Genomic DNA, 72089 nt, shown 5'->3' on the forward strand with positions numbered 1-72089 from the left:
TTATCCTGGATGTGTCGTCTGGGAGTCGCATCTAATTGTGTCATGTCTATCTTCTTCGGATTCGTCTAATTTAGATGCGTCTTATGCATTGTATTTGTTTTTTACGTTCAAACGATGACTTTATTGATTCATTTATAGGTCTAACTGACACTTTTTTTTAGGGTGATAAGAGTAACAAAGTGAAAATCCAACTTAGATTTAATAAATTTAATGGCATTTGACTTCTACATCAATAGCACATAATATCCATTAGTATTTGGTAAAGGAAAATTCAAACTTAACAAACTTGTCAGGGTTTGACAATATTAATCCATGAACATAAACTCAATAAGTAATGATATATCGTTGGCTTAACAATGTTTATTTCTTTAAAAACCAAAATAATTTGTCAATGATAAGTGAAAAAAAGTTACTAATAAAGAAAGGGATATCTCCATACAAATCTATAATCAAAATTCTTCTAAGTAGGCCGAAATGAGTTTAACAACGACAAGAACCCGCCATGTTCCTGTGATTTATTCGCTCTTCCAGCATAACCCCCACGATATCTGGATTCATTGCTTGATTAACTTCCTAAAAAGAATAAACATGCATAAATATAAAGGGAATAACAGTTACAACTTTATTCATCTAGTCATGTTAACAAGTGGTTCGAAACTAACAAAATGTTAAACACATACCGGCGGTGGATTCTTCTTCTTTCTACGCATAGATTTCTTGATTGAGGTGTCAAGTTCAGATCCAAGCCTCTTCAATCTCAGGCGACCCTTCGTTGAAACTTTTGAAAGACCTTGAATGTCAAATTCACCAAGAGTGGGATCACACTATGACCGTGCTATTTTGTGTTGTTGGAACACGCCTGGACCCCAAGTTTGCACGATAATCAAGCAACTTTGACCTTAACTAATCAAGATCCGAATGTAACATGGCTGCTTCTTCTTCGTATGTCACAAAATCCTGGGCAACATTATAGAACTGTGAACACAGTCGTCTAAATAAGTTGTGGCATTTTTCTGATCATTTCTCGTTGTGGCTACTCTTGATGAAAGTGTGTTTTTGCTCTACATTCTTGCTCCAGCGAGGGATAACATAGCAAGATGGTTCTCTGTCTAGTCCATAATAAAAGATCACAGCAGATAGTGGCAACAAAGAATACCTCTTGATCCAAACATGTTGCATTCGCACCGAACCTTGTGTGTCTCTAGGTCAAACTCGACAATGTACGTCCAGGACCTAGGCTCCCCATATAGTAGGTATTGCTCGTTCACGGTCACCCGAAACAAATCACCCTCTTGAGTGACACCACGGACTAAACAATCCCCTCTTTTCCTGAATTCATGTTGAACTTCCCTAAACTTAGAGGTTGTGTACTCACGCTAATATTGTCTTTAAATTGTAGAGCTCGATGAACATGGGACAACTCCTTTAGAGTCTACAGCATCGTCCTCCAATTCCTTTTGCTCTTTGTTCCCAAGCACATTGTCATACTCATGAACAAACTGAACCAGTCCACTTTTGCAATGCAGGTAACCACCGAAAAAGGCGTAGATACTCTCACTCCGTTGGGTACTTCTCATACCAGCTCAAATTCACCTTGAAAATATATTGGAACCCACATTCGACAATCGTCATAAAGGTCTACAAAACCAAAACATATCAAAGCAAGAATCACCATCATGAATAAGTAGCTACATCACAACACACAACTAAAGACTTAGTGAACCAACTATACATCGACGTTTCAAACAGAGATATTCCATAAAATTACCCAAATAGGTTACCAATCATCCGATGACGTTGGGAACTAAAATCGAGTAAAGTAAAAATAGAACCTGCATAACAAACCTACCATCCAAAAAGAACATAAGAGCACAATACAGAACAAACATAATAGCCATTTATTTTTCTCTAGGTTAAACTAGTAATGAATGCACACCAATCCTTCTCGAAAGATTCTTTAGAGTGGGCATTCCAAACAGTGGCATGCATTTTAGCATCTATTTCTCTGTACCGAGCATATCTTTTGAGCTTATGTGGTATCTTCTTCATTATGTGCCATATGCACCATCGGTGTCTAGTATCTGGGAAGACATTCCTAATAGCACCAAACATAGATTTGCACCGGTCTGTGATGAAGGCCTGTGGGAGAGTTCCCATGCACTTCAACCATTGTTTAAAGACCCACTCAATGCTACGAATTTCCTCATTTCCCAACAAAGTACATCCGAGTATAGTGGACTTGTCGTGATGATTGACACCAACGAAAGATGCAAATGGAAGTCAATGCCTGCAATAAATACAACCAAAACCTACTAAATCACAATAGTGTGAAAAAAATGTAAAAACCCTTACAATGAAGGCAGACACACAAACATACTTGTTTCTACTGTATGTTGTATCAAACGATACCACATCTCCAAAATATTCATAGGATGCCCTGCATTTTGCATCTACCCATAGCGCACTCTTAAACTTGTTAGTTTCATCCACATTAACTGCATAAAAAAAATTAGAGTTTATATCTCTCATTCGCATGAAATAGCTAATCATTTCCTTCACATCCGCGTTTACGTCAACACAGCGCAGATTCCTCGCTATGTAGTTCCTCACATCCTTTTCTGAGTAACCCAATTTTGATGACCCACCAACCTCGTTCGCCAATGCGAGATAAGTCTTGTTAGGGCGTATTTCAGCCTCATCGTTGTTCTAAATCACACTTGGCGTGCATGGTCAGTTCCTTGTACTCACTGTAATGCACAGCTTGCTTGGCAGAACACGTATGGGTGTGCTTCGATTCTAATTTGGACACCATCCAATTATCCTTCTGCCTATCAAGCATCACGTACATCCTTGCTTTGCATCCGGATGTTGTTATTCTCTTTACCCGCGATGCTGCCTTCACTTAAGACTCTCGATAACCTTCACAACTGTAGTGTATCGATTGGTTAATAAATACCTTTAATTCCTTTTTGGTCTTGTCAAAGTTGGTATTCCTAATCCTAGTCACAAACCCAACTTTCTTTCCATAATTAGAATAGAACTCTTGTGCCCGCTGCAACGAATCAAATCTCAATCCTACGTACGGGATTTCCTCTATTGAAATTCCAGTGTGATCCGGCAACTGCAAATCCCTTCAGAAAAAGGTATCATTCAACACAAAACACAGCAAACTAATCAATTTCCAATATCTCGCTAATTTTGTGACGAGAATAAAATATGTTTCACACTTCATCATTAATTGCCATAGCATCATCCTTTTTTTGAATAACGTCTTCAGATTCTTTCCCCTAGAATCGATAACCGAGAACATATCACCAAACAAGATAAACATCGACCATCGACACTCAAAAAAACACTTCCAACAACCACGTATCTTTTGATAATACCTACTAATAAACAACCCAAACTAAACTGATAGAAAACATTACTATCTATGATCATAACCATAAAAAAATGAAAAAAAAAATTAATCAAAGCTACAAACATCATCTCAACATGGTGAACTACAAAATAGTAAAAAACAATCCTTGCAACAAAGTGTATCTTTGTTAATAACTCAACAATTAAAACATTAAAAATAATTTGCAGGTAGGCATAACCAAATACGCTACTAAAACACAAATTACCTGTTCCACAAGTGGTGTGTCATCTTCACTCAAAGACAGAACATTAACGTCGGTGGAATTAGAATGCTCACTCACGTCATATGCAGTGTCATACAATGCTTCTTCAAAATTGATGTATCCATGGACGTAATGTGATACACTCGCCTTCAACAGATACACATACACTGGAAATCGCTTTTCGATGAAGGGTCTGCGTTGCAAATGGAACGGCTATTGCAGATTCTTATTGACATGAATAAAATTAGGACGGAGAGATTACCGGGTATGGTTGACGAGACGATGGTTGCGCAACACCTTCATGCGCTCATGTTGCATCTATCTTCCACGAGGCTGTTGGTGCAACCAATTGGGATCCGGGGGAAGAGGCAGTCACCGTTGACTAGTCACGGCGGTGTCCTGGTGACTAAAAATGTTCCACAATGGAAGGAGACATGGTCGGCGATGAGAACTAGGATTAGGGTTGCGTGATCAGGTTGGTATCGCAGGATTCTCTTCCAAGGTTCTACTCACCTCATGCACGGTTACAAGTTTCACACTCTTTCTCAATGTTATTCATGGACCCTGCATTAAACCTAATTAAGCCATATAAAATTATTTTAAATTCTTTTTTATTTGTGTTGGTAATAGTTGGCAGACTCTCCTCTTGGCAACGTATACTTTTCCAAAAAAAATATAGCAGATATATCAAATAGTTTTTCAAAGTACTAACTCCAAAAGTAACTAAATTGGCTAAAAAGACATTTTCCAATATGTATTATAACCAAATAGGTTATTAAAAAACTAATATTTGTTTTCAAAATAAGTTAGGAACAACTATGTCACTTTTTTCTGATTCTTAAAGCTTGAATTTGGTATAAACTTGAACATCCTTGTTGTGGCACTACTTACTGCTGCCGGAATCTCCTTTGATGCTCCTCCAGTTGATATTGTCACATTTGTTAAAGTTGGTGGAGCAACTTGAGTGTGACTTGGTGTTGGTGCAGCTGGTCTGATGATTGATTGCTTTGGCCTAAATTGAGTTGGTGCTTTAAAATGAATTTGGACTCTTGTCTTGGTTGGTGCCGCTAGTCTTGGAGTAGTTTGTGTTGGCAGAACTGGTCTTGGAATTGTTTGGGTTGGTGCAGCTGGTGATGGAGTTGGAAGGGTTAGTACAGTTGTTCTTTCTAGAGTTGCTGATGGACCTAGTAAGCCTTGAGGTGGGACTGTTGGATTGTCCTGGCCAACTTGCACCAAATGAAGATGTACAAAGAAGTTATATTGTAATAGTGTTTTAAGACATATAAATCCTTCAAGATCTTTAACGAAGACATATAAATCCTTGAAGATTTTTTATATAGACATATAAATCCTTTAAGTTTATTAATGAAGACACATAAATCCCTTAAGTTTTGTAATGAAGTCACATTAATCTCACTAAGTGAATTACCTTTGGCTCTGGAGCTAATTGGGATAATGGAAGTTCCACAAATGATTGACTAGTTGAGTTAGGTTGTTTTGATTTTCTGGTCTTAGGCTTCTAGTTGGGATCAGATGGTGCTCTCTTGCACGTCTTGTAATTATGACCCTTCTCTCCGCACTTCCTGCATGTTACGCGAAATGTATTCTTTACCTTGTCCCCTTGAATCAAATCCTCCACTGGATCTTTCTTTCTTTTACGTACCTTTGGCTACCTATCGGCTTCTTGATGAGTGGAGGATCTTATTTGATGTAATTAGTTTTATGCCAATACTCTTCACTGAAAACTGGTTAGATAAAGTGTGCATAAGTGAGATGGATGGACTCCATGCAAAATAATTTGCGCACATAATCTTGGGACTTGTCATGTCTCTTCGTAATAGTAGCAATGACATAAACACAAGGTATTTCTGGGGTGCAACAATCAGATAAAACAGACAAATTTAGAATATATTTGGCAATTAAACAACATTCTAAGCAAAGTGAAGCTAAGTTAACCTATTAGTTGCCACATATTGCATGAACAAATATGCTTAATCAAATCGACATCAACTTTTGATGTCTTACGGCTCACTTCAAACTGCTTTCTCTCGCTGTCACCTGTCCACTTTGCATTCTATCTGTTACTGGGCTTAATCATTCGGCCAAGTCTTTTTTGCTGTACAGGGGCAAGTTTTTCAGGATATGTTGATAGTAGTGTGATATGCTTCGTCATTTTTCTCATGATATACTAACGCAAGTCTTCACACATTGTAAGAATGGGCTTCACTCTATACTTACCTGTTTTGGCATTCCAGAATTCACACATATTATTTGTGAGAGAATCAACTTTCGGCCCATGGTTAAGGTAAGCCTTTACACATACCTTTGGATCAAATCTTGTAAGATACTCCCATGCTTCCTCATTAATTTTCTTAAGTTTCTCTATGGTCTCCACAAACTCAAGGGATTGAACAATTTGCACACTCCCAACCCATATTTCTAAGTTGCATATCCTTAAAACGGTTGATGAAGTTTTTCCACATATGCATCATACAATTTTGATTTGGTGCATCTCCCATTACATCTTTTATTGCCTCAAGTAGGCCTTGAACATAGCACAATACCATACCATAAACATAAGCAAATTAATTAAATTGTTCAACAATAACAAAAAAAACTGAACAAAATTTTAGAACCACAAGTTTAAACAAATTAACTAAATTGCATGAACAATAACATTATCCAAACATATAATTAAACATCTTCACTTTTATAATCAATCAAACATAAAACATAATCCGAAATATAATTTAGAACATCTTCAATTATCATCTCCATTCTCTTGCAGATCAATAATATCATAGAAATTTGTAAAAATAAGCCCTGACCAAAAAAGCGTCTGGCCTACCAGGGAAGCCCGCCCCCCGCCAAATCCCACGGATTTGGCAGTGCGGGTTATGCGGACTTTTAAAGTTTGACGGTTTTGAATTTTCGGCCTATCCCGCCTTTTTTGACTAGTTATGCGGGCCGGTCCGACAAATTTTGGCCTGTTTACCAACCCTACTTGGTGTGGACTACACCAGGAGATACTGGAGGTCTACGAGTGCCTGAGGAGGCCGAGCTACGATGGAGGAAGAAGAAGGAAGGAAAGGAGTGTGGAGGAAGAAGGAAAAAAGGAAAGAAAGAGGAAATGAAAGGAAAGGGTATTTATGGAATTATGAACAAAAAATTAACAATTGGTCATTTTTATCAAACGAAACTTATCTTGTATGGGTATAACTTTAGTTTCAAATTTTTATAGTCATTTTTGTCAGCGTTCGAATCTTTAATAGTTATAAATGGCTATTTACTCTTTTCTTTTCGACAGTTTACACCGCTCAACTACCATGTGCCAATTTCACATTTTCACGACTAAACTACTAAAATAATATTCGAAAATTTATATTGTTGACATAAAAAAATTTCAAAACATGCTCACGGCAAATAATTTTAAAAGATTTAAAAATTCTATAAAAATAAATACATATTAAATATATATTCTAAAAAATTTACAGATCAAAGTTTGATACAAATTTTTACAATTATTATTAAAAATATAAGATAGTTTTCATCTTTAAAATTTGGTCATTTTATGTCAAGTAAAATTTAAAAAAATTAGTGTGGATGACCATATTTGTTTGAAAAATAAAAAAATTCTAGAGATTAAATTTCACTTGAAATTTTTTGTATATCTGCTAAATATTTATTTAAATATTGTCACAAAATTTTGAATTAAATAGATAAATTATTTTTTAAATATGAAATTTTTATCACTTACAAAAAATATAATATTCACTGATTATTTTTATCGAATTTTTAAATTATTCAAGAGTTATTTTATGGATAATATATTTCAAGAATCTTTTAATCGATAGCTGAATCTTTTAAGTATCGAATTAAAAGTTAATTTATTCTTTATTTAACTACTTTCTTGTTAGCTCTTAAGAATTTGCCAATATCCAAATCAAGTTAACAAGTTTTAAATTTCTAAAAATATTACTCTCAAAGTAAAACATTTTATTTAATTTCACATTTGTATTTTATTATCATTAGACACATCTAATAAATAAAATAGTAAATTAATAAATAAAAATATTATATATTATTTGTGTGTAAATACATTTTTTTTAATTTATTTTTAGTACATATTTTGTATTTAAAAATACATTCTATATAAATACAAATAACTTGTTTTTTTTTCGTGTGTGGATAATATTATCCTTAATAAATACATCTTTTTTAATTACAAGTTTACAACAATAATAATACAATCCAGTTATACATTCAAGTGTTTTTGACAACTAAATCCAACCAAATTGGCTCAAACTCAACAAAAAATTACTTTTATCACATTAGCGTATATCACACGTGCGTTTCAATAACGCAACTTCTTCGTCTTTGTCTTCTTCTTCTATTTTTTCTTTTCCTCCTCCTCCTTCTTCTTTTAAATTCGCGCACGTAGGTTTTTAGTCTTCTTCTTCTTCTCCTTCCGTTATCGTAATCACCAACAACACCAACATTTTGCTAACAAAAACTAATATTTTTTTAATTTCAATTTATATAATGAACAATATTCAGTTCAATTGGTATTATACAATAATTTTGTTTTAATAATATTTTCAGTTGTTCAGGTGTGTTGTTAATGAATAATTTGTCCCAATGGTTGGAATGACTTCAAGACAAATTGAATGAAATGGAATGAAATCTAATACAATTGAATAAAATAATTTTATTCTTTTTCACTAAAAAAAGACTCAATCATTAACAAAAACACATTGAATTCATTTCTGGATTCAAATGAATCTCAATTAAAGTAAGAAATAAAACGAAATTACTTAAAAAATAAAAAATTTGGTCAATAAATTAAAAAATAAACTGAAATTATTTAATTGTGGCAGTAGAGAAAATCAGAAGTAATAAAAAACATTCGTAAAATATTGGTATTATTGGTGATGACGATAACAAAAAAGAAAAAGAAGAAGACGCAATATTAAACAAGAATTTGCATGTGTGAATTTAGAAGAAAAACCTGCGCGAATGTAGAAGAAGAAGAAAGACGAGGAGGAGGAGAAGGAACGGGTGATTTAAAAAGTTGTTATAACAATTTGGTTAGACTTAGTTAAGTATTTTGTTTGGATGTAGAGCTTTATTCATAATAATAATTGTTCTTGCTTAATTAATCTCCTTTGATCTATAGCTTGTCCAGCCTGGGTTGAACTCAATTTCTTCTATATTGATAGAATAATAAGTCAATTGATAAAAAATATGGAATATGAATATTTATAAAAACACTTCAACACTCAAGTTAATATTTAATTAGAATTTCGAACATACTTTTCTTGCCTAAAATATTTCTCTTATAAGTGATATGAAGTTATTATAGTCATGTATAGGTTACAATTAATCTATCATGTATGGATATTAACACGGACACAACACAGGACGAATGGATACACAAATTTTAAAATTTTATAAAACACGAAGATACAGTATATATATATAATATAAAATATTTTTCAGATAAATTACAATAATATTTTAATTTTTTATTGATATTAAAATATAAAATAATTTTTTAATTACTTTTAATATTTTCTTTTAATTATATAAAATATTTAAAATATTTTTTAATTTACTAAATAATAATATATATTATTTCTAAACTCATTTCAAGAATATATGCTAAGAATAAAATTGGACACACTGACACATAATGATATTGAGGTGTATCTAAATGTGTCTGAAGAATATTTTTTATTTTTTATTGGACACAGCAGATACACGTGTCGGACGAATGGCGATGAGTGTCGTGTTCGACTCAAAAATGAATAAAACTCAATGAACACTCTATAAATATATAGTGTTCAGATCTACACAGTCACCCCCACATGACGACATGGGTCTGACCCTACTTATCTAAATAAGTAGGTGAGTTCTATAATGTCTTTTACTATGGTGTCTAAATTGCTTAACTTGCTTTTAAAGGTAAAAAATAAAATATTTAAATAAAAAATAGAATATTTAAAATTTATTAAATATTATCTATTTATTTTTTTTTTGGTAGATTAGGCACAATCTCAAAGGCACTATAGCATTTACCAAATAAGTAACTAACTCATACAATATCTCCAATTAATCTATAAAGGAGATTTCAACAACCTCTCTAACAAAAAAAAGTAACTAACTCACCATCAAAAGTAAATCTACTTTAAAGGTGACTATTAACTCTACCTCTATATATATATATATATATATATATATATATATATATATATATATATATATATATATTGATTTCCTCAAATATTCTTCGAACTTCAATCTACATAAAAATCTGTCTAAAATCCTTACCAATTTAAGTTGTAAATACTATCTCCCACCTTGATCAATACATCGGATGGTGATACTTCTACGACAGAAAAAACATCAGACACAACCACCAAAATAACTTAAACCTTACTTTCATACCTAAATCACAATTCTACGACAGAAAAAACATCAGACACAACCACCAAAATAACTTAAACCTTACTTTCATACCTAAATCACAATTTTAAATAGGTGACTTCTCCGGTGGTTAAGTCTCCCGTGACTAGTGATGGCTAGGTGTTGACCATCTAATTCAAACTTGACACTTGGCATAGGTATTTGAAAGAGAATTTTTTAACCAGCTCTGTAATTAATGATTATATTACAGTAATGTGAGATAAGTTTTATAAAGTTACTGTGATCGTGAAATTGAAGAGTGCATCAGTTAGAATTTTTTAGTTTCTCACCGGCGATTTTCAATCCAAGCAGTGGATCGCAAAAACACAAGGCTTATTGTCACAATTCGTGAAGCTTCTAAACAAAGGAATTGAGGGACTTCACGGGACATTTTGGCTCGATTTTGGTGACTCAATGCGAAACCCGAACATGCCCATTCAAAAATTGCCAAAGCAGTTTCAAAGACGCTATAGATCACCGCCTCCAGCAGTTCCATGATAGAGAAGTGCCTAAGATTTCTGGCATTGGTGGTGACATGTGCGGATGGTATAGGGTAGCAATGGGTGGAGATATTTCATGCGCTGCGAAAGTGGTGGAGAGACTGACGAAAGCAAGAAAGGCGATGCCAAAAGATGCTGTGGTGATACTGTGGAGTATGTGCTGCCTTTACAAGTGAAACGACGTCGTGATGGTGCTTTTGTTTTTGCAGAGAAGATAAGAGCCACGTGAAGAGCATGTGCCTGGATTTGATTAGGCCTTATTAAATGCTCATTCTTAAGTAACATAAAAAAAAATATGCCACTTTAATACTCGATTATAAATTAAATTCAATTTATTTTTTGGTATGGTATTTATTGAAAATCCATTTGTTCATTCCAAAAATTTTGAATAATCAATTTTTTTTCTTTTTGGTAAATCCAATGTCTCAATTACAGCCCACATGATATCATCGTAGTAAGTTAGTAACTCACTAAAACTTACCGCACATTATCATCATAACCTAACTATTATTAGAGCGTTGGTTAAAAAATTATTTTACAAACACCCATGTCAAATATCAAGCTTAAGTTGGATGGTCAACACCTAGCCATCACTAGTCACGAAGGCTTAGCTACCAAAGAAGTCACCTTTTAAATAACCCTGGAAACCATATCTATCTTAATTTTGAGTTTTTGACATCAGAAGAGTAGATTTGTTAAAATATGAGTAATCTAATCGTGGCTCCAATTGCATCCAACGAAGTTCCTTAAGGCTTATCTATGACACGAGATGCAAGTCACAATGCAATGCGTCAAAGACAACAACACCCACGTCACATATGTTCCAAGAAATTATATTTATACCATTATTTGGTATATTTTTTAAATATATATCTTTTTATAATATAAAATATTTTCAATCTGCATTAATTATTTTATAAAAAAATAAAAAAATATACACATAAAATATAGAACGAAATATTGCATCTAATAATTCTTTTTGTTCTGTTAAGGATACTACGAAATGATAAAGGAATGAGTATTGATATATAGGACGTAAAATTTCAGGTCGAATTTCTCCATAAAAAAGTTCAATTTACCAATTATATATATATAATCAGTTAAAATCCAAAAGAAACTTTATTTCTTCATCGCTAAATTTCAAGAATGTGAAGGGGAGTTGGAGGAGAGAAGGGGTTCTTCAAAATCAGTTGATTCAATATTATTATTATTATTATTAATATTTTTTATTATGTGGATCTTCACTTCCTCTTCCGCTGGTGTTATTGGATCGGTCGTCACATTATCATCATTTTCAGCTACTTCTTCAGCCTTACCCCACAGCACAATATACAAGCCAATAATAACTCCAATTGCGCCTATCAAGCTATGAATTAATTCAACATATAAATGATGAACTTCAGTCTCATGTCATCAAATCAAATGTGTAACAAATAAATGAAGGGAACGAATATTTTTATTTTTATTTTTATTTTAATAATGTCATTTTTTTAAGTATGCCGAATGATATTATCAAACAATAATACTAAGATTCTAACAAGACAATAAAAAATCAGTTTAATCAATTTAAATTTATCTTATTTAATATTTATTAATTCTAATGATAATTAATGAATGATAAATAAAATAATTTTAAATTATTTTTTGTTAATATTTTTTTATTATTAAACATTTTCGATTATTAAACAGTAATATCAGAGAGACAATAAAAAGTCAATCCAAACTTACTTTATTAGTATTCATTAATTTTAATGATAATTAATGAATAATAAATAAAATAAATTTAAACTATTTTTTTTAATATTTTTTTATTATTGAACATTTTTTATTATCAACAATAAAAAATCAGCTCAAACTTATTTTATCAGCATTCATTAATTTTAGCGACAATTAATGATAAATAAAATAAATTTGGGTTGCTTTTTGCTAATATTTTTTTGTTACTAAATATTTTTTATTATCAAACAGTAATGTTAGAGAAACAATAAAAAAACAAGCTCAAACTTACTTCATTAGCATTCATTAATTTCAAGAACAATGAATGAATTCTAAATAAAATGAATTTTAACTGTTTTTTATTAATATCTTTTTGTTATCAAAATATTTTGGTTATAAAAAATAAAAAAAGCAATATGGTACATATATATAATGTATAACGTACCTTCCAGTGTATAGGGTCTCGTGAAGCATTATGGCTGCGAATATGGTGGTAATGACAGTATACAAGGGAGTGAACATTGCAGAGAAGAGAGGACCTCTTCTTGAGATGCACCATGCTTGCACAAAGAATGATACTGCAGATCCCATAACTCCCTATATATATGATCATGATCATGAGTTAATTAGCTATATATCAGAATTAGTTAACATTATCTATGATGAATTTGAAGATGATGCATTTATCATATGCATGTCTTACTGCATATACAGTGGAAGCAAATTCAAGAAGAGTGTGAAACTTCCAAGCAGCAGGGTGTGGCTCCAGGAATAGTGTGACTGTTCCTGATTGTAATGCTGCCATCAAACACATCCATGCTGATAGAGACAAGTGATTAGGGTGGCTTGCAGATGCTGGAACCTGTAATGAATTAAAGACTAGTTGAATTTAAGCATGAATTACACTCATGTTTATTATATATAGACAGACAAAAGGTATTGGGAATCAACCATTTTTTGCCAATAATGAATATTAAAAAGAAATATTCAAAGATAAAAATAATAGAATATCTAAAAAAACACAAGTAAAAAGAATATTTGGGGGTGAAATAAAGTAAAACTAATTTAGGATATAAAATTAAAGGTTTAGAATTTATAATTTAAAATTTAAGGTGAACAATAATAACCGATGGCGACAGCATACAGGTAAGGCTGGCAATCTATACCCTATCCGTTGCGGTTAGGGTAGGGTAGGGAGTAGAGTACGGGTTCAGGGTATACCCTATCTTACCCTACCTGCATCCCTAATATATTATATAATATATATGTAAAAGTTATATATGTAATGAAAAAAGTGAGTGTTGAATCCACAATCTTTTTTTTTTTTATAAGAACTTAAAATAACTACTGTACTAGTTTAGTTGATTATCATATTATTTGTAATTTTATGTTAGATTTTTTTAAGATTTTATTATTTTTAATTTTAATTTAAATTTAGTTTTTTTATTTTCTATTTTATTAATATGTATGAAATTTGGAATGGTTGAATTTTATATTTGCTTAAAATTTTTTTATTTTTCTACGGGTAGGGTAAGATAAGGTAAAGTTTAGAATTTTAGAGTGCAGATAGGATTAGGATTGAAAAATTCTCAACCCACGGATAGAGTAAGGTAAAATTTTAAAAAAGTTTTCAATCTACGGGTAGAGTTAAGGTAGAGTTCAAATCCTATCCTACCCTACTCATTGTCAGCCTTACATACTTGAGATGGTGGGTGGTAGTTAGTGATGAATGGATGAAATTATTGTATCAAAAAATTAAGGAAAAAATGTGAGCAATTGAGTTTGTTTGTTTATTGGTTGATATAGTGATATTGGTTGTTTTTTTTTGGTTAATTCCATAATTGGATTGATAGATAGATTGATTATAAGTTTATAACTCAAAGTGAAAATCTAATCCTAAAATTAAATAAATCAACTCAAATATTATACCTGCAAAATCAGCCAAAGTGACCAGCAAAAACTGCTTCCAAAGAGAAAGAGACAACCCAGAAACCAATTGTTGTCAGGACCACCTAAACCTATGAGAAGTGAATTTGATGGTGGAAGCTTTTGTGAATTATTGAGTAGCTTTGGACCCTTCAACAATGCCATGGACACTGCTCCACTTACACATGCCACTGTCCCTACTATTTTTGCTATGCCTCTCCAGCTTCCAATATTCACACTCTCCATTCTATTCAAAGATAAAAGGTGAAAACTCACGTACAGTTGTATTCATGTGAAGTTGATAGTTAAAAATCGTTAAATGATTTAACAAGTCTGTCATTTAATAATTTTCAATTATTAACTTCGTATGAAGACAATTGCATGTGAATTTTCACCAAGATAAAACATGCACACTTCTTCATGATACTATTTTCATTTTAACTCTGTTTATATATATAGATCAATATGAAGAGCATAATGGAAGGAATTAATGGGCATTGATTAGTTACCGAAGAAGAGCTGCTATAAGAAAAGTGAGAGCTGGGAGAAGATTGGCCATTGCACTTGCAATTGAAGAGGAAACCAGATATAGACCCTCATACAATAGATTCTGATTCAACGTCACACTGTATGTATTTATATACAGGAAAAGTATGAGGAGCCAATGAAATATTTATACAATGTATACAATGAAAGTTTATGAAATATTAGAGATATAATCATTAGTGTTACATTTTAAAATATTATCCCTTGTACTCGAATGGTTATTCTAAATAGTATAGGGGATGTTCATTTCATAACTCAATAGCCATTGTACACATTGTACAAATAGTCCATTGTCTCCCTAGCGGGATCCTTATATATATTCCAAATATTATAACATAAATTAAATTTGTACAAATAGTCTATTGTCTCTCTAACGGGATCCTTATATATATTCCAAATATTATAACATAAATTAAACTTACACTAAGTAATCTCACATCACTAATAAACCATCATTATTAACATACGGATATAGAGGGAGAATGGAAACTACAAACCCGACTAGTGAGGCAAGGAATATGAGACAAAAACTCCTAAAACTTAAGGACCACGAGCCAGAGTTTCTCCTGCATGAAATAAAATTAGAGAACAACTGTTACAAATATAATTACGGGTGATAATGGTTAGGGTAGGATAGGTTTAGATTCCATTTTAACACATCTCGCAAATTTAAAATTTCTATAAAGCTCAATTTCACCTTATTAGTACTCTAAAATTCTTCATTTGATCTTACTCGCAACAAAATTAAATTTTTTTATCAAACACAATATTTAATTATTCTATATATTTCATAAACAAACTAATAAAACAAAAAATACAAAATTAAGATCATATTAACATTAAAAACAACAAAATTATAATAAAATTCATGTTAAAATTACAAATAACATCATTATCAATTCATTAATTTTACCATACATGTATAAAACTATAAAATGAAAAGAAAATATCTTTATCAAGGTTAATTTTTTTTTATATGAAAAAAATATTGGTGTTTTTGTTAAAAATGAAATTATTTGATATAATTACAGATGAGTGAATTTTGCAGATAAAAAGTCAACACACAAGATGTATATTGTAACACGCAAGATGCGTGTTAGACGCGTTTCTTATACATCCACAATACTATAATACACTTTAAATATACATCTTCAACTAAAATACCATCTTCATTTCTATATTAAAAATAAGGCAAATTTTATGGTGCCTATAACTTTGGTACCAAAATTGTCGAACATATCTTTTATGATAAAATTTAAATATTAAAAAATTTATTTACTTTTATATTTTTAATTTAAATATTAATTTTTATCTCTTTTTAATAAATTAAGCAAATATATATAAGCATCGTAGCATCCACCTAAAAATAATTTCTGCGCTATCAACTTCATTATACATAAATTTTTTAACTACATATAATAATATATCAGGAATACAGTACGAGTAGGTCGGATAGGTATAAGCCTAAATCCGTACATAACTTTATTCGCTTCATTCTCAACTCAATCTCATAGCGAATTAGTTGCCAACTCTACCCAAATGGATTGGGTTAGAATATGTACTTGTGGATATGACTAATATTTCCAACTTTACTCCCTCCTATACATTTAACCTTTAGAAAAAAAGTCATTTCATAATATGGTATCAAAACGGAACTTAAAAGTCTAGAAAAAATTCACTTAAATCCAAAAAACTAAGAAACTAAGTGATTTCATGTCATTAAAATCATCAAGTAATTAAGAAACTAAGAAAGTAATTAGAAGAATAAGGAAGAGGTAGTATACCCAGAGAAATAAGCAACGGGAACAATGACAAGAGTTGCCATAAGTTGGCGGTAGACAACAAAGACCCTTGGGCTCATTCCCTCTACTAAGACAGTCCTTGTTCCAATGGCAATACCTGCATATATCACCTGTAGCAGCACCATTGCCACCACCGGCAGGTACTTATTATCTACCCTACTCCCCATCTTTTGATCTTTTTCCATTCACTATGTATATATTCTTCAAGACTCCAGAAAGCTATAGTTCGGTTGCACTTGTATATACATTGAAACAAGAGGCCCACATTCTATGTAGTATTATCTAATTAATTTATCTCATATATTTATTTCCTTTTATTATGCATGTCAGATTCGGATCTGTCTGTGTAGCTGTAACGTGATAACTACATACTATTTTGTAGTGAAATTACATATGAATAATCAATTATTAATTATTAATTGTATTTATACATGGGAAAGATGTTAATTATTTTCCTATATTAGTCACCTTGATAAAAAAAAGTCTAGCACTCAATTTAGTTATATAATATTCAATCGAAACTACGAGATAACTCGCATTTTAATACAAGGTATAAACTGACCGCCGAATATGACAAAAAATAAAAAACTGACCGCCGAAGAAAAGAACAGAAAGGTGTGAAAACCTAAAATGATCAGACATTTAATAGGCTAAGGGTTTGCCGCATGTATAATGAGTAATATACACATGGGAATGATGGGATAGCAAATATATATGATATATATGGAGAGAGTCAGCAATGCAAGCAAGCTGCACATAACATGCGGCACCGCGTAGTCAGTCATTGGATGAACAGAAACTCAACATTAATTTCATAGAGAATGAATAAGTTTACTATGATTTAAGATTTCGGATATTATTACCCTGCATAATATTATTACCACAGCTTGGAAATCCAAGGTCACTGGGAAAGGGGTGTGATCAAATATGAGCAAAATTTCTATCCACACTAAAATCGTTTTTAAGTTTAAATTGATCCACATATTTGCATATCGGATCGAATATATTCGCAAATCATAAAAAATTTAAAAAAAATTATTTTTATTAAAAAATATCAATAAAATCTTTTCTTCTTTTACTTTTCTTAACATGTTTATTCTTAAAGTATTATTAAATATAGTTTTTTTAAATAATAAAAATAAAATAATACAACATATATAACATATATAATAATTATTAATTAAAATAAATCATAAAAAAGAATATTTATTTATTTATTTATTTTTGCAGAGATATGTAGATATACGGATCGGATTTGCTGATACCCTACCTCAAATCCGCGATCCTAGATCCTATTAGTATGCAGTCGGATTAATATTCGTAATTTTCGGATCGAATTTGAATAAATACCGCAAATATGTGAATCGAATCCGAACCATAAATACCCCTATTTAATTGCTAGGCAATAGTAGCAACAGTACCAATAAAATCTCGCTAAGACGTACATTAAGAATTGCTTATATGAATATCAATTTCGTCATTTCCTTTTTCGAAGACTAAAGATGTTCATCCAAAGAGCCACTTTCAGAGACATCAATCCTCCAATTTTCTCTCTTATCCAAAAGGATTGTTTATTGGAGAGCAAGATTGACCAATACCAATGGTTGTACCTTTTGAAGCATTTCAAGATAAAGAGAAACTACAAAAATGCTTCTCGAACTTTTGTGGGGAGCCCTAGACCAGGTTCAAATTCACTTAGAGGTGAGAAGTACTGATCCACCATGTCTTGAGACACCTTTTCCAATGTTGGAGGATCCCACTGCATATATTTGGATATCAATTATTATATTATAGTGTTTAAAGATAAATAGGAAGAAAACCATTGACGAGATTCTTCGAAATGAATTATTTGTGTCAAAACCAATGATATGCATAACACTGTTGTCTTTAACAGATGATATTATCAGAAACTTTGATAAGATCTTCAACTTGGTACCTTTGGTGCAAAGTCCTTGTCCACCACACGAGCCCTTATCCCCTAAAAACAATTAAAAGCAATTCACGTTAAATTAGATACAAGTAGTTTGTTTCGTCTAGAATGTGAATATTTGCAAGTAGATTACCTAACAATATTGGATCAGATAGACTCTAATATCATATTAGAATTGAGATTGAGTGAACCTAACTCAACCCCAAAACTAGTTCATAGGGCGAGGAATGTCACACATTTATAAACCATCTAGAAACCTCATCTTTGAGTGATGTTGGATTTGTACTACTGGCAATGTTCATTACCTCACAAAAGTCACCAGAAATCTGCTTAGATGTTGCTTGTAAAGTCATATGGTACTCACGCGACAAGCACTGGTCAAGAGTCTGAAATCTACCCTCTCGTATCTGCATCAGTTAGACGGTTTACATTATAGTAAGCGGCTTCTCGTATGGAAGGAAGAAAGCATAGTAATCAAGAACTCAAATGAGTTTTGACAAGAAAAAGAAACTCACTGATCTCAAGGAAACCTTCAAGCTCAATGGCGAAGCTTCTTTAAGTCTATTTAGGGTAGAAATGCACCATGCATCATTTGTTTCACTTGCCACTCTTTCCTAATGGAAATTTAAGTAATTAGATGGAAAAAAGAAACTGTGCACTGTTACCAGAAAGTTAAGCCACTCACAATAGATAGATGTTAATCAAAGATTAGCTGGTACAAATAGAGTTAACCAGATAAGAGACTACACTAAGAGCAACACTAAAGACATTTTAGCAGCAGAAGAAATGAAATTCTAACATAAAGCTGTGCTGGAGGTACTTAAATTTAACGGAAGATGTAAAGCTCACCAAAGAATCAACAATCTCTTCCACTGTGTCATGGCAAAAGCATTTATCTACAATTTCAATCCTGAAGAAAATGAAAAGTAGAAAAAAGGGCTATCTTAATCTGTGAATCAGAATATAAGAAATAAAGTTAGTAAAGAGAGCATCTAAACAGCTATGGGACTTTTTCCTTATTTTCTTGTAGGCTTCTGCTACTAACAACCATTTAGGCTCAATTTAAAAGCAAGGGAGGGGTATTTCGTGATAGGTACTAATTTGTTTAGTTTGTCAAAACGTTGTCTGTTTCCATTTTGAATGTTTATTGACGTGAAAACAAGATATTTAAAAAAAAATATATATTCTTTTCACTTTTTTCCTTGGCATAATCCTAAAAAGAGTATATTTTCCTCCCCTCTTGTAATTTCTGCCTATTTTTTGTATTATCTCTTTTGCATCCCAAAATTAAAAAGAAAGAAGACAACACTTAAAAGATAGGACAAACCTTTGAAGTACACTACTGCTATCTGGTTGTACAAGGTCACCATACTGTTCTAAAGTGGTTTCAATTACAGAAGGATCATCAGTAACTAATTTCCCCAGCTGTTCTTCAATTAACGGGAGCCTCTATAGAACAAAATGATAGCTTGAGCTTGAAAAGTCCATTAAATTTTGAAATAAAGCAAGCAAGCAAGCAGGGTCTAACAGAACTAAACTGCACTTAGTGAGTAGTGTGTAGCAAGTCCACAAGTAACCATCTCTACTCCATTGAGCTTTTCCCCTGTTAGGGCCAAGTATTCACCTACATAGTACATACAATAACAACCTATCAAACAAAGAAAGGCTAGAGAGGAATTTTATCAATCATGTTTTCAATAGATGAATAGTTCTGATCTTCGGAACCCATGAAATTCCCTTCATTAGTTTTCACATAAAATAGGAGGATTATCCCATTAACCATTTTGTCCTATGAACATGATGTCAGAAACAAGAATGAGTAAGCATTGGGAATCGGAAAAATAAATTTCATATCTTAGTCATCATTCAGAACCTCAGCGATTCTTTAACTTGCAAAAGTAGAAGGGGAAAAAAATTGAAAGTAGTGTTTCCAAATAACAAATTTTAACAACTAGGAAGTATCTAAATGTCCAAACTTGCAAATTAGATATACACATAATCATACCTAAATGACCAGGTAAATGTGAAAGGTAGAAAGATGCTCCAGCATCAGGGTGAAATCCAATAAGAACTTCAGGGGTAGCAAAAATCTGAAAAATAGGGATATGTATCATATGTTATAATCATTATATTTTGGTTAATTCAACGTGATGAATTCTGTTGAAGATTTGTAGAGAATCAATATTCATAGACTCAATGTGTGCCTATAACTTATGAACCCTTGTGCTGCTTAATTAGTTTTATCAGGCTTTTAAGGTATCTTGAATTAATTAGATGACCAAACCCCCAATGATAAAGTTAAAGTGAGGGATTAAATTACCATTGAATTTGTAATTTCCATCTTATGTGAAGCTCATTATCTTAATTTAAAAGTAAGAGTAAGGTTACAAATAAATCCCTGAGGATTTACACTTCGAACAGACTAATCCCTAAAGAAAAAAAAATACCAATAAAATTTTTCAGGATAGCAGATGTAGACACACTACCTTCAAATTAACCCCTATGATTATGGTAGAAGGTCTTAATTTAAACTAACTTGTCTACGTTTGTTATTTTGGAGGACCTCATTGATATTTTTTTTTCTTTAAGGATTAATTTGTCCGAAATGTAAATTCTCATATGTTTATTTGTCACTTTAGTCTAAGAGTAATTAGACACTTATTTTCTCACTCTACCAACCTCCTGATGCTTGATCCATACATATACATGAAAAAATCCATAAATACTATCTCACATTTCATGAAATGCTAGAGAACGAGCAAGAAAGTTTGTTATGTTACATTTACATACAGTTTTGTCGGTTGCAACTCGAAAAGTGCCGGGGATTGAAATTCCAGCTCCACCACCCATGGTAATGCCATTCAGAAGAGCGATCTGCACGAAGATCACAGCTTACAGTTGAATATAAAGGAACTGAATCATGAGAAGCGGCAATGCATGTGATGAAAGAAAGAATCGAAAAGTAGTACTCACATGTGGCTTCATATATGTACCTATGACGTAAATAAAACGATATATTGTTCGGAAGAATTCCTTGCAGGCTTCCATGTTGGCTGCGTGAATTGGAAGGGAATAAGAATGATATGAAAAAGAAAAAGGAAAGTAAAGTGATTAAGATGAGTTGGACCTCTGTTGATGAAATGGTAAATGGCGACAATATCACCGCCAGCTGCAAATGCCCGACCACTGCCCTTCATAACAAAATTGAGAACAAGAGTGTCTAAGAAGCTAAACAATACAAGCTTTAGTTAGTTAGTTAGTTAGTTACCTTGATGGTGACAAAGCCAACGTCGGGGTTATCTTCCCAAGATCGGTAAAGTTTGCTGAGGGTAGCCACCTGAGTTGAGTCAGTCAGCGAGACAAACCTCAAATAATGATTAATTAAACAGAAATTATCAAATAATAATAATACCATGGAGGTGTTGAGGGCGTTGAGAGCAGTGGGTCTGTTGAGAATTGCCATTCTCGAGTAACCGTTTCCTTCAACAACCACAACTTCCTCGTTCGAAGAACACAGGGTTCGGCTTTGGAATCTGTATCTGTATCTGTATGCGATTGGATTAAACCTTGTTAGGAGCGATCTTGCGCGTTGCATTATTGCTGCTTCTTCACTCTTCACTCTTCACTCTTCACCCTTCACCTCACCTGCTTCCCTCACGCGCTCTCGCGTCTTCTACCTCTAGTTAACTTATTATTATTATTGGATTCGATCGGAGTCGTATCCGGCTATCCGCCTATCCGGTAATAAACCCGCTCATGTATTAACCATGGGCTCCGCTCTTGGCATAACAGGCCCACTTAACTACCACCCAAATATATTCTTTTTCACATTTTTGCAAATTCTTTTAATTTTTTCCTCAATTCATCTTATAAAATGTAATTTTATATCATACAAAATTTGGACTTTTTACAGAAATTATTACAGAAATACGTTCCCAACCATATTCCATTTACAGTGTAAATGAGATAATCTTGCATGTATCTCCTTTACACTGTAAACGAGTCAAGGCTAGTACACGTGACACGTATATATCTAGTTTATAGTGTAAACGAGATACGTGCAAGCTTATCTTGTTTACACTATAAACGAGATATGTGTTAAATTAATGCGTTTACAGTGTAAATGAGATACAGTAAGACGAATTTCCAACTGCTATAAAAAGATGTGCAACCCTTGGCATTCTGCACATACATTTTATATCTTCTTTTTCCCTGTTTATCTTCCAAAAAGCAAGCAAAAATGTCCAGTAGTAATGGATATGTAGTTGTCTGTGTGTACCCCAATTGTCGTATGAGAAATAGCGACAATGAGGTGATATTTGAGTGTGAGAATCCATTACTATTGCGCAATCGGCGCGTAAGTTCGTTGTCTGAGTTGAAGAGTTTGATATTGAGCAACCTTGGTGGCACAGGGAGAAGAGAGATCGGAATGGTGGGGTATAGGTTGCTAGCACCGTTGGGTAAAGGAGTTTTTCATTTTCGAATGTTTCGACTCCAGGGCGACAAGCATGTGCAACTCATGTTTGACATCTATGGGAGAATCATAGCGGAACAAGTGATGGAGCTTTTTGCCGAGGTTGGTGATGTTGGTGGTGGTGATTCTGTACACTCGACATTTGTGCAGGATTGACCCACCTCGCACACCACCACCGATTCATGTTGCCAGTCCAGTGAAAGACATTGAGGTAGGTGAGAAAGACTCCAATACGTTGTGGATAGCAACGATAGTGATTCGTCTGAAGATGATGATAAGGACGAGTTTGTACTGGAGACGCTAGTCGAGACAACGGTGCGCTATATTTTGGATCTGGACGCCATGCATGAGAAATCTCCATTTTCTAACACTGGAGAAGACAATTACAATCTAAACGGTGGGGTAGAGTTTTAGATCAGCCACAGATTCAAATGCCGAGATGCAGTAATGCAGAGTGGGAAGAACTATAGTATTCGCAAAAGTTTTGAGTACCAAGTGGTCGAATCGAACCGATTAAAGTACCATGTACATTGCTGTCCTGTCAAGTTGCAAATAGATGTCTATAAAGTCTCCATGTTGCCCTCCCACTAATAGCTGCTGGATGGCCCGGCATCATGCCATCCAGGTGGTGAGGTGTAGCAGACGGCCCGATGCTGCTAACCTCCAGAATCAGATGGATCACGTGGTGCGGGAGGTGGAGAAGGTGGAAGTGGTGGCGGTGGGGTGAATCATCACTGCCTGCTCGGATGTCTCCATGATCCTTATGTTTGTCGAACTCCGCCTCCTCGTCCGACTCCATATCCAATCGCTCCTGGTGAGGCCAGACCCTCTCCCTCCTAACCCATGCGCTTGATGTGCACTCTCTGGCACCCCCTCTCCCGCCTAGCAGGCCACTAGGTGTCCTCCCTGACCTCCTTTGCGCACCTACGCCGATCAAGGACGTCTCAGGGAAGGTGGAGAACGTTCCTTGGCAAGCTGGCAGTAGGCTGGATGTCAGCAGGTAAATCGGCTAGTCTCGAATCATCGAGTACGTTCTGGCTTAATAGGTGCCTAAGTCGACAAGTGCCTCGCCACCAATTCCAATACTCTTGGGTCGGCCTGTAGTCAAAGCATGGCTGAATGGAGATCCTGTGGCCCTCTGTAAAACGTGTCGTCCAGCTGGCATACCATACATCAAGTCTGTCATGCCTCCACACATCCTCGCCCCGTCTTGTGGATGTCAGAAACCTGTCGACGTTGACCAGGGCGCCAGGCACCGGCTACTCTCTATTGAACTGGCGCTTCATCCGATCAACCTGGTGAAACTCGACGATGTTGAAGAAGACGAGGGAGATGACTAACATCTATGTCCTCCACTCTACCTCCTTGACAAACCACGGCAGGCACAGAGCCTACAGAGCAGGATCATCGTACGGCGTCCAGAAAAACTGAAACAACAATTATGGAATAAATAAATATTTGATATCCCAAAAGGTAAATAATGTTTCAAACCAAAAAATTCAATAAGTACATACTTTATTTAATTTATTTAAACAACAAATCCTATATAAATTATTAAATTAAAAATTAGGTTTTCAATCGTAGTGCTAACCTCATCCCAACGTAACTGATCTATCGCTAGACGCCATCGGAGAACCCTCGCCTCATCCTGGTCTCTGCTTTGCTGCATCAACCCTATTAACCTGACACCATTTACAATAATAACACAAGTTCGTGTTACGGAATGTCATAACGAGTGACAAATTCAAACCATAAGCAAGACCCTAAACAAGTGTTACCTCGCAACCATAGGATACATGAAAGATGTCGGTCAGGTGGACACCACTACGAAAATCTCTGGTATATCCAGGACATCAACAACAGAGTGCAGTCGACAATGTCTGTCATGACTCGGTGTGATGCAAAGCACAGTGAGTGGTATGTCCATGCAAGCACCGCCGAGCCCCAAGACAATCCACGGCACCGCTGAAAGTCCTGAAGTAGTTGTAGCCACCGTAGATGGACAAAGTTGTTCGACTTGTTCGTCATCAGATACTCTCAGACAGTAACAAGATATAACACCACGCATACTGTCGGAGTGTCTCCGGGTTGTCCATCTGTGGCATCTAGCAGACATGGTCACACAACTATGTAAGCTTTAGCAAGAACGACTCCTTCCTCTACGTCCCCTACTATGAAACCACTGGAGGTCTAGCACCGAGCAATCGCTCCACCAACTCCCACGTCTCCATGCCATGCCACCTGTAGAAGTCATGGAAGCACCCCCCAATTGGCTCTCCATGTGCGCGTAATCCCAAGTGATACGCCACGTCCTGCAAGGTGATAGTGGCCTCACTCCACGGTAGATGGAACGTGTGGGTCTCTGGATGTCATCGCTCTACAAATGCCGTGATCAAAGAGTTGTCGAAAATAAAATCCCTGAGAGGCACCTTGTCACCGAATCCAGCCTCCCTCAGATACGGGAGGATGGCGTTGGGTGGTGGAAGCGTGTGGCTCACTCGCCGGGGCAAGAGTAGGCGAGGCCTCTGACAAAAATAAATATTTCAAATGATTAAAAATTAAAATTTTTTATAGGTCCATCAACATATCAAACTTTTTTACTATTCTATACATTTGCTTAATAGAATTTTACATGTATATACTAACTGATTTTATGTCGACACGATATTTTCTGTTAATATACACTTACTTAACTAATACAAATTTTTTCAACACGTACGTGAAATTAAAATATTCAATAAAATAATTAATAATCTAACTATCAAACTTTGACTTTTTTTAATAATCTAATTATCAAACTTGGATATTTAGTAACTAAATTAATAAATGTGTGACCAATGAACTAACAACGGTTGAAAAACATCTACTCCAGCATTTAAACTCTAAATTAATAATTATGTACTTAACAACTAAATTACCAAAAAATGATAACTACATTTCTAGAATTATCAATTACTATCAGTCACCTATTCCTAATGATACAAATTGTATTCTAGTTCTTGGCAAGTACCCTAATCATGGCTATATATATATATAGGATTACATAAAATTCAAGATAATAAAACTAACCGCAAAGTCAGCTGCCCCAACATAGTGTTATGTCGCGTTTAGCTTGTTGATGTCCCGATCATGTGCATCTGTGCACGCCATCTTCGTCTTACTCAATAATATAGTTAGAAATGAGTAAAAGAGAGGAAAAAGTGGTCTAACTGGGGCCATAACCTTGCTGTAAACGATATCTATATATAGGCATCCTCTAGCCTTATCTTGTTTATAGTGTAAACGAGATAAGCTTGCACATATCTCGCTTGCACTGTAAACGAGATATACATGTGTCACGTGCACTAATCTTATCTCGTTTACAATGTAAACGAAATACGTGCAAGCTTATCTCGTTTACACTGTAAATGAGATAAGTCTGGAGGACGTATTTATGTAATATTTTTTATAATTATTTATTTCGGTAAATAAAACATTTATTTAATTTATTTAAATTAAAAAAATCCTACAAAATTTAAGTATGACAAAAAATACATACAAATAAATTTCATATAATATAAAGAGTAAAAGATAAATAGGTCCCTGACCTTTTTTCTCGCAGACATTTTTGTCTCTAACCATTGAACAATATTTTAAAGTTCCTGACGTCCTTAAAAGTTGGACGGATCAGTCCCTCCGTCCAAATGCCTCCGTCAGACCCAACAGAAAATTCTGACGTAGCTCCCGTAATGCTTGTCACGCGTACGCGTGGGTCACGCATACGTGTCGCCTGGCAGACTTCCCTCTCACGCGTACGCGTCGCCATGAATTCAACAAATCCTCATTTCTCCATGAATTATCCACTTTGCATGTTTTTTTTTCCATTTTTTTCAAGTCATTCTTGCCTTCAAAACTTTAAATCACTCAAACAAAGATATCAAGGTATCGAATGAGAGAAAAGTAAATTAAATTTAGCAATTTAATAGCCTAGAAAGCATATTTTCAATCATTAAGCACACTTAGGAGAAATTCACAAAATCATCCTATTTTAGTGAATAAACGTGAAAAAATTTGATAAAATCCACCAAATTCAATCTCCAAGAACATATATGAACAAGTAGAGCTAAAATAGTATGATGATTTATGAATTCTACTAATTCGAATCTCAAAATGAAGTATAAATATACTTGCAAGAAGAAAACTCGTGAAAGCAAGGAACAAGGGATTGAACATCGTATCCTCACCGGAAGTGTTTGCACTCTAATCTCTCTAGTGTTTGAGGGACGATTCTCTCAATTCTCTACTAATATTGCTTTTTAAGGCTTTCTCTTCTTCTACTAATCAACATATATTCAATGCATGGATACACATATTAAGATGTTTTTTCAAGGGTTGTAATGAAGTTAAGACTAAATTTAATTTACTTTTCTTCCATTTAATGCTTTGATATGTTTGTTTGAGTGATTTAAAATTTTGAAGGTAAGAATGACTTGAAAAAAATGGGAAAAAAAGTATGCAAATTGGAGAATTCATAAAAAAATGAGGATTTGCTGAATTCATGGCGACGCGTACATGTGTGTCACGCGTACGCGTAAGAGGGAAGTCTGTCAGGTGACGCATACGCGTAACAAGCATTACGGGAGTCACGTTAGACTTTTCTGTTGGGTCTAGCGGAGGCATTTGGACGGAGGGACTGATCCGTCCAACTTTTAAGGACGTCGGGGACTTAAAAATATTTTTCAATGGTCAGAGACGAAAATGTCTACAGAAACAAAGATCAGATACCTATTTGTCCACTACTCTAATATAAAAGTAGATGCAGTTAATTTCATGTAAACTTGATAATTGAGAGTCGTTAAATAATTTAACAAATTTGACTAAATTATCATATAATGTTTTGAACTATCAACTTCACATGAAATTAACTGGATGTGAGTTTTACCCATATAAAATAATATTTTATAAAATCAATTATGAAAAGATACAGAAAATATATTTCTTTGCAAGTATGCTTGTTTCATAAATTTTAATTTCTAATGCATTATTGTTTTTTTTCCTTTTGTCCTTATTGCATTATTTTATTTATTTATTTTTTGTCATTATTGCATTATTATATTGTTGAACTTATTACTATCTCTTGTAGCTTTGGAACTTGGTCGACCTATTGTATCAGATCCATCTGGTTTAGCTTTTTTATTTTTTATTAGATCGGATATGAATGTTAAAAATAGAGTGGGTAAAATATTAAGATGGGCTCAAAACTTACCAAACTTTACCCGATTTATATAAACACTGATTTTTTTAGGAAATTTGTTATGAGTTGAATAACTAATTTTAGTATATAAATATATTTTTATTAAGAATTTAACTAATATGTGATTTTAGAATAAATATTAAAATTATTAATTAAAAATTTATTATAAAAAATAGTACAACTTTGATTTTCAAAGCAATTATTATATATCTATTAAAATAAGATATTTAAATTTTTTTATTAATAGTGATTTTAACATGTAGCTAGGATACATAACTAAATCCTTTTGTTGAATATAGTTAGTTTAGTTAAGTGATAGTTTGTGTATTAAACTCTGTATATATTATATATGGATTATGTTACGTGTACACTAAAGTCAGCTACCAATATAAAATATATGTTAGAGTATAAATATATATTAAAAATAAATTAAACTACACATGTATTTATACACAAATACATTGATGACTGATTTGATGTACAAATAGTATTTTTCATTATATATAACTCACCTGTATAAACTCAAGTCTTACAGAATAATACACATCAATTCAGTTTTAATTATGCTCGATCTCTTTACTTCAAATTGTCTTCTCTGAGATAGATCTCTTAATTATTAGCACATTATGATTAAATTGAAAGACATCAATTATTCAATTAGAAAAACTCGTAGCAACGGTTAAGCGACTAACAACTTAAATAATAATAATAATAATAATAATTTGTATTTTGGAAAGCATGCAAGTGCAGAAAAAGAAAATGAAACGAACCATTTTTTTCTAAATTAATAAACATAAAACATCAACTCATCAGAGAGCGAAACAAGTGAAGGTACCAAAAGATAGAATAATAAAATAGGTAGAATTCACTTGCAATTGTTTTCATCTGTTAATTTCACATGAACACACGCACACACGAGTTTTCACTGATAAGATAACCACTCAAACACCAATATCAAAGTGTACTAATAAAACTGATGAGTTATTATATTCTTCTACGATGAAACGTCATCAGTGGAGACATGACTTAGCCAATTCTTTCTCTTCAATGAGCTCTTGGGCAGTTTTATCCATCTTTTCCCTTGAGAATGCATCGATCTCTAGCCCTGAATTATTGCCAATGTGTCAAAGAAAAGGAGCATGATGAATATGAATATGAATATGAATATGATAATAATAATAATAATAATAATGTGCCTACCCTGTACGATGCTCCATTCTCCTTTCTCACATGTAACCGGAAAAGAGTAAATTAGACCAGGTTGAATATCGTATGAGCCATCGGAATATACTCCCATTGAAACCCAGGATCCCTTGGGAGTACCAAGAACCCAGTCACGTATATGATCACAAGCAGAGCTTGCTGCGGAGAGTGCACTAGAGAGCTTCCTAGCTTTGATGATGGCAGCCCCTCGCTGCTGAACGGTGGCAATGAAGTCGTTGTTGAGCCATTCATCGTCGCCGACAACTTCCCTCACAGGCTTCTCCTGAACGGTGGCATGGTTCACATCCGGATACTGGGTGGAGGAATGGTTGCCCCAAATGATAACATTCTTGACATCCGTGATATGAACCTGAAAAGTTATTTTATCAAAATTTTCATATGATTAATATAACTAATCCTAATAAAATAAGGGTGAAAATTCAGGTGAAATCCACTTCAGGTGGAATTGATACTTGAGAGTCGTTAACTGCACCTGAGTTTTTACCTAAAATAAATATTTACATCTAAGCAAAATTCATAATTAAAAGTAATTAAATAATAATTTAATTAAATATTTTAAATTATCTAACTATTCTTAAGTAACAGGTCACACGAAGGCAAACCTTCGTCCTCTCAGAGATCTGAGCGAGGGCTCTATTATGGTCGAGCCTAGTAAGGCAAGTGATGTTCTTGTCAGGAATGGACGGAGCAAACTCCTTGAGTATGAGAGCGTTGGTGTTGGCCGGATTGGCCACCACCAGCACCTTGCAATCGGCGGCGGCGTGCTTCTCAAGCGCGGACGCCTGCGCCTTGTATATGGACACATTCTTGGACATGACGTCTTTTCTTTCCATCCCTTCTTTTCTCGGGAAACCACCAAGCATGACCGCAATGTTGACCCCCTTGCATGCCTCTGCCACGTCGGTGGAAGCCACAATCCCTCTTAGAAGCGGCAGCGCCGCGTCCATCAGCTCCATCTTCACTCCTTTCAATGCCTCCGCTGCTGGCTCAATGTCAAGCATGTGAAGAATCACCGGCTGATTTGGCCCTAGCATTGCCCCTCTTGCTATCATTGCTACCAGTGCATACCCTATTTGCCCTATTTTTTCATTCAATTCATACATACATATATGGTTAATCATTTTATAACTCAAATGTAATACATAACAAAAATTCAATAAGTCAACAACTTTTAGCTAACATGTTTAATTTATTTATTAACAAATATACAATGACTAATTTAATAAGTGAATTTTTTCCATTACATAGCCTTTTTAAGTAATGAATTAAATCATGTCATGCCTGCAGCACCCGTGACCAATACTGTAACGGGTTCCTTCTCTTGATGGAGAAGACCACACATGTATCGAATCATCTTCCAAAACAAAGAAACACAAATCAAAACAAGAAGAATTTTTTGAGCGATTGTGTTGTTGATAATCTCCCATATCTTGTTTTGGACGAGTGTTTGGTCCACATTCACAATCTCCCAAAGAGGAATTTCCATGGTCAAGTTATTCACACGACCAACACAAATTAAACAATCTACTTCATCGATATATATAAGATCAATTTCAAAAGAATCAATGAAGTGCATACTTGTTCACCAAGGAAATCATCATATACCAAAACTATTTCCTCACGGAATGCATGCGGGGAAAGAGAATCAGTCGCCTTAGACGAAAAGGAACGAATAATTAAACATTATATACAATAAACTATACTACAATTAAATTAGTATGTATTTTGGTACGAAGTGAAGAAGCAAATTAAAATGAATTACCAGCGGCGCCAGTGACGAGAACTCTAAGTGGATCCACCATTGCAACGAAGATACTTGTTATGAGGAAGCTCACTCACTAGTGTTAGTGCCTAGTGCGTGATGTAATATGAATATGAGAAAAATAATTTGGGTACGTAAACAAGTAAAAATGACGGAGAGATAGGAGGGATTAAGAATAAGAATGAATGACGGTAATTGCGGGTATTGATTATACAGCACTACTAAGACGGTTGCTGGAAAGTGTCACCAACCAACAATACCAAAGAAAAAGTCTCATGATTTCCTTCCACGTGATCTTATATTCGATTCGCAATGCTTTTAGTTCGGAGTTAACTCCTACATTCGCTAACACTACACACTATTTTTAAGAAAATGTTAGGTAATAAAATAAAATTAGCTAAAAATAGTATAAATTTTTTTATTAACTTTTTTAATTATAATACACTATTATTGTTCGGTGAAAATTTATATGCAATTAAATAGATCATAATTTAATATTTTAATATTTTTAGTTCATAACTATATTTATTTATTAATTTTAATCTGATCAGTTAATAATATTATTTAATAATTTATTTCATAATTTTCTTTCATATTTTATTTCTATTTTTTATTTTATAATATATAATCTATATATAAAAATATAATTTGTATGATAGAAATTATTAAAATATTTATAATTTAATATTTATATTATGATATTTTGATATGTATAATAATATCTATCATTTATGAAGCAACGACACTTCATTGAGTTGTCGTTTTCGTGTATCGGACATATTTCGGACACGACACTTATCGACACTCGTCTGATTGTCTCAATAAAAAATAAAAAATTCTTCTCCGGACACACTTAGACATACCTAAATACCGTCACGTGTCTGCGTGTTCAGCCTTATGCTTAACATATATCGTTGAAATGGGTTTAGAAATAATATATATTATTATTTATTAAAACAAAAAAATATTTTAGATAATTTTATATAGTTAAAAAAGACATTAAAAATAGTTAAAAAATTATTTTATATTTTAACAGCAATAAAATATCAAAAATTTATTATAATTTATCTAAAAAATACTTTATATTCTATATATATGTCGTATCCCCGTGTCTTATAAGATTTTAAAATTCGTATGTCCGCATGTCCCGTGTAGTGTCGTGTTCTGTGTCCGTGACAGTGTCCTTACATCATAGTCTATAATTCATAAATTGAAATTGATTTGTTATTATTTATTATTTATTATTTATTTTGTAGGTCATAAAATAATATTTTTATGTTTCTAATTTTCAATAAATTAAAATTAACGAATTTGAGATTTTGGATTTTTTATAAAATATGTTGTGTTAATTTGAAAATATTTTGTAGGATTAATGATATAACAATTTAAGACTTTCATTTGACATAAAGATTATATAATTGTAAATGTAATAAACTAATAACGAGGGTGAGATTTTTGGGATTTAATTCTCATAGAATTTGAAATTATTTTTGGTGTAATTAAATAAAAAAATATCTATAAAAAATTAATTGCATCAATTAATTAAGCATTACTCAACCTTGTGGCTAGTGCAACAAAATATAGTTTACCTTAGAACATATATGATACAAAGCAATTATTGTTCTCTCGAGTGAATATCTATTCCCATTTTTGATAATTTTTTTTGAAGGATCACACTACAAAAAATAGAGTTATTTTAACATTTTATTTTTTAACATTATAATTAAATGTCAAAATTAATATATATTTTTGACAAATATCACAAATATCAAATTTTTTATATTTTCTTGATGAATAATTTGACCGTAGAAAATTACTCCTCAATTTTGACACTCATATATTTTCAATTTACTCCATTATTTTTCTTCTTCTTTAGACTCTGTTAATTTTGACATCACACTGCTCTCAATTTAGGATTATACTAGTCATTCTTTATCTTCAAAATTTTAATTTATTCTTTAGTTTTAAGATCTCATCTCATTCTTTGTTAAGATTTTTTGTTGAGAATATTTTATAGTCAATAAGTGTCAAAATAAATAGCATTTTTGACAATTAATAAGTATCACAGAAAATATGTTCTCTTTCTAACAAATTATTTTTGACAGCCAATATTTATCAAAATAAGATTTAAATTTTTTTCACAATCATTTATATGTTAAAAATATAATTTTTGACAAAACTTTTATTAACATATTTTTATAATTAAAATAGTATTAAAAATTTTTTTTGACAAATTTTAATTTTTTTTACACATTATAACCCTAAAAAATAATCTATATTATTGTAGTGCCATGAAGTCTCAATAAAAGAAAATATTTATTTTGGCAGCTCATAAGATTGGATGGCTTCTCTATCAATGATCTTTTTTTAGAACATGTTTATGTTACACACTAATTATTAATATGTCCTTTATTTAATTTTTATAAATAAAAATAATTTTAAAATTATTAACATTTCTTAGTTTTAAAAAATAAGTTTAGTCAATATATTTAAAAAAGATGACAAAAAAAACTAACAGTCCTAACAATTATTCCTAAAAAAAAGAATTTGTTGATCTAGATCAATAATTTAATATGTTATGTAGATTTATTCTGTTAATACAAAAAAAAATATTGACAAAAGAATTAATCAGTCTCACAAAAATAAATATCAATAGCCAAATTTTTTTTTATTGAGAGTCTCATCTTTTAAAATAATTATCAAAAACCGTTTATATTTTTTTTATCTAATCTTTTGTAAGTCTTAATTCTTTTATTAACGTTCGAAACATCATATTTTTAATTTATTATAAATATCTTATTTCGTCTTACTTTAATTTTTTGGTCAAAATCATTTGTTTTAATATCCTTTCATCTATTGATTTTCTTTTAGACAATGATAAAAATCGTAATAATTGTAATAGTTATATTAGTAGTTGCTGTGTTTTTTTTTTTCTTATGGTTATAGTGATTTGAGAATAAATACGATAAAATAATAAAATAATAATAATAATAATAAAAGAAAAAGTATATTTTTTTAAAAAGTATTTTTTAATAAATAAAATAAAATAAAATATTTATGATAGAAATAAGACTTTCAAAAACATTAAGGAGAAAACTAATACTTAACTAAAGTGTTATAGTTTTTCTTTGCCAAGGTTATGGATTAAGATATTAAGACAATAATGTCAACTGGGATAACTCTCGATCCTAAGTACACAATACACTTACATACTCCTTACATATTTATTATATTTTTTTTGAGAAAAATACCAAAACGGCCCCTGACAATAACATAAAAAGACAACGAGGCCCCTAGGAAAAAAAAAACTCCTATCCAGCCCCTATTTTTTTATTCCGTTAGACAAGTTAGCCCTTCCGTTAATAATTTGTCTCTAGAGCTAATTCATCATGCCTACATGGCACGTTAAGTTAATGACGTGTCAGTTAAATGCCAACCTGGATGGGCAGATTAATGGGCCATCCAACCCGGCCCCTAACAATTCCAATAAAAATAAGCAAACTTCACATGATGACACAGAACTCCTCTTCTACTCTCCTGAATTACAAAAAACCCTAATGCTCTCCCTTTCAAAATTCGTTGAAGACGCTTGACTTGGAGGAAGACGTTGGTCTTGACGGAGCTATTGACAGCGCCGTGACGGAGAATTGCATAGTTGTGAGGTAAGCTTTGTTACTCATTCTCTCTGCCATTGCATGTGTATGATCAAGTTGAAGGTGATTTTATTCACACTCTCTGCCACTGAACATGCTTTGAAATCTATGATTTGGAGTATTGTTTATATTAAATTTTGTATGAAGGGTTGAATTAGAATATGGCTTAGGATTCAATAACAACAAATATGCTCTGTATATTTTGGCACAAGGGTTAATCAATATTTTGAGAGAGAGAGAGAGAAGGGAGGGGGGATTTCAGAAGCATTTATAAATTCAAGTTATTAATATTATTTTCTCATGTATCAATTCAGCTTTCTTTGGTCTACCAAAACGTAACGATAATGGATACACCAAGGAATACCAATAGAAAAAGGAACATTGTTATGCAATAGAAGAAAGAATCAAGCTAAGTAGTATGTACAGATGACATATAAAAAAAATTGCTACAAAGATAAATCAGAATTCGAAAAGCACATTTACTAAAATCCAAATTCAAGTTTCTCTTTTGTAATATAATATTGTGACCATGTTCTGATTATAATATTGTGACCATGTTCTGATTCAAAGCCTCAAAGTTTAATAATTATTTATTAAGATATGGCCTTTACTGCACACTACAGATTTACTAATTTAGTAAAGCAAATTTACTAATGTAGTCTATTACTTATTATTATTGTTGCTAAATTTTAGATAAAATTGATATATAATTCACATTGTCCTGTTTAGTGAATAATCTACATTAAAATTTGTCTATCTATGTATTAAAATTTGATAAATTGATATATAATTTACATTAAAATTTGATATATCAATCATTAAAATTACTAAATAATATACATTATTTTCAAATATATATCTATCTATTACCTATTGTTATTGTTGCTGAATTTGTCTTTCATTGGTGCTGCAGATGTCTAACTTTTCAATACCCGTATTTCACCATGGTGGAAGACTTGGGAAGGATAGTAATGGGGTGTTGAAGTATTTGGATGGAAAGGTACATAAATTTCCTCCAATGGACTTAGATTTAGTGAACTTTTTTGATCTAGAAGAACTACTAAAGAGTTTAGGATATGCTGATTATGCTGTAATGTACTGGTTAGAACCCACAGCTCAAAATTTAGAATTTGGTCTGAATGTGATTAAGGGAGATGCTGAGATAAATGATTTGAGAAACATTTTATTGGCGAATGACTGTTTAGAATTTAATTTATACTTTGAACACCCAGTTGGTGATCCTTGCTATGTTAATGAGGATTTAGGGCAGGCTGCGACTCAAGTTAATGATTCTTCATCCTCATCCTCATCTAATGAAGATGATGAAAGTTCAGAGGATGAGGCATACAATCCTCCTTCAGATGCATATGATGAGAGTAGTGACACTGATAGTGATGAAGACAGAATGAAATTGAGGAGACATACTAATAAGAAGGCTGCTGATGAGAAAGATGATTGTGATAATGGGAAGGGTGGTGCTGACGGGAAGGCTGCTAGAAATGTGAATACGGACAAGAAGATGGCTAATTCAAGGAAGTATGCAGGAAAAAGAAAGAAACATGCTTGGCCCAACTTCAGTCCTAGTGGAAGGGGTAATGTTAGATTTGGTTCAGGGGGCAATATAGGTGGACAAAATACTGGGCTTAGTGGTTCTAAGGCCCAACCTGGTTCTAGACAAGATAAAAGTGGGTCAACTCACACTAAGGGTGTTGAGCCCATTATAGAAGAAGTTGATTCTGAAGAAGAGAATGAGTATGCTTATGAGAGTGAAGCATTTGTGTCCCTTATTTCATCAGATGATGAAGGAGGTAATAAACACGAATGGCCGGAGCACAAAACCGGTTATGGCTATGGAGAAGTGTACTTTGAGTTGGGCATGGAGTTTGACACAATGGCTGAGTTCAAGGAGTGTTTGAAGGATTACTTCGTTTATGAGGGAAAGGAATGCCGATATATTAGGAATGAACCAAAAAGAATTAGGGCGACATGTGCTGACGAAGGATGTCCGTGGTTAATCTATACCTCATACAATTCTAGAGATTGTTGCTATCAGATCAAAACCTTTATAGATAACCATACATGTGGGAGGGATTTTGTTTCTAATCTGGCCGACTACAAGTGGGTTGCAAGCAAGTTGGTTAAGGTCTTAGAAACTCGGCCGGACTTGACACCAAAAGAGGCTAAGGTGCACATGGTTGATGAGTATAATGTGCAACTGCATGACAAGATGGTCGCAAGAGGCTTGAAGGCTGCAAGGGAACAAGTAATTGGAAAGGAAGGAGAACAATACGGTAAACTACAAGACTACTTGAGTGAGTTGTTAAGGAGCAACCCAGGTTCCACTGCAATGATGTGGACAATACCTCAACCAGAGGGTCTGCCACTATTTGATAGGCTTTACATCTCGCTTGAGGCTTGTATGCGTGGGTTCAAGGTTGGCTGCAGGCAGTTGATTGGCCTTGACGGATGCTTTCTGAAAGGATATTATGGTGGACAGCTCCTATCCGCAATAGCACAAGACGAAAACAATCATTTCTTTGTTATATCTTATGCGGTGGTGAACAGTGAAAACACTGAAACATGGAAGTGGTTTCTAACAAGGTTGAAAGAAGACTTGGGTGATGTTTGCAATGAAGAACTAAATTTCATCTCGAACCAACAAAAAGTAAGCATTCTATAACATAAATTCTGTTATTAAAGTTATGATTTCATTTTGTTATGATGTTATGATTTTCCTGAAGTCTGGTGTAGGAATTTATTTCTGAAGTTTATCTACTTTAATTATGGTCTTGCTGAATTCTAGTATAAGAGTTTATCAGTGAGGGATATTTGGGATATTTGTATTAGTTAATTTAATTTGTAGTGCTGTTTGTTAGTTTATTTTATTAGTGAACTTTGTTTGTGAATTTTGTTGATGAACTAAATCAGGGGTTGGCAGCTGCCCTTAATAATGTTATGCCCAATGCAAATCATCGAAACTGTGTACTTCACCTTTGGAAGAATTTTACAAAAAAATTTAAAGACAAAGAGTCCAAAAGCATGGTTTGGAGGTGTGCAAAGTCAACTACTAAGATGCAGTTCAATAACAACATGGAAAAGTTGAAGCAGATAAATTGTCATGCATGGGAGCATATGATGAGATTTCCTCCATCATGTTGGTCAAAATCACACTTCAGTCACGGACCAAAAGTAGACAACATAACCAACAATATGTGTGAAGTATGGAATGCTAAGATTGTTGGTTATAGGGGAAAATCAATATTAACATTGTGTGAGGAGTTGAGATGCTATATTATGCGAAAAATGGCCAATCACAAGAGAAAACTAGCTAAATACAATGGTAAATTGGCTCCTGTGCAACAGATTAAGTTGGAACAAATTGTTATGCCTGAAAGCAACAAGTGGAATGCAGTATGGAATGGAGATAATGACAAAGCTATCTATGAAGTTCAAAAAAATTCCCACAAGGTTGGTGTAAATCTCAAAGAGCACACCTGCACATGCAATGTGTGGCAGCTCACAGGTAATTCATGTATACTATGCTATTTGATTTATTAAAATTGTAAATCTCAAGTTTATCTGCTATGTCATTATAGTATTTGATTTACTAAAATTGTACGTAGGGCTTCCCTGCAAGCATGCAGTTGCTGCAATTTTTAGATTGAAAAATATGGGATACAAATTAGAAGACTTTGTTGATAAGTCACTGACAATGGATGCTGTCCGAGCAGCATACTCCTATGTGATCCAACCAGTAAACAGTGATGAATATTGGATCCCCACAGATTGTCAAGGACTCCTCCCTCCTCCAATCGTACGTCCAGCTGGCCGGCCAAAACTTAGGAGGATGAAAGCTCCTATCGAAATGGTAATTGGCAATAAAGTTAGGGGATCACACCAAGTAACTTGTAGTAAGTGTGAAGAGAAAGGTCATTATCACAAGACTTGCAAAGGTGCACCTAAGGATCCAAATTGGCAGTCAAAGACTAAAAAGAGAAAGAAGGAAAGCAAGACTCAATCAGAAACTTCCGTTGGAGCAGCAACAAACAAGCTAGGACAACAACATGATCCATTGGTTGCATTTTGTTATTTTTGGGTATTTTATTTTTTTAATTTATTTAATTCTGCTAGGTTTGTTCTATGTTGTTGATTGCAAATTGTTGAATCTATATGTTATATTTGCATCATCATTTTCAGGCAAAGACAAAAAAGAATAAGAAAAAGATGCCAATACTGAAAGCCTCGCCTAATGTAGACTTTGGTGAAGAGATTGATTTATCTCAATCTGCCCCTCCTAATGATGGACCTGTGAGTATAGGATTGTATTTAGTGACTTATGTCTTGCTCATTTTTTGTGCTGAAATGGTTCTTCTACATTGTGCAGGCTACACAGCAAATTCCTGAACCTCCTGTTGGGTTTCGAATGAAGCAAACCATTGTGAGGCCGCCAATACCACCCACTCAAAACTATTTAGAGCCACTTGGACCAGCTACCTCAGAGGCCTCTGGCAGCTTGTTTACCTTCATGCCAACACCTGGGTTTAGGCCTCCAACTAACACTTGAGGAGATTCATTAATGGATTAAAAGCACCAAGTGAAGACTCATGTATTTTGTTGGTCTATAAGTGAAGAGTCATATGTATCTTATGAACTCAATTAATTATCTTTTGGTTCCTTAATAGTTGTAAATGAATTCGCTGGTATATAAGTTAGACAACCGGCAATTTAGAGACGTATAATTTTACTATTGCACAGCACAAACAATCATACTTTGGTGCTAAGTTTATTATAATAGATTATGGAACTATTTTGGATTGTGTTTATAGCTCCATCTTTATTATCATATAGCACATATGAAAATCATATTGTATAGACTTTTTTTAATTTGATGAAACATATATTTAACTTACAATCATTGCATACCCAGATTTTTAAATCTTCATCCATCAAAATATGTGATTACACATTTGTAATATAATCTAATTTCTTTCAATACAATATCATATCAGATTAAAGTGATTGCAAACTCATTAACATAAAACATAATATTACACAGATTCAGTTACATCTTGAAAGCATTACAACGCAACATAATTATCACAAAATGTCACAGCTAAGATTATGACAAGTACTTAGGACATGTACTAAAGACTACATCAATTAGGATACTAATTATACCCAAAATTATAAGCCTAAAACAACTGAAGTAATATCTACCACCTTGAGATCTAATTTTGTTTTGATTTTTCAAATTCAATTCCATCTCTAACTCCTTCAATCTATGTTCTACCTCCTTCAATCTCCTTTCCATTAAAATAGCATTGCTAGAAGTAATGTCATCGTCCATATTTTCATTAACTAATACATCTAGCCACTTGAAATACTTGCAATGTGGGATGGGTGCCTGGAAATAAAAAATTTTGATTGTTAAAAAAAATACAAAAAAATCACGCAGGTTACAAATTTAAGAAATATTACATAAATTTTTCAAATTTAAGAAATATACAAAAAAAATCAATACTTACATTGTAATTAGGGCATCCCAAGAAGAACCTATTCGGATTAAGTTCTGTGCAAGATTGAAAGAGAATTGTATAGGACCCACAGTGACATTTTGGAGATATGAATTTCTTCTTTCTTGGCTGCTCAACTCTTCCGGAAGAAAAGGTGCAGCACTTACTCTCTCCACCAATACTATAACCACGCAGGTTGCGACTCCTAGTTTCCGAAGAATGATCTTCATGGCTCATGGTGGTAGACAGTTAGGGTTTTACACAAGCAGGAAGGAGGAAGAGGCGTTTAGAGTTCATCATATTCTGTGAAGTGCAGATAAAACACGAAATTATATTTTCAAAAAATTGTCAGGGACCGGGTTGGGTGATTCATTAATATGCCAATCCAAGCTGGCACTTAACGGACACATCACCATCTTAACTTGCCACGTATTCACGTTCCGTTAACCCCAAAAATAAATTATTGACGTAGGGGCTAATTTGTCTCACGAAAAAAGTTTCAGGGACCGGAATGTAGTTTTTTTTTTATAAGGGCCTCGTTGTCTTTCGCAAAAAATGTCAGGGCCGGACCGGGTATTCACTCTTTTTTTTTTCAAATGTATCTTCTAGATGGTGGAAACAGGGTAAAACACTAAAATGCCATCTGAGCTAAGGCTCTTTGGCTTCTTTTTTTTCTGAAACTGAGAATTTATTCGTTAATAGTGGGCCGAAAAATACAATTAGGTTCAACGGGATCTACCAAATAATCACCCATCTATGTTGATGAATTTGGGCCAACGCTGCTTTGTTAAAATTAACTTCTCTTCTTTGTTGGGCTGAGTTATTTTCAAATGTTTTTACTTTTTACAATAGTTTTGTTAGGTCTTCCAAGATTTAATACCTGCCTTCCTGGAAAAAAAAAAAAAACTAAAAAATAGTACACCAAAGAAAAAATATAAAAAGTAAATGGACACACACACACACACACACACACATATATATATATATATATATATATATATATATATATATATATATATATATATATATATCTTTAAAATATATGTTAGCTGGGACCAAAATAAAAAAGATATCTTAAGTTCATTCGTTCCCTTGATAAAATTAAAAAAAGGAATTAAGAAACATTTTCCTTTTTCTTTCAGTAAATTAAGAAGATTGATATGAATCTTGAGTTGCGTAGAGATTGAAATCCACGTGTTTGAAAGAGAATATCACACGTTAAATAGATAATTATTAGTTAAAATATTTTTTAAAAGAACACTTTTAGCTTTTAATATATCAATATTTCAAATTAATTCTGAAAATATAAATGTGAGTTACATATGTCATTTTTATTAATTAGATATACCATGGCATATCACAAATTATCTAACTTGAATTATTATTTTATATTTTAAAAAGTAATTTAAAATGTCTAACTTTTGAAAATTAAATTGGCACACATATATATAATCTTTCACTAATTTTTTCCATGAATTAATCCTTAAATATAATAATATATTTCTGTAAATATTATTGCTATGTTACACCATTGAAAGTAAAAATAGTAATCCACAATTTCACATCGTAAGGATAAAGATGGGCAAATATATCTGCTACTTCGCCTTAAATACATGAGTTAAAATATATTTGGATAGAGTATTTCAAATTTTTTAAAAAATTAAAATATTATATAATTAAATTGAGAGAATGTATATGCGATAAATTTGATTCTAAATTCTTTTCCTTTTATATTAGTCAAATTTTAAGAAAGGAAAATAATTGAGAATTATACTTTTTTTTATAAAAATATTTTAAAAATTTAAAAAATATTTTATAAAAATAACTAAAATTTATAAAATTATTTTATTGATATTTAACTATAATTATTTTTCTCTAAATATCTTATCCTAATGAGAAAGTATATGGAGTCAATGGAATATTTATACAATATATACAATGGAAGTTTAAGAATGTTCGATTTAATATAGAGATATAACCATTAGTATTATTTTTTTTCATCAGTTGGTTTCATGATATAGTATTAAAATTCTAGATTCAAAATGTCAAGAGTTTGATTATTGATGAACCCAAACTCAGCTTAAATTTTTTGGATGAGTGGTTTCACGTGAGGTGTTTATTATTCTAATACCCAAATAATTATTCTGCATGATATAAATAATGTTTATTTTTTAACCCATATTAAACCAAATAAATAATTTATTGTACAAATTTCATTGCTCTCTAGCAGTATTCTATCCTAATACACTCCTATGCACTTTTGAGTATCTATCAAACAAGATTATTTGGATCTTTTACTAAAGTATCGCCGGCGAAATATTATGTTACTACTATTTTGCTGGTGTTAACTAATTTTATGAAACCTATTGTGGGAAAGATTAATTTACAGGAACAAGTGGTGCACTTTCTATTTTGATATCGGAAAGGAGCTTGAGTTTTGTTGCGTTATTAGGATGAAGGATGTATCGCAAAAGTTATGAAAGATTGTTAGAAGAAATCTGAAGGTCAAATTTAAAAGTTATATTTGCATTCCATAATTTAAATTTCAGTATCCATAAAATTAAATTATCTAATTTTCTATTTCTAGAGGACAACTATGAAATCAGACCTTATTTAATTATTATTAAAAACATAAACTCTATATTGGAAGAGAAAAATGAGAGCTTATATAATAGGAAATAAAACATAAATACATTTCATTTAAAGAAATTATTCCAAGTAGTGTATAAAAGTAAAGTATTGTGAATAAATATTTTAAAGATATATTTTAAGAATATTATATAAAAAGAGGTTTGATAAACAATTTTTTTAAAAATAAAATTTTATACTTTTAACACATTAAATATATAAAAATTTAAAAAATATTATTATATTCTTAAAATACATATTTGAAGTAGATTTTGTATTTATTTGAATCTTATTAAGTTGTTAAAAAATATTTTTTACTTTTTAGTGTATTTGACAATATTTTAGTAGTAAAAATTAAAATACTAAAAAAATAAAAAATATTTTTTAAAGTTATAATTTATATATTTTTATTTAAAATAATATTTTTAATATAATAAATAAAAATTATTTTTATATAATATATTTAAATATAAATTTACTTTAATTTTTTTTTAAATTACATAAAAACAGATATTTTAGTAGAAACTCGTCCAAATAAATCTGTTTAACTAAGTTTATATAACTAAAGCAAGTTTGTCTTAGTTGAAGTGGATTAAATTAAAGTAAAAGCTAGGAGGAAATAAAAAAGAAAGAAAAAAGATTCATGTAAATCAGTTAGTAGACATTCCGTACAATGAGTCAACGTCTGTGTCAGGCTTTTCATCAGCGAATGCCACCCAAACACTTACACACACTTTCTCTCTCTTCATCTTCCACTGCTCTGCTCATTAATTTTTGGACCATAATGCCCTCTCTCACTCCCACACGCAATTACTCATACACTCGCCTCCCGTGGATGACAGGCACTCATTTTGGGCTCACAAACTCACACATGTCGAATGCCTGGGGCGCGTGCATTTATTCCCATGGCCCTCGCGCGTGGCGCTCGAAAGGTAGCTCCCATACCGACATACGCTCAGAAATACCCATAGCCATGGGGATACGATCAGATCACCCTTCCTTTCCTGCAACTACCCATAACACACCTCTTCTCTCATTTTACATTTTTCTCCTTTTAACTCTCTTCCTCCGAAGCAAATTGGTTTAATAGTTAATTTATTAGCTCCTTTACGTAAGTATTCGAGTAAATATTTAATTTAATTTTTGTCTATTTTTATAAAAAATAAAGCGATTTTTATTCAAAAAAAGAATATTTTAATTTTTAATTTTTTTATTTTAAAACAATACGATTTTTTATTTAAAAATTTATTAAATAATAATAAAAATTAATTTTATAAGAATTTTATTTGTATTTTGTAGAAATTTTAAATTTTCACAAATTATTAATAAATTTATTTTTAAAATTTTTTTTATTAATGGTGGTTATGTGAAAAAAAACTATTAATAAAAATAATGTCACAAAAAAAGTAATTGTAATACAAATACATTTTAAAGGAAAAAAATAACATAAAATAAAAAATAAGAGAATTTTAATGTTAATAATATTGGTATTGATGATGATGACCGTAGAGAAGATAATGATGATAATAAAGCAATAAAAATAATAGAGGTATGAGTGATAATAACGAGGATAACGAAGGTAGTAATAGTGGTAGTAATTGGTTATAATGTTGAAAAGAATTTTGTAGAGGTTTAAAACCCCCTAAAAATACAAATAAAACCCCACAAAACTAATTTTTTATTATTATTTAACGAATTTTTTAATAGAGAAGATCGTATTATCCCAAAATAAAAAAATTGAGGATTAAAATGTCCCCTTTTTTTGGACAAAAATTACTTTATCCTTTATGAAAATAGACAAAGACCAAATTAAATATTTACTCTAAATATTCAGAGTATAAATTCTATTTTATACATATAATAATTTATTAATTAATATTAAATTTTTAATTTATTAAATTAAAAAATAATATAAAAAAATACCCTCCACCCCCTTACACTAATCTCAGATCTTAATATCTTTACTTAACATAAAAAAGGTTTTGTTAATATAAGACACATAATAAGAATACTTTTAGAATACATTTTTTAACTTTTTAATTTATAACTATAAAAGTAAAATAAATATTTTGATAATTAATAACTAAACTCTAATAATTTTATATTTTTATAAAAAAAATTTTAATTAGTAATTTTATTATGTACTCTTAAAACACATATTAACTAAATTCTAATAATAATATTATGTTAGTATTTGTATTTTGTCAAAACAAAAATAAACATATCAACATTAAATAAATATAAATTTTTAATTTATTAAACATACTTAATACCTCAATAAATATTGCTATACTTAAAAATTTGTCGCTTAATAATGCGTTACTATAAATACAAGACAAAATTTAAATTTTTAATATTTATTTAAATAAATAAGGAAGATAACCACTTAACTAATTTAAATTTAAGGCAATTTATTTACATAAAATAATTAGAATATGTATTTATCCAAATGCAACAATTAAAAATTAGTTACGTTTTTGTTCTATTTATATTTTATGTAAACCATGAAAATTCTACCACTTTTCACAAATATATATAAATCGCAGAACACCTTCCACACTTTATAAATAAGAAAAGGTGTGCATAAAACATGGAACTCCTTCCACGATTTATAAAGAAAAAATTTATGCATAAACCGTGGAACCTTCTACCGTTTATAAAAAGCTAGGTGAATACATAAACCGCGAGACCAAAGAACGGATTGAATGATGTTGCTCATATGGCTCGAAGCATCAACTAAGAGGTTAGTTTTTTATATGTTGTTCTCTTTAGGTGTTAGTTGTTTTTTATTTCGTTCATGTCTTAGTCTAGTTTGATTTTGGGTTAATTTATGATGACAAACATTTACTTGGGTTGAAAGCCCAATATTATTTTATGAGTATTTTTATTGTTGCAGACTCAAGTATCCTAATTCATGCTGCATCAACCCATCACAGCAAATAGAAGAACAGTTCACTTTGTTCCTTGGTGCTGTAAACAAGTCCAACACTTTTTATAGCACCATTCAGCAAATTAAATGATTATATATATTTGCTAAAAGTAATATGAGGATAGCTGTATCATACAAGGACAGGTGTGGCTCTGTAAAAGCAAGAAAGGACACAAGGGCACACCCACTAACCCAAAGATATCAGCAGAGCACTGATGTGGATCATGGTTGAGCAAAACACAAACTTGCACATAGCAGCAGCAGCAGAAAAATAGAACAAAATGAAAAAGGAGAGCATGCCTTGGAAGAAGGCCAAGAAAGGACCGCAGAGGTAGTGGTCGAACTCCTCACCCAGTACGGGTAGTGGAGCATGACGAAGAAGGACAGCTTGCTAGATAGCTCCAACGGGCAGCAAGGACAAGCAAAAGGAAGGAGCAACAATGAATCCCAGTTTAAGATATATAAGTAGCTTGACTCCACCAATTCAAAGTAAGAAAAAGAGGACACACACTCAGAGCACCATCTTTAACATAGAGCTGGAATCTTTTTCTTCTACTCAAGCTTAATTTCTGATCTTTGTGTTATGGTTATCTTGTGTCATTTTCTTTTTTTGAGAAAAGGCTAATCTTGTGAGGTTGAAAAGCCAATGAGTGAAAAGGCAAGAGTGATGCAAAAGAGCCACTGATGTAATTTTGGTTTTTGAACTAGGATTAGTTCCCCTTACCAAGTTGGGTTAGCACTTGGGGAGATTGAATTTGTTTGATTCCCCTTCTTAGTTGGGACAGTACTATGGAAAGATAAGCTTTGGTGATGAAAGCTTAGGGGGTAGATACTAGTTGAATTAGGAAAAAATTCAATAGTATTGGTGTATGTAATCTGTGATAGATTAGTAAAAATTTCACCATAGTTTGTGGTGGAGACTGGACGTAGGATTCACTGTACAAAGAATTCGAACCAGGATACATGCTGGTCTTCATCTTCTCTTCTCTACTCTTTACTATTCTGTATGAGACAATTTCAAATAATTTCCTACTAATCGTGCTACAGCAAAAATAGAGTTTGAAGCTTTAAGTTTTAAGCTAACTTGATTCAACCACCTTTCTTAAGTTCAACAAGAACCATCAGTTCATATCCTATGTCACTTTGGTGTGTGGTTAGGATATTTTTATACATAATTTAAAGATGTTGGTGAGTTATATGTTAAAATCTGATTGGTACTATGTTCATTTTTTGTTAACTTATGTGTTAGTTTTTTTCTATAAATTTTTTTAATTTATAAAAAATTGAATAGGTGTTAGTTGATTTATATGTTAAAATTTGATTAGTATACCGAATTAATTTTTTTGTTAATTTATGTGTTAAACTGTTATCTGTGCTTTGTTTAATCTATAAATAATTTATAGTGCAATGATTTATATGTTAAAATTTGATTAGCATGGAATTAAACTTTTTCGTTAATTAATACGTCAGAATTTTATCTATCAATTATTTAATTTATAAATAATTTAGAGATTAGTGATTTATCTTTTAAAATTTGATTAGACCTGAATTTTTGTTTGTTAATGTATGTGTTAGACTTTTATCAGTGATTTTTTTAATTTATAAATAATTCATATGGTAAAGATTTGTATGTTAAAATTTGATTAGTATCAAATTAATTTTTTATGGTACTAAACGTGTTAGACTTTTATCTGTCAATTATTTAATTTATAAATAATAAATAGTTTACTGATTTATTCGTTAAAATTTGATTAGTTTTTTTTTTTGCATGATGTAACCGACTAGGTGTATTTGTAGTGTTAGGAGATAATAGAATGTGCCTCTACATGATCAAATAAGACCTTATTTGAAAATCGCGGGTTTGTATCACTTGGTTAGACTGAACAGTCATTGGTTTTGAGTGGATGAGCTTCTGCTGAGCGCATTCATTGAGGGGTGGTGTTCTAAGATTCACACCTTTCACATGTCGTTCGAAGAATGCACCATTACGCGGCCTGAGAAGTTTACCGTTGATAGGGAGGCTATTAGTAGGTGCCTCACTGACTTTGGTCAGTTTATTCCCGACGGAAGACCAGCGTGGAAGTGGTTTCAGGAGATATTCGATGAGATACCGCCATCGAATAAAGTCAACTAGATGACGGTCTACTTCACGATTACATGAGAGGTTTCGGTGCTCCCAGTCGATGTGGGTGAGGAGATAGTGCGTATATACGCACATTTTTACATTATGATGTTACTGTCTACTTAGCTTTTCAGTGACAAGAATGAGAACCAGGTTCACCTTCGGTGGTTGCTGTTTATGGCAAGACTTGACGAGTTAGGAAAATACAGCTGGGGCTCAATTGCACTGGCCTGGTTGTATATATGCATGTGTTGGATGGCCAACAGAAATATCATTAACTTGGCCACACCACTTCAGCTACTACAATATTAGATTTTTCTGGTGGTTCCCACGCTGAGCCCAAGTGGTTTTGACACATTTGAATTTTCGCTGGCCTCCAGGTACCACTTAATGTTTTCTATGTGATACATGTTTATTTTAATGTACTATCCTTTTTTATGCAATGCTTACAACGAAGATTGTAGGTGGGCGACATATCTACGACCTCCGACGCGAGGGAGTAGGGGTGTTCACAGTGCGGTTTGGTTCAGTTTTAAGAGAAAAAGTCATCTAATCCGAACGCTTAATTTATGTGCGGTGCGGTTTGGATTGGATAAATTTTTTTTTAAAATCCGATCCGATCCGATTACAAGCGGTTTGGATCGGTTTGGATTTGCGGTTTTTTAAATAAAAAATTAAATACATATAACAAGTCTCAACATCAAATTTTAAATAACCAACAATGACATAACAAGTTTTAACAATATCTTAAAAAGCCAACGATAACATAACAATAGAAATAAAATTATAGGTTAGTTAAAATAAATAAATAAATAATATTTAAACATAAAATATTTATTAAAAAATAATAATACATGAATAATAGAAAAATGTATAACAAATTAAACATGTTATAAGTATAACTGTAAATATAATAATAAAATAATAATATTATAGCACATTGTGCGGTTTGGATTGGATTGGATCGGTTATGAAAAATACATCCGAAATCCGATCCAATCCAGTGGTTTGCAAAAAATAGAATCCAATCAAATCTGAATTAGGGCGGTTTTAATCGATTTTCGATTTGAATTGGATTATATGAGCAATTTAATTTGGATCGGTTTGGATTTGAACACCCCTACGAGTGAGCAAAGAGTGGTATCGCACATCTTTTTTTAGACAGATCGTGTGATTGAGACCTAAGTTGTTTAGTTGTTGCTTTTTGTTGGATTTTACAGTTGACATCATGCATCTTTTTATGGTTTTATCTAAGCTTAGCTTATCCTATACAGTCTTTGTGGGAGCCTTATGCTACTACTGAGGTGGTAGCTGTGGTTCATCTGGAGATACTGGCTGAGAAGCACAATATGTTATAGAGGGTGTAAAATCTATAAAATTAGTAAATAATTAGCTAATAAATTAATTATTTTAAGAAATTAGAAAATTAAATTTTATGGTTTAATAAAGAAAAAATAATTAAAACATGAATTTTGACACTACGTTTAAAGAATTTGGCTCAAGATTAGGTCGAACGGGTCGAATTGGGCGAACCAGGCCCATATTGGGCCCAAAGTCCAACCCACAAGTCACACACACTTAATAAAAACCCCTTCCTCCTCTTTCATTCAGCAAGAATGCTGAAACACATTTGGGGAAGAAAAGAACAAGAACACCAAACCTAACCCTAGTATTGATTTCAATTTGCCATAACTTTCAATCCGAAATTCCGATCGCTGCACTGTTTGCGGCCATGCGAAGATCTCTACAAAGCCCAGTCCTTGATTAGGTTTGGAATTCAGTTTTTGGTTTCAGTTCTCTCCTTCATAAATTTCGAAATTCAATGTGTAATTATGTTGAATTTTGCGTAATCTCGGTGTTTAGGTTCGAGTTAGCTTGCGGGTATTGTCGGGTCTAGCTCACTTGAGCTATGGGTCAGGTAAGTACCCTCAAAACCCTTGTGTAATAACTATTATGTTAAATTGAAATTGGTTATTGAATGGAGTCAAGATTGAGAATGTGGAGTTTGGATTGAGCTTTGGTGGCTAGAGGGCTGTTTGGTGAGATTTTGGGGTCTTGGAAGCTTGGAAAACGCTGAATTGTGAGGTGTTTTGTGTGTTAGGAGGAATTAGACACAGTATGGTTTCAGTTTCTCATAACTAAAATATAATATGTCGTGAAAACTAAGGCTAGACGACTTAGGATAAGTTGAATCTTGTGTTTGATACATATTATTTTAATTGATGTGTTATGTTTGGCTGATGATCATTGTGCATGAGAGAAGTTGATGATGGTGGAAAAATGATTTAGAGGTGTATGATGATGTAGGTATTGATGAGTATGCATATTGTATATTAAACATGAATTATTGTGTTAAAATTGTTGAAATGATAAACTGGAGTGTTGTGGAGTGATTTAGTATGGTGGAGGCATAGTTTGGCTGGTTTGGTATTGTTGTGGTAAGGTTTGGTGAGTTAAAAATGTATTGGATTGGAAAAGTTTGGAAAAATTAAAACTTTAACCTTTGGTAAAAACGTGATTTTAACAAACTTCGGCGGTCCATAACTTGAGCATCGAATTCTGGACTTGAATGAAATCCATTTCAAATTAAAGATATTTCAATAGCTTTAAAATGGTATAAAATTTGAGGAAAATGGAATTTTGTAGAAGAAGTTATGGACGTCGAAAAACAGGTGCAAAAAATTGACTTTTGTTAAGTTGCTGAATTTTGAAAATGCTTGCGTGTGTGCGCACGCACCGGGCAGAGTATGAGTTTTGGCTCGTGCGCACACACGAGGGGTGTGTGCACGCATACTACGGTGCATACGCACACACATGAGAAGGCTTGCTGTTGTCTGCATACGCATACCCTTGTGCATACGGACACTTTTAAGAGATTGAGTGGAGTGTGCTCACGCACAGTACCATGTTTTGTACAAAAACTCCGTTTTTTAGCGTTTGACCTTCCTGGCAAGCCTGTAAACCTCCGATTAAAATTTATTAGTAAGGTTTTGAGTCACGAAGTAAGGGTTAGTGAGTGAAAAAAGATAGAATTGGCAACGGAGGAGTTGAAGAAGGGAATACTCAATTTGATGAGATGATGAAAGTAATTAATGAGGCAACTTTGAGAATAATGCAATATTGAGAACGATGAATAAGACAATTTATGAATGATAGTTAATGTGAAAGAGATTAATTGAACTTGATGATGATTTATTGAAAATGAATGAATATGATGATTGAGGTTGTTAATGATGAGTATGTTTAAGTTTTCTCTCTGTGTAAAGTGTGTCGGGGACTATATTCCATGAGTGTGTCAGGCACTATATCCTAAGAGTGTGGGAGAACTTTACCCTGGAAAGTATGTCGGGCACTATATCCTGAGAGCGTCGCGGGCGCTATATTCCAAGAGTGTAGGAACACTTTATCCCAGAAAATGTGACGGGCACTATATCCCATGAGTGTGGTGGGCACTATATCCCGAGAGTGTGACGGCCACTATATCCCAAAAGTGTGGAGGCATGCCAGATAGACAATAATCGGGTTAGCTGCCGGACGTGTCGGATTCTGGCGATATAACCGACACTTGAGCTCACGTCTAGTAGGATAGACATAAATCATATGCATATGTGTGCTTTGTTTGATTGTACATTAATTGGGCCTGCCTATGTGATTATTATGCTTACCTGCTATATTTGCTACCTACCGTATTTGTATTCTACTTGTGTTTGCTTTGTCTGCTTTGTTTGTCTCTGTGGTTCTACTGGTGTTTTGGAGGATTGCAGAGGAGGGGAATAGTCGAGAGTTTTAGTTAGAGTTTGGTTAAATTTAGAGAACCTTAGAGAACCACCCTATTTATGGTTTCCATTTTAAAATTTTAAGTTTTATAATCTGAGTGTCGGAGTTCTAGGATTGCTTTTGTCTTTCCTGGGACCTTATATATTAGTTATGTAGGCACTATTACCATGCTATACAGATATTTGTGTTTTTCAAATGCAGGTCAAGAGACACCTCGTTAGGCGTCTGGAGTTCTCTACAGCGAAGTCGGGCTTTTGCGATATTACATTTTGTTCTGTTTAGATATATCCATGTATATAGAACTCTCCTTACGAACTTGTTTTACTTTTGCACCTCATATAGGTTTATGGAGAACTAGGATTTTTTGTGTATGTTGGATTATAGATTTTATATGTATGTATGTGAATATTCTCCAGCTAGCCTTAGCTTCGCAGGCTAAGTTCCGAGCTTGAATATTTTGTCACCTTGACTCTCTACTATCCTTGAATATTTACGTACCTAAACTTTCTTCGTACGCAAGTAAACGTTATTTCTGAGCGTTGCGCTTTTAATTTTTAAGATATTGCTTTAACCATCCCCTCAAGGCTCCTCGTATATCACTTTCTTTCAATTATTATACATATATACATTTTATTTTAGAGGTCATAATACCACACCACCTCTGTTTTACGACTTAAGCATAAAGTTCTGTGTGGTAAGGTGTTACACAGGACGGTCACGAGTTTGATATATTTTGCCGTGATAGAGTGGCATTAAGTTGATAGAGTGGTACCGTAGCTCGGAGGCGTACAACATCTCCCTCAGCCAGCTCTAAACATAGACTAGATCTATTAGAAGGATGGTAGGGATGACGATCGAGGGTTCCCCACTTATTATCAGACATAGCATCTACATTGGAGTAATAGGGTTGATTTAGTCCTTTAGATCCAGAAAGTTACTGATCCAGGTCCATCGGAAGAGTACTTGGATTGGTGGCATCGGGTGGCCCACAAAATTCTGTCCCCGGATGCCACGTTTAATGATCGTAGGCCGGTAGATATCTCAGAGGAGGCTCATCGTAGAGGGTCATCTCAAGCACCTGTCAGGGTACAAGTGACGGACGTGCATGATAACAGGCATGTTGAGCGGTGTTAACATGTTGGTACACATACCTTCGATCGGGAGTGGCGATGGCTAGACGACATGATGGATGACGATGAAGGTGGTGATCATAGGGGAGACAATGACAATCATCATGTTCATCAAAGTAGAGCTAGACGATATGGTGAGAGAGGTGGCCATGGACAGGTTGGAGACAGCGGTAGTTCTGCTAGTGCAGACCAGGGAGGTCATCCTAAGGGTGTGGGCGTTGGAGACGTCGAGACTGAAATTGGCGGCAGCAACTACACAGTTGGCACCAGCTTTCAGGTGTTCGAGGATGTCAGCACTCGGGACTTCACTAATTTTGCCTCCAAGTTTATAGTTGAAAAGTGCGAAGGAAACTGCTGTGTGTCGGAACTTGATGGGTCATGCTGTGTACATATATTGCGCCTTGTATCCTCATAACTGTTCCCAACTATATCGACAGGCTCCTCGTCTGAATCATCCTCCCACATTACATTCTCAACTCAATCAAGTTCACCCAACCCTACACAATCAGGAATCATGACAGGAGAACTAGTTATCTCAATTGCCAACTGCCGGAACGAACGGTTCTCCAAGGTTACAGGACCATCTTCTTCTGTATGGTTCAAATCAATCGTAAAGAATAGAGATGCAACGAACGGACAAGCTGGTGCAACTGCAGCCATCAAATTGGAAGCACCCCAAGAGAGTCGAGTGAGGATTTGGAGTTGATTTCCCAGAACTGTCGACACCAACCTCCAACTTCGCATACAATTCGTGTATTCTGACCTCTGAAAAACTCCCTTGACAATAAAACAGAACATGCAGATTTTCATCAGGCCCTATCACAAACGTATCATACTTCACACCGGTTGATACAATTGCGATAGGGATCTTATAAAATAACTTCTTCACTCACTTAGTCCCAAATACCCCAAATTTATGCAATGTATTGGTTTTTAGATCTAACAAAGTATTCGATGAACGAATAAATACACTCAAAGGTTCCTTGTTAGTGAACTTCACACCCTCTCTTTTGCTTTTATGAATTTTTTCAGAATAATGTCCTAGCACTAGAAAACTCTCCTACTCACTAGCCATTGTGAAAATGATACTCTTCTAAACAATTGATTTCAGTTAGTATAGAGCTGTAACTCTTCATAAACCATGGTTGGAATAGGACAGTTTATGTATTCACTTCATTTTTCAAAAAATCGTAAAAAGGTTTCCACGTTTTATCCACACCTTTTCTTCTTCATAAACCATGAAAAGAGTTCCACAATTTATATGTATACTAATTTGTTTATAAACTGTGATAGTTTATATTATTATTTGTAAAAAGCGGTAAAAATTTCACGATTTATATAAAATATAAATAAGACACACATGTAATATTTTTAATTGTTATATTTAAATAAATATAATCTCTAATTATTTTATTCGAGTAAATTATCCTCAAATTAATTTAATATTTAACTCTTTAAAAACCTTTTTAAAAACATTTGTTAATACACTCGTACATAAAGATTAGCAATTAAATTAATTATGCAAAAAATATGTTTGAATAAAATATACACATTAAAAATTAGTCAACTACACATACATTGATATAATTTAGTAATTTATTTTTTTAAACGCATGATATTTTGTTGTTAATAAAACTCTTAAATTTATATTAAGAAAAACGATAAATTAATTTTAATTTTTTATTAAGAAAATAATTAAATTAGTCAAAAAAATTAATTACGAATAAATTTCAAATCTTTATAATAAAAAATACATAAATTCTTGTATCAATAATTTGAATTCGATACAAAAGAATTGAGGTGTCTTTCATTCACACAGATTAAAAATGTATTTATAATAATTAAATTTGATAAAAAAATTAATATTTTCAAACAATAAAAACTCAATAACATATTTATCCTTTTATCTTATATCTATGTAGAACACTATTAAATTTAAAAGTACAAAATTAGAAAATCAATTTTAACGGAGTATATAAATAGCATTGCTCTATTATTCTTAATTACGTACTTTTGATTTAATGATGTTTTACTTGTGTACTTGCTTATACGCGAGACAGGATCACCTAACATTCCCTCCTCATACTATGTTTTATCAATTTCTCTCCTCCCAATGCACACTAATTACTACTCGTATTTTGTTATATTTTATTTTTTAATTATTGTGCTGTGTGTGCAATACGTTTTAGGTACAAATAATTTTATTCTTATTATTAAAATTTCCCCCTTCACCCTACCTCTATGATCCTTCTGAAAATTGGCTTTCGTCATAAGTCTTTATTACCTTTATTTTTACATTAAAAATGTAACTTTTAGATTTGGAAACTACAAGATTCAAATTTGTTATGCATTAAGTAAATTAAAAGTTCCATTTTTTGTAATTTTAGTAAATTTATTATTAATTAAGTAAATTAAACGTTCCATTTTTGTTTTTTGTAATTTTAGTAATAAATATCTTTAAAATTAACATAGTAAACAAGAACTTTTTTTATAAAATTTTAAAAAGTCCTTTTAGTTTAAAATTAAATTTTAATCGTATACTATTATTGTTGACACATAATGAATATAATTTTAGAAAGTATTATCTAATTATATAGAATAATACCATATTACGATGAAAAATTAACATATGATATTTCATTATTAGTAATTACCATAAGGAATTTATACTATAATAAACACGGTAAATTCTTTTTAGTTCATTAAAAAGTTAAAGAGAGTGAGCGAAGTAATAAATGTAAGTTTTAATAAGTAAACTATATTTAGTTATTCAATGACACTAATCTCTCCAAAATTAATAATTATCTCAGGGTGATTAAAAGATGGTAATATGATGTTTTAATTTTAATAAAATGCTTTATTTTTTTCCTCCAATAATGTTATGCTCGTTTGTATTTCTTGATATTTTTTATTTTAAGTAATTAAAAGTACTTTTGTGTTAGAACTTTATGTTCTTAGTATCTCTGATCTATGTTAACTACAACTAATATATATAAATCTAATTAACTAGAAAAAAAAAATAATTAGCTCATAGTTAATTTTATATAATCAGACCAAATATAGATCACTTATTTCATATTATTTCTTTTTCAAGTGATTTCAATTTCATTCTTGAAATTAAAGTAATTCTCTGAAGAAGTAAACTAAACAAACTCAAAATGAAGGATATATAACGATATTAAAAAAAACATTTTGTGAAAAACTTACCTTTTTAGAGAAAATTAATATGGTGTTTAAGTTTTTTTTTTAGGAATATGAGATATATAATAAGATGTAATTTTTAAGAACAATTATGTAATTATGAGTGTAGTTAGGGAGTCAAGAATTTTTTAAATCTTTTTAAGGTTTAATTACTCTACTGGTCCTTATAATTTCATTAAATTTTTAATTAGATTCATACACTTTTTAAATTAAGTCCTTACACTAATCTTAATTTTATAATTAGATCCTTTTTAGTGTAAAAAATATTAAAATTATTAATTGAATATTTTTTTGTAAATTAAAAGTATCTAAAATTAAGAACATAATTAGATCTTTGGTCATATTTAAAAAAAACATTCTATTAATTTAATATTTTTTATATAAAAAAATCTAATTATAAAATTAAAAATAGTATAAAAATTTAATTAAAAATAAAAAATATAAAGACCTAATTACAAATTACAAAACTATATAGACTAATAAAGTACATAATTAAACTTTTTTTAATCATAAATTTTAAACTCTAAATCTTGAATTTTAAATTTTAAATTTTAAAATTTAATCCTTATTCCCAAATTTCAAAAAAAAATAATTTAAAAAATAAATTTATATTAAAAAATAAAATAATATTAACTAATTAAAAATTGATTATCTGATCTATATGTATTCTATAATTATATATTACAGTTACAATGAAGAAGATAGAGTGAAAAATTATAACGCAGGCAGATAGATAGGGTTTGGAAATAGTAAAAGAAAAAAGAAATGGTGCATGAGAAAGGCTATAGGAGTAGCATAGTGTTCTATTTTCGGGAGAGTAGGAAGAGAAAATTCAGGTGAGGGATATACTACTTTTGCGAAGCATGAATATGATTACTGAGTAGCATGCCTTTTTGTGAAGCTGTTATTTTACTTACCATATTGCTGTCAATTAGGATGCAACAACATGCACCCCTCTTTGTACCTTCTTCTCACCCATATCATTTTCCATCTTCTCTAAATGTTCAAACATTAATATTGTTGGATCATTGTGCTTCACCCCACCGAAGCTTCCTTTTCTAACTAGTTTCCACATAAGCCAGCCTTTCACCACCCCTTAATTATTATCACCCTTTTTAATTTTTCTATCTCCGTTTATACTCCCAATGCAACAACAACCACCTAGCTAATTTTTTATTTAATCATTAACTTAATTATTGGTCTATGTATTTATTTAGTGAAATAAATACTCAGATTCGTTCTTAAAAAATTATTTGTTTTTTAAAATATTCTTTTAATTAAATTTGTCTTTTAAAAATTTTAAATTAATCAAGTTAGTTTTTCTATCATTTTTTTATTAATAACACCAAAATTTGTTACCATAGTACGTTAAGTGATACTATATACATATATAAAAATCTCAATTGACGATTAACACAATAAGTTTATAAAATTAGCTCAAATCAAAATTTAATTAAGAAAAAATTTAAGATATTAGAATTCTTCAATTTGAAATTGATTTTATCTAATTTCATAAATTTATCATATTAATTGCTAATTAGGACTATTAAATATATATTGTGATGTTACTTAATATGTCACATCAACAAATTTTAACGTCGTTAATAACAAAACTGACAAAAAAACTAAAATAATTAACTAAAAATCTTTAAAGTACAAATTTAATTAAAAAAAATTTAAAAAATAAATAATCTTTTTAAATATTAATTTAACCATTTACTCTTAACTTAATTATTGGTGTATGTATTTAGTATTTACCTCCCTCCCATACGTACGTACACCACAACATATTTGTAGCTTCGTAGTATGTATAATACTATACAAATAATGTTCGCAATTTCGTGGAAATTCATGTATATGTGTATAATTAATTAATTACCTAATTAAGCAAGTTAAATATCGTGCACGCTAAGGGGTTTTTCGTTTTTGGCCTCTGATGATCTTAATAATTAATTGTCTTTTGGTGGGACCTATATGTGTATATGATATGCTTTTTTTATTTATATACTCCTATAGCTGGTTGCAGATATGCACGTTTTGATCAAAGGAAGGACATAATGATTGCATAATACGGATGAAGAATAGGTTGCTAGTGCCCAATTCAGGAAAATTGATAAGATATAGGCACAGAGGTTAACCCAAGTGGGTAATCAATAGGGGTATTTCCCTCATTTGTTCATTTGTAATTGTTAATTACAACCCCAAGGACCTACTTTGTTGGGTTTCTGAATTGCTAAACGTCAATCTTACTGAACCACATATAATCAATTAACTTTACTTTTTATTTGTTCAGACAATCATGTTTGTTTAGTTTTCATCAAATGATCATTTATGTCATAGTATTATTGTTGAATCTTGTTAATTAATAATCATGTTGCCAATTAAATAGATGAAGTAACGATGTTTTATTGTCCCAATCAGAATTTGGTTGGGTGGTAAAATTTAGGTGAACTAAAAATTTTAAGTTTAATTATTTTATTGATTTATAATTTTATTAAATTTTTATATTTTTTAATTAAAATCTTGTATTATTTTTATTTTTGTAATGGAATCTATTTTATATAAAAAATATTAAAATTAGTAAAATATTTTTTTCAAAATATATACGGTAAAAAATACAGGAGTAATTCTTACACTGAACTCGACTAAGTCGATTTTATATACGAAATAAAACTATACTATTTTAGTAATATATAAGTCTCATATAGTAGTTAAGCGTGTCTCATAACTAGTTATATATATATATATATGAAACAAAATTAATACATGTCATAACATGATTACAGTAAACTATTTTTAATGACGATACTGACTACCTGACCAAATTATTTTAATAATTAAATTTAACTAAGTTGATTCAATAACTAAAAAATTCATAATAAAAAAATGTTCATTAAACAAGAAAGAAAAAAAATGAGACATAAAAAAAATTGGTTAAATTTAGTCACAAAAATAACTTGTTCATCTAGTATTTTTTTATTTCTAGTTATAAAAGTTTAAAATTTTGACAAATATATTTATAAATAACTCCAACACGTTAAAATCCCTTAAGATATCTTAAATAATGTCGTTTATGTTATATTTAAATGCTAAAAATAAAATAACGATATTTTACCAGTTTAGCATAGTTTCTAGCGTAGTCTCCATCCAACTACGCCATTATTTTGTTATCAAAAAATATTTCAAGCACGAACATTGATAAATTCAAAGACAAATTTAGAATAATTTTAAATTTAAGAATGACATTAAAATTCGACTACAAATTTAAAGATCCCATTAAGTATTAACTCAAAAAGTATGATGTAATAAAAATATCTAAAGTTTAATTTTAGTAGTGAATAAATTTGTCCATCTTCTAAAACTTTATAAATAAAATAATAAATTATTTATTTTTATAAGTACAAAACTAATTTTACTTACTTATAAATTAATTTATCAATATTTTAAATTTTAAAAAACAAAAGATGGTTTATTTGTAAGACTGTATAGGACTTGTGTGAAGATCTTATTCGACGTGTATCTCGTTGCTCTTGATTTTTTAATGTCTTATAACGAGGTATACTTCAGTTTTTTTTTTTTTTTGGAAAAGACCGGGTAGATATTTGTAAAAACACTTTAATGCACAAGTTAGCACAAAAAATGTTTTGGGGAGTTTTTAGAGAAGGAATTTAGAACATATGAGAATCTCTTATAATTAATTATTAAGTTCAGTGTTTTCTTTAGAATTTTCAATTACTAATGTGAATGCCGATTAATGATTAACTAAAATAAAAACAAAAATTTAATTTTAATACACTATCAGTATATCTAATTACATAATATTATATTAACAAAAATAACTATTTTTAATGTTAAACCGAGTGAATGATTATTAAAAAAAAAGATGTGATTACACGACTGTATAAAACGTTTTATATTATCAATGCATAAAAAATTAAACTCAAAAAATTATGAGTTGTTTTCATGTACTATGCTGCGTTTATTTACAGAGACGAGACATTGAGACATAAACACAAAATCGTGTTTGACAAGTGAGATATGGACAAAGACATTATGTATAAATTAGTGTATTTTGTGTACATCCTGATAAAAAAGACACTAACAACAAACACAACTTATTTTTTATTTTTTTTTATTATTTTTATTAATTTTTTATAATTATATTTTTATTATTATAATTTTATTCTCAAAATTTTTAAATAAAAAATAAAAATAAATTAAATTTTCATAATTTATTTTAGTTCATCACCAAATAAAATATAAAAACACTAAATTTTGTATCTTTGTTTTTTGTGTAGTATTCTCATCATTTTATCTTATTCTGTTCTAAAAAACAAACACACTCTTATAGACTTTAACATTAAAATAATGTTTGTGTGGAATATATTTTGCATTTAAACTAAGTATATATAATGAGCAGATAACTGTGGTGATGATATGGTAAAAAAAAAAAAAAAAGTTTGTAAGAATTTTCACCGTGTGGAAGGTAACCCACGTGATTGTCTCTGAAATTCCGGCTGAATTTGGTTGAATGGGGGCCGGGGATGGTTTTGGCCAAAGAAGGTCCCTACAGTTTGACTCGTAGAGTCATTGAATTGACACCTTTCCCCTTCCATCTTCTTCATGTGGTACCACCATCTCTATTCTCTCCCCTATAGTGCTTTTCATTAATGACTCTTGTTTGACACATTCGGCATCTTCTCCCCCTTTCTTTTTTATTTCCTTAATTATTTTGCTTGCAGTACATCATCATCACATGATATGTAATTAAGCATATTATATTATTAGTCGTTGTTGTTGAATGAGGCATCAAATTCAAAAATGGTCTCCGAAGAAGGAGCAGGTATGTGTATGTACAATAGTTGAAATGAATTAGAAATAGCTAAGTGAGTGAGTGAGTGAGAGTGAGAGAATATTAATAGTCTCATCTTATTGGATGCCGCTGTTTGTGCAAAGTACTATTCCTACATTCAGAATAAGATATGTCACCGTTTTGTTACTAGCTGCACCTAAAGAGAGCCCTTGACTTGCATGCCCTTGTCTAGCAAAATGTCAACACTCTTTGCCATTCATTATTCTTTCTTTCAAATCCTTATTCATCTCATACTAATCAAGATTACTTTTTCATAATTCAAAAATTAAAATATCATATGTTAAATAATTTATATCAAATTATTTTAATTATTATTTTCATAAGTTCCATGTAAATATACGGTTAAAAATTTTTGATATAAAAACAAAATGAGTGATATATTTTAAGATGATAATTTTTTGTATTTTTTAAAATTATAGGAGTACATAAATCAAACCTTCAATTTGTGTTTAAAAAATTGAAAAAAATTCAGAGTATACAAATTGGAGGGTCCGATTTGTGTTAAAAAATAAAAAACTCAGAATAAACAACTCGGACCATGCAAGTTCTTTGATGATAAAATTTTACTTCACAAATCATATAGTCCGATTTGCAGTTGATGAAATTTAAAATCTGAAACGTAGAATTTTTTTTTACATTTTGAAGAACACAATTTGCAGGATCCAAATTCTAATTCTGCTTTCTCTAATTCCATAACAAAATGAAATACCCCTCTTCTCCATACAGGAATCCAACACTTTCTTTACTTCCATATTCAAATTAAATTTCCTAAATATACATATAATAAGTATAACTAAAACTAAATTACACCCATAAGGCGATAATAATCACCGCTGAATGGACTTGAAACCCCCAAGGTAAACGGTAAGTCAGTCATTGTCAAAGACATGACTTTTTGTCCTTGGTGGTTAATTAGTCATACTTTTTTAATTTTCGAAATATTCTTTGTTAAAAGATTAGTTTAGGGAACCACTCTTCTAGAAGTTAAATAAATAATAATCAGTAGGTTTAACATTAACATTGATTATTATATGTCAAAATAAATTAAAATAATTTTTGAATTTTTTAAATTAAAGTTTTTACGATTTTTATTTTAGTTTAACTGTATTATTACGTGTATACTAAAATTATTTATTAAATAAGTTATTTGTATAAAATATATTATTATTTAATTCGTATTGGACACATAGCATTTTTTTGTTTTACACCGTAAAACGACATCACTTTTTAGTTTTGAGTTTAAAATTTAGTTTTTCAATTTTTTGAGATTGGAATAAGATTTTTTAATACATATACTATATTATGAATAAAAATTTATGATGTACGGATACTGACATGGACACGAGACACATAAACATACGAATTTTAAAATCTTATAAGATACGGAGACACGGTATATATATAGAATATAAATTATTTTTTAGATAAATTACAATGAATTTTTAATATTTTATTGTTGTTAAAATATAAAATAATTTTTAACTGACTTTTAATGTCTTCTTTTAACTATATAAAAGTATCTAAAATATTTTTTGTTTTAATAAATAATAATATATACTATTTCTAAACCCATTTCAACAATATATGTTAATAATAAGGCTGGACACGCGGACACGTGATTGTATTTAGGTGTGTCTAAGTGTGTCCGAAATTTTTTTTTATTTTTTATTAAGACACGGTTGGACACGACAAATACGCGTGTCGGACGAGTATCGATGAGTGTCGTATCCAAAATGTGTCCGACACGCAGACACGACAACTCAACGAAATGTCCGTGCTTCATAGATAAAAATTAATATTAACTAACACTTTTACTTAATATTTTATTTTTATATTATTAACATTTGAGTATAAAATTTAAAATTTAAAATTTAATACTTAAAATTTAAAGTATTAACCACTAAATATATTAATTTTATTGGTAATGTAATATTGTTCACTATCAATTATCGAAATAAAAGCAATAATTATCTCATACTAGCTAGAAACACATTTTGTTCATTATCCATCATTATTCACATCAACAACGAAATTCAAGTTCATATCTTTAATTTATTAAAGAGAAAGTCTAGGGCCAGTAATTTTTGTATTTCTTGGTTAGTATTTAACCATCAAAATAAAAATGAATGATCTTCTACCATTAAATATAATCTTACACCATTAAAAATATTATTGATGGCCAATTAATAATTATAAAACACCCAAATTACTAACCCCTAGCATTCTTCTTTATTAAATATTACAAGGTTCTCTTCTTTGGAATGCAGGCATGCTGGTGTGAAAGTGAGTGCAGAGTTCATCGCTTGGGCTCAAGGTGCATCCATGCCGCTTAGGTTTTTCTATGGAGTTTGAAAAATGTAATACATACTATAATGTAAAAGTGGGGAGACAATTGCTTAGTTACTATTAATTCTCGTAATGAATGTATGGAAAAGAAGATTAATCATGATCAATTATAACTCTAAAAATATAAGAATAATGATGGATAATTTTAGTTTGAGTTTGGTTTTCACTTTTCAGATGTACATTTATTAGTTTAATTTTTGTGAGAAAAAGTTTTAGGAAGGTTTGATTTAAGAAAGGAAACAGATTTTTTATTTTTAGTAATTTTATTTTTCAAAATTTTGTAAATAAATAATAAATTTTTATTTTTATTTTTATTTTTATTTTTTATTTTTAATTATTATTTTTCACCAAACTTTAAAAGTAAAAAAAATAAAAATAAAGACAGATAAAAAGAATCTTTAGCTTTTCGTTTGGTGACTAGTACAGAGTTTAACTATGATGTCTTCTTATTTGTTACATAAGACGTTTATAAAATATATATGCTAAAAGTCTAAAACAAAACTACGTTATATATGTATAATGATAATTAGCCATTAGATTAGTTATTTGTGCAAAATATATGTTAAAGGTTCGTTAAATAGATTTTAAACTATTGAACAAACTGATGTTGTATGTGTATTTAAGTATTTTATAGAAAAGATGCCGAAATGATATAACATTTATTTGTTAATTGTAAATTTATTTAACTCGTTTTACTTAACGAAACTAATATTTCAAGGTTTTTCTCGGTTTTAATTTAAAAATGATCAGTCATAGGGGTATGTGGATTTTGAGATGGGTTAGAGTGGGTGGAATTTTCAATAGAAGTGTGAGCTTTTCTAATGGGAGTTGGAACTAGTAAATCAGTTACATGACACTCTAAAACCGGTTAAACTAGCTTTTGACAGAGAAAATAGAGTTATATGAAAATTTGACAAACAAAGAATTTTTTCTACTAATAATTTTGTGCAAGTGTTACAGGTAGAAACGCTTCCAGATAATGTAACCAATTATAGCTTCACCAAGATTGTTTGGAGAGGATTAGTCCCTCTAAAAGTTGAGCTGTTTGCATGGTTTGTCTTTATAGACAGGGTGAATACAAAAGAAAGATTAGGTCGTCTCGGAATTATGAATTCGAATGATAATGTCTGTGTTTTGTGTAATAAGGATGTTGAACTTGTTCACCACTTGTTTCTTGGATGCGACTTTACTTGGCAGGTGTGGTGCGCTTGGGTATCTGATTTTGACAGACAATGGTCCTTCCCGGGTACAGTGAAGAAACACTTTCTAAACTGGACAGGTGTAACTTCTAGAAAGGAGGAGCGTAAGAAGTGATTATCAGTTTCTTTGCGGTGATTTGGAACATCTGGTTGAAAAGGAACAAGAGGTTGTTTCAGAGCACAGCAAAATGTGTAGAGGAAATAATCAATTTGACTATTCTTAGCTACAAGGAGCGGAGGAGTCAGGATCCCTTTAGTTGTTGATCGCAATGTCAGAGATGACATTGGAATAAATTTTAGGTGTTTAAAATAGGTGCTATTTATTATCTTTTGTTTTACAGACTACTTCGCTCCACTATCGTGTTGAGCTTCTTTATTTTAAAAAAAAAAATATTATCGAATATTTTTTATAAGAAATTCGATGATAAATCTGCCATAAATTTAAATGTGCACCTCTTTCTTCATTTTTTCATTTTTTCTCTTTTTTTCATCACCACCAACTTTCATTGTCAGCGTAGTCACAATCTCTAATCTCTATTTTTCTTTTCTCACCATCACTAGTTTTTATGTTACCACAGCCATCGTCACTGTTTCCATCTCTGTCGTCGTGAGTGAGTGTTCTATAAGAAAAGATCGTGTTCAACCTTTATTAATCGCTGTTGTCACCGTTGTTGTTACCACTGCAAAAAAAAGTACTTTCACGCTTTTCTCTAATGCATGGTAAGCTTCTGATTTTTTTATTAAGTTTTTTTTTTTCAAAATCCTAACTTTAGGTTAATATGTTAATTTAAGTTAGATATTTTGTTAGATTAGGTTAAGTTTAGGATTTAGAATATTAATATATTATTTTTTTTAGATTAGGGTTGATTAGGATTTAATTAGAATTGCTTAGGATTAATTAGGATTTATTATTAAAATAAATTAGTGATTAATATAATTTAGTTAAGATTTAGTTAAGATTTAAAGTATTTTAGAGTAACTTAGAGTGATTAGTGTTTAGTTAGGTTTAGAGTAATTTAGATTAGTTAGAGTATTTATTCTTTAGTTTAATTTGTTATTAGTTAGTTTAATTTGTACATTAGGCTAATATGTAATTAGTTTAATATAGGTTAATTAAATTAGTATAAAGTAATTAGAGATTAATTTTCTATAAAGGTTCGATATAGAATATTAATATAATAATTTTTTTGGTTTTGGTTAAATTTTGAGAGGATTTAATATTTAACTTAGTTTAGAATAATTAGGATTGATTTAAAATTTATTGGTAAAAAATATAATTAATTTGTTTACTAATTTTTAGCTCTTATTAATTTAATTTGGTCGAATATGTATGATACAATAGATGTATGACACAATAGATGTCGAATTTGTTGTAATTAGTTAAAGCCCAAATAAAGGAATGAGCTATCTAATTTATAACGTTAACGGTTATCGATTTCATTCTTTTCAACAGCCAATAGTTAAAGAAGTAGATAACACTTAAGTTTAGGTCCGCAAAGACACGGACAATGGTTATTCGGACAAATTTGGTGTATTGTACAACATAATTCAACTAAAATATTTTTGTCACACTATTTACATAATATTTGTATTAAATGTGAATGGTTCGAAGAGAACAACAAAAAAGAAGGAATTGATGGAGACGAAGAAGAAAAAAAAAATTGATGATCAGAAAGTAATATCCAAAGAGGATGATGAACAAAGAGTTGATGAGGACGAAGAAGAAGATGAATCTAAATGAGAGTAAATTTATATTCAATTGTGTTATGGATATTACATTTGGATTATGATGTTTTTAACTATTTTAATTATTTGTTTCAGGTAGATATGTCTGGTAAAAATAGTGTTTGAAGTCGCATCAAGACCAGCAGTAAAACCATCAGGAGAAGGAGGATGACGGCGATTACAATGACTCATAAGATCTAACGTTTTCATTTGTACAATTTTCTTTTGACGATATTACTTTATTATATTTTTAGCGTCATAGTTTTTTTAGATTATACTGTAATTTTTTATTTTAATGATGTATTTAGTTTTCATTAATTTTGTTTATGTTATAATTATGATAGTTAAAAAATATTAAATAATTTTTTTATTTTAAAAAAATTAAAAAATATTATTGTCGAATTTGTGTCGAATAAATCCAACATTTTTTAAAATTAAATGTTATTGAATAATATTACCGTCAAATTATCAAAAAAAAATTTCGATGATAATAAAGGCACGAATAAAATAAAAAGGGCGCCAACGATACTGTCGAATTTTTCTGACAGTAGACACACCAAAATGACTATTTTGCAATGCCTATCGTCAAAATTTTTCGACGATATTTAGTGTCAATGTAACACCCTAATATTCAAATCCTTATACTCGAGTCATAAGTCAATCATAATAAGGTGGTACAACTCTCAAGGTGGATTTTTAATACATAGTTATAAGTATAACTGAAAGGAGTATTAATCAATAAGCCTAAAAAGAGTAAAAATAAAATCGCGAAGTCGTATCACTCACGCATCGACAACTAAAAGATAAAGCGTAAAGTCGAAAGCGATATATAGATAAAAGCATTAAGGAGAATAAGAGAAGAACAGTATATAGGTATATAACATAAGTAAATAGTCACTAGCCGCCACCCGCAAAGTTTAGACCGGCTAGGGTACAGTATAATAGTAGTTGATAACAGTATCTCCTAATCTCTCCCAAAAGAAATATAAAAACATCTATAGGCAAGTTCAAAAGAATTCAATAAATAATATAGGCATTTCAAGATAAAGGTAGAGAGATTCTAAGCAAAATATAAAGTAGAGAATATAAAGGTCTTCGCTATCTCTCAGATGAACCACAGCTCACTTTTGGGCACCTGGACCTGTATCTGAAAAACAAGAGATATATACAGAATGAGAACCCCGACCCATGGGTTCTCGGTACGGTAAAAGTGCCAAATAAATACAATGCATTGTAATAAAAACTCACTAAGCATCCTAAACTTCCTTTCTCCAAATATTCGTCCCATGTTCTCGCTAATCCATGAATAGGCAACTGTCATAAGAGAATGCTAAATCTGATTCATATTCCTTATGCTTCCCAACTTTCTAACTCTCCGACAATTCATAACCAGAATTATAAACAAAACCATCCCCAGATATTTTGTCTCAATAATTCTATATCATTACCTCATATCCTCACCTGAAGCAAGTGAAATCACTTCACTGCGTCTACCTAAAGAGCTCAAATTATCTCATTTTCTACCTGAAGCAAGTGAAATCACTTCACTGCGTCTATCCAGAGAGCTCAGTTACCTCATTCAATCATCATCATCATTATTTAATTACATCATCACTCCACTGCATCTATCCAGGCGGGTGTATCTCACCTCATCCCAGAGCAAGCGGAATCATTCCACTGCATCTACCTAAGAAGATATATCTCAATATTTAGTATCATTTCCATAATCATTATCACTTTCTTCATTAATCTCATCTTAAAATCATATTCATTCTCAAAGCTACCTCATTCATTATCAACCATCCATCGTCACTATGGCATTACATATATTTCATATATTCACATCTTCCATACGTAAGTCAGCCCTTACCAACCTTACTTCCCACCAAGATACCTCTTCTCCCTTAACTTCTTCTCGTTACTACGCATACTACAACGATTTAAAACTTAGAGGGTGGAAATGGAGGTTTAGAGGTATGAAATTCGGTTTTAAAACACAAAAACTCATTTTTGCTGAAAAACGGGTCACGTGTGTGCGTCGCCCATGCGCACGCGTGGAAAGCAGAAAAAGGGAGTGACACATGAGCGTCGTCCATGCGTACACGTGAAAACTAGAGAGGGGGAGTAACGCATGCGCGTCAGTCACGCGTACACGTGGAAGCGGTTTGTGCTCCGCGCACGAATCCGGCACAATATCATCACAACTCTCTGTTTTTTTTCCCACACAGCAGCATCAACACAGCGACGCATACGCGTCGACCATGCACACGCGTGGGGGGGGGGGGTAAATTATATGGATTATGCGTGCGTGTTGGCCATGCGTACGCGTGAGCGTACGTTTTCTTAATAATTTTACTAAGTTTGAAAAGGTTGCATAATTTCATTTTCAAATCTCAAACTTCCGCCACACATAACTTCTTCTACAAAATTTCTTTTTCAACTATTTCTGAACCATTGGAAAAATCGTTGAATGAACTTTCATAAAAATTCAATTTTGAAGAATTCATAACTTCGAGGACCAAGTTACGGATCATCGAAGTTGGTCAAAAATCAGTTTTTACCCAAAAACAGAAATCACCAATTTTTTTAATGTTCACAAGCCAAATTCATTTCCACACATCCAAATGACCACAACCCAACCACATTCACATAATTACACTCAACCAAAATCAAACCTACCTCATCTACACAATTCAATTCAATTTCGTCACCTTCCTCTCCTAAATTCCTAATTTCTTATTATTCCGCATTTCTCCCATTTATTCACACACGCAATATTCAATATCCATTCAATCTCATATGACATCACACAATACACACACCACTTATATTTCTTACCTCTTTTCGGCCTCCGACCCACATTCACAATTTAAATGAATATTCCACAATCCAATATTCATTATCCAATCATCAAATTCTCAACACACCAAACATACAAATTCACACAATTCTCAACCCAATGATTAATTTACATTACATATCAACTATACATATTAGTACCAACCATTTACACAATCCAAACTTAAACCTAGGGCATCTAGCCTAGGAATTCTCATCACACCACACGGTACTTAAATGAAACTTAAACCGTACCTCTTGGAGCCAAACCAATTGAGCCTCTTCTTTGGAAGTCTCCACCAACCTTAGCTCCAAGTCTTACCAAAGCACCACAAGCAAAACCAATCTCCCAATTGTGCACCAAAATCAACCAATACTCTAACATAACCAATTTCACACTTACAATCAACGTAGGGTTCATGAAAATGATAAATCACAAGGGTTGGAGAATTGTTTTACCTTAACCCACTGTATTTTATGATGAATATCACCAATGGATCATATTAGAGCACTCCTAAATAACCAAAATTACAAGATTTTTTTAAAATCCAAACCAAATTCGAATTTAAAGAGAAAAACAAAAACTAGCAGAGGACAGTGGAATACCCACCACAAAACTTAGATAGAAATGTAGAGGATGAGATGAGCGACGCGTGGCTGCAAACGGCTCGTCAATTGGATTTTCTAACTTTATTCACTTATAATTAATTTATTCAGCTATAGTACTGGACAGATCTCAATCGCTACTGCTGGTCAAATTTTCAGTGCGCATTTTTACGCATAAAACTATATTTTTTGACTCAGAAAAATTCACTGAATCTAAATATCATATTTAAATCCTCAAATTTCGATTGCTAAATTTTTTAATCATATTCGCTCATATTTAATTTATTATTTAATTAATTACGGTTTGACCGAAAATTCATAAATTTGCCAATAATCATTTATTGGCGATGTTTATATTGTTAGAATTTATTCAACAGTAAAGTCTCCAATAATAATATTATTGTTGAATTTTTTTAAGGAATCTGATGGTTTTAAACCTTTTTTTGTTAGTGGTTGCAGAAGTTCTTGACAGGACGTTTAATAAATATAAGGAGTGAAGCGTGATGCTTGATTCCTATTTTGTTGAGGACAATGCCATAGATAAAATAGGAATTAATGATCAAATTAATTTTTTAAAGATGCGTCATTTTCTAAATTCGTCATTGAAAAATTTTATTAATTAAATTAGTTCTTTAGAGATTATAAATTAATTATTTTTGTCTTTTCGTCGTTCAATTAATAATTTTCAACAACAATTGATAATATAAAACGTTAACTAACAGCATACATAATATCTAACATATCCAATTGGACTGAACAAATACAATACGTCAATCTGTCAATTTAATCCAGTTTTTCAATTATATAAACTCTAATCTTAATATAGCCTATCGATACTAAATTGATAAATTTTTATAAGTATATTTGTTTAGCGTTTAATTGGATATAGTAGGTGTTATGTATGATGTGAGTTAACCTTCCGTATCATTAATTGTTGACGAAAACTGCTAATTGAGTGACTGAAGGACGAAAATGATTAGTTAGATTTTGATCTTCTAAATTTTGAATTTCACTTTAGAGAATAAAGTGTAATCTCTCACCATTTATTTTATAAGTAAGACTAAGAAAAAATATGAAAAAAAAAATATTTAATAGTGAAAAATAACATTTTACCCTCTCAAATAAAAATTTTAAACTTAAAGAATCTAAATTCATTAATTTATAATTTTTAAAAGACTAATTTAATCAATAAAATATTTTAAAACCAAATTTAAAAAATGGACCTTTTTCTAAATATTAATTTGACTATTAATCCAATAAAATAGGAATAAAATTTTGTTGTTTAATTCCTTAGTTTGTCATGTCCTTTTGTATACTCCATTTTTTCTGGATGGGCTCTTACGTTCAAAAAAGGCTAAAATATAAAATAATTATCATATATATATATATATATATATATATATATATATATATAAAATTTATCACCAAATTAATTATTTGTATAGAATATATATTAAATATAAAATATATATTAAAAATAATTTAATTAATATATATTTTTACATAAATATATAATAACTTATTTAATAACTAATTTTTAATATTTATATATTATTTTTTAATATAAAATATACTGAAAATTAAAATAAATCACATATCACTCTTTAACTATAATTGAAACAAATGTTTTCTCCAAATTTTAAAAGTTTCCTCCTTCCTATTATACATTACTAAATGAAAAAAAGTTATTAAAAGTTATTCATTTTTTTTAATTTTTATAATAAAAATTAAATATTGACATTTTATTTTAAAAATTGACTATATATAAGTAAATATTCTATTATATTATTACAAACATAAATACTAATATATAATTAGAATAAATTATTATTTTAGTCCTCAATATTTGCACTAAATTTTAATTTAGTTTCTAATATTTTAAATATTTTATTTGTCAAAAAAAAGTTTTAAACAGGTTTAATGTGGTCTTATCATTAAATTTGACATTAATAGTTAACAGAATGAATGACATGGACGTTGTTAACATTACTAGTTAAGTCATATTTACTTCCACGTGTTAGAAAAACATAACTAAAATATTTTTGTAACACTTATTCTCTTTAATTTTTTTTGTACAAAATTTTAAATCCTAACCATCAATTTTAAACTTTTTAAAATTATAAAAAAGTTTTTATATTAGTAATTATTGGTATATTAATTTTACTTAGATTCTAAAATTGAATGCTATTGACTCTTTAATATACAAACTGTTTGTATCAAATTTAATGATAAAATAAGATTGAATCCACTTAAAATTTTTTGAGATTAAAATAGGACATTTAAAATATTAGAAATTAAATTAAACTAAATTAAAATTCAATTTAAATATTGAAGGCCAAAATAATACT

General features: G+C 31.3%; 3 protein-coding genes across 6 annotated transcripts; all 3 read right to left on the reverse strand.

Annotated features, from left to right (window-relative positions):
- Positions 1-11595: 11595 nt before the first annotated feature.
- LOC112735583 (WAT1-related protein At4g30420) lies at positions 11596-16990 on the reverse strand. Of its 2 annotated transcripts, none has more exons than XM_025785124.3 (7): positions 16561-16990; positions 15274-15342; positions 14740-14856; positions 14234-14477; positions 13008-13166; positions 12750-12901; positions 11596-11946 (listed from the first exon to the last, which is right to left on the reverse strand). In XM_025785124.3, exons 1-7 carry the CDS (start codon positions 16761-16763, stop codon positions 11901-11903), a joined length of 990 nt encoding a protein of 329 aa, XP_025640909.1. In that variant the 5' UTR covers positions 16764-16990; the 3' UTR covers positions 11596-11900. The 2 variants fall into 2 exon arrangements, with proteins under 2 accessions (XP_025640909.1, XP_025640900.1); XM_025785115.3 differs by having other exon boundaries at positions 11596-11954.
- A 961-nt stretch (positions 16991-17951) lies between these two features.
- Positions 17952-22304, reverse strand: LOC112735600 (3-hydroxyisobutyryl-CoA hydrolase-like protein 1, mitochondrial). 2 transcript variants are annotated; one of them, XR_011870811.1, is made up of 13 exons: positions 21921-22277; positions 21777-21845; positions 21636-21699; positions 21482-21561; positions 21299-21382; positions 20514-20598; positions 20047-20132; positions 19836-19957; positions 19358-19418; positions 19024-19122; positions 18642-18915; positions 18515-18556; positions 17952-18337 (listed from the first exon to the last, which is right to left on the reverse strand). XR_011870811.1 is itself a non-coding variant. In XM_025785129.3 (13 exons), exons 1-13 carry the CDS (start codon positions 22101-22103, stop codon positions 18218-18220), a joined length of 1197 nt encoding a protein of 398 aa, XP_025640914.1. In that variant the 5' UTR covers positions 22104-22304; the 3' UTR covers positions 17952-18217. The 2 variants fall into 2 exon arrangements, 1 of the variants encoding a protein (XP_025640914.1); XM_025785129.3 differs by having other exon boundaries at positions 18814-18915; positions 21921-22304.
- A 6753-nt stretch (positions 22305-29057) lies between these two features.
- LOC112735613 (malate dehydrogenase, cytoplasmic) lies at positions 29058-31381 on the reverse strand. 2 transcript variants are annotated; one of them, XM_025785145.3, is made up of 4 exons: positions 31202-31381; positions 30042-30517; positions 29416-29788; positions 29058-29320 (listed from the first exon to the last, which is right to left on the reverse strand). In XM_025785145.3, exons 1-4 carry the CDS (start codon positions 31239-31241, stop codon positions 29226-29228), a joined length of 984 nt encoding a protein of 327 aa, XP_025640930.1. In that variant the 5' UTR covers positions 31242-31381; the 3' UTR covers positions 29058-29225. The 2 variants fall into 2 exon arrangements, with proteins under 2 accessions (XP_025640930.1, XP_025640927.1); XM_025785142.3 differs by lacking the exon at positions 31202-31381 and adding an exon at positions 30721-30960.
- Positions 31382-72089: the final 40708 nt, after the last annotated feature.

This window comes from Arachis hypogaea, chromosome 2 (genome assembly GCF_003086295.3).
Source record: "Arachis hypogaea cultivar Tifrunner chromosome 2, arahy.Tifrunner.gnm2.J5K5, whole genome shotgun sequence".
Taxonomy (NCBI): Eukaryota; Viridiplantae; Streptophyta; class Magnoliopsida; order Fabales; family Fabaceae; genus Arachis; species Arachis hypogaea.

Excerpts from the sequence above, each read along its gene's own strand:
- LOC112735583 (XM_025785115.3), bottom strand. The coding sequence starts at position 16,763 with ATGGAAAAAGATCAAAAGATGGGGAGTAGGGTAGATAATAAGTACCTG. Across the intron at positions 14,857-15,273 it reads TTCCTTGCCTCACTAGTCGG|TGTGACGTTGAATCAGAATC; the intron begins GTTTGTAGTTTC and ends AAATACATACAG. Across the intron at positions 11,955-12,749 it reads GAGACCCTATACACTGGAAG|CTTGATAGGCGCAATTGGAG; the intron begins GTACGTTATACA and ends ATTAATTCATAG.
- LOC112735600 (XM_025785129.3), bottom strand. The coding sequence starts at position 22,103 with ATGCAACGCGCAAGATCGCTCCTAACAAGGTTTAATCCAATCGCATAC. Across the intron at positions 20,599-21,298 it reads GAGTTGCAACCGACAAAACT|ATTTTTGCTACCCCTGAAGT; the intron begins GTATGTAAATGT and ends CCTATTTTTCAG. Across the intron at positions 20,133-20,513 it reads ACATTTACCTGGTCATTTAG|GTGAATACTTGGCCCTAACA; the intron begins GTATGATTATGT and ends TGTACTATGTAG.
- LOC112735613 (XM_025785142.3), bottom strand. The coding sequence starts at position 30,925 with ATGGAAATTCCTCTTTGGGAGATTGTGAATGTGGACCAAACACTCGTC. Across the intron at positions 30,518-30,720 it reads ATTGGTCACGGGTGCTGCAG|GGCAAATAGGGTATGCACTG; the intron begins GCATGACATGAT and ends ATGAAAAAATAG. Across the intron at positions 29,321-29,415 it reads AGAATGGAGCATCGTACAGG|GGCTAGAGATCGATGCATTC; the intron begins GTAGGCACATTA and ends GCAATAATTCAG.